This window comes from Erythrolamprus reginae, chromosome 1, assembly GCF_031021105.1.
Source record: "Erythrolamprus reginae isolate rEryReg1 chromosome 1, rEryReg1.hap1, whole genome shotgun sequence".
NCBI classification, from domain to species: domain Eukaryota; kingdom Metazoa; phylum Chordata; class Lepidosauria; order Squamata; family Dipsadidae; genus Erythrolamprus; species Erythrolamprus reginae.
In genome coordinates, this window is record NC_091950.1 from 977,316 (window position 1) to 1,049,404 (window position 72,089).

General features: G+C 41.6%; 2 protein-coding genes across 2 annotated transcripts; both read right to left on the reverse strand.

Moving 5' to 3' along the window:
* Positions 1-11,070: 11,070 nt before the first annotated feature.
* On the reverse strand, positions 11,071-26,100 carry LOC139158152 (vomeronasal type-2 receptor 26-like). The gene is made up of 6 exons (XM_070735572.1): positions 25,943-26,100; positions 23,556-23,847; positions 22,354-23,178; positions 16,555-16,773; positions 13,530-13,659; positions 11,071-11,975 (listed from the first exon to the last, which is right to left on the reverse strand). The coding sequence occupies exons 1-6, from the start codon at positions 26,098-26,100 to the stop codon at positions 11,071-11,073; spliced, it is 2,529 nt and encodes an 842-aa protein (XP_070591673.1).
* A 3,113-nt stretch (positions 26,101-29,213) lies between these two features.
* LOC139158153 (vomeronasal type-2 receptor 26-like) lies at positions 29,214-51,646 on the reverse strand. The gene is made up of 6 exons (XM_070735573.1): positions 51,450-51,646; positions 43,001-43,292; positions 40,753-41,571; positions 37,921-38,139; positions 33,004-33,133; positions 29,214-30,118 (listed from the first exon to the last, which is right to left on the reverse strand). Exons 1-6 carry the CDS (start codon positions 51,644-51,646, stop codon positions 29,214-29,216), a joined length of 2,562 nt encoding a protein of 853 aa, XP_070591674.1.
* Between the last annotated feature and the right edge of the window lie 20,443 nt (positions 51,647-72,089).

Consider the following 72,089-nt stretch of genomic DNA (forward strand, 5'->3'; position numbering starts at 1 on the left):
ACATTTTTGTTCGCCTCCCGAGCTCACATCCGGGATACGAGCTGAGAAGAGCCGGGATACGAGCTGAGAAGAGCCGGGCTGGTTTGCTTTCCTTTCTTCCCGCGCTGATGCAGAGCAAAGCGTCACGCCCCCCTGACGCTTTCGGCGGCTTCCGAAGCGACGCTGGGCTCTTTTGCCACCAAAAGCGTCAGGGGGGGCGTGACGCTTTGCTCTGCATCAGCGTGGGAAGAAAGGAAAGCAAACCAGCCCGGCTCTTCTCAGCTCGTATCCCGGCACTTGGTGAGTCCTCTGCGGGTCCTTGCCTTCTGCTGGGGGTGGGGGGATCTGAACGCTCTCTGCTGGGGGTGGGGGGATCTGAACGCTCTCCCTGGCTGGGAGCACTTTCGCTGCGAGAGAGGGCTTTCTCTGTCCCTTTCGGGAAAGCGCGCCGCGCCCCTCTCGCAGCTCAAAACTGACAGGGCTGCGAGAGGGGTGCGGCGCGCTGCGCGCCTGTTTTAAAAGATCGACGCCGGTCTGGTGGGGCTTTGCAGCAACCCCCGAACCCACGTTGGGGGTTCGGGGGTTGCTGGAAAGCCCCACCAGACCGGCGGCGATCTTTTAAAACAGGCGCGCCGCTTCTCCGCTGACTCCTAAAGCGGGGAAGGAACTTCCCCGCTTTAGGAGTCAGCGGAGAAGCGGCGCACCTGTTTTAAACAATCGGAGCTGGCCTGGGAGGCTTTCCAGCAACCCCCCAAACCCGGGTTGGGGGTTCGGGGGGTTGCTGGAAATCCCCCCAGGCCGGCTCCGATCATTTAAAACAGGCGCGCCGCTTCTCCGCTCACTCCTGGTGAACTTCCGCGCTTTAGGAGTGAGCGGAGAAGCGGCGCGCCTGTTTTAAACGATCGGAGCCGGCCTGGGGGGCTTTCCAGCAACCCCCGAGCCCCCAACCTGGGTTCGGGGGTTGCTGCAAAGCCCCACCAGACTGGCGGCGATCGTTTAAAACAGGCGTGCCGCTTCTCCGCTGACTCCTGGCGAACTTCCGCGCTTTAGGAGTCAGCGGAGAAGCGGCGCGCCTGTTTTAAACGATTGGAGCCGGCCTGGGGGGGCTTTGCAGCAACTCCCGAACCCAGGTTGGGGGCTCGGGGGTTGCTGGAAAGCCCCCCCAGGCCGGCTCCGATCGTTTAAAACAGGCGCGCCGCTTCTCCGCTGACTCCTAAAGCGCGGAAGTTCGCCAGTTCACCCTCAGCCGACTCTTTTCCCCTGAGCCCTCGGGCTTGCACGCATTAATCGCTTTTCCATTGTTTCCTATGGGAAACAATGTTTTGACGTACGAGCTTTTCGACGTATGAGCCTCCTTCCGGAACCAATTAAGCTCGTACGTCGGGGTTCCACTGTACAAATCCAATTTTAAAAAATACAATTAAAAACCCTTATAATAAAATAATCACACAATCCAATCAAACCATACACCAACCTTGACAATTGGTGTGTGTGTTAATTTCCCCATGCCTGGTGGCAAAGATGAGTTTTTAATAAGAGTAAGTCTGAATCCGATCAAACACTTGTAAGAGCTTTTATTAAGACTTACAAAGTGGCGCTCATGGCGGCCACACCCACCCAGTCATATGACCATGAAGCCACACCCACCATCACATGACCATGAAGCCACACCCACAAAATAAACCACACCCATAGAATCGGTAGCTTTTTTTTAAAGTAGAACCCACCCCAGAATAGAATAGAATAGAATAGAATAGAATAGAATAGAATAGAGTAGTGTTCTATTCCGGGCCTAAGTAGCTTGAAAATAAAGGAGGAATCCACACACTGATTTTTCAAATCAATATTTTTCTATGTAAAGTCTCATTTTTTTACAAGCCAAAGTCATGCATGTGAGATAATCTTGGCAGTTTCTCAGTGAGGGTAATTAAGAGATATCAGTTCCATGGCTAGGCTGCCACCAAAGATAAAGTTACTGGCACATTCCTTCATGAGATAAGAAGTCTCCAGTTTCACAGACTTACTTTTACAGCTTCCCAGCATCTCCACAGAACGGGTACTTTTGCTCCAAGGATTTTAGCAGGAAAAGAACAGGTGGCTAGCATAACCTGGCTAAAACCTCAAGCATCATCCGACTCCATTGCAAAGCATTGGAACTCCACCCTGAATTACCCATACACCACCCTTAAATATCTATAGGAAGTGGTCAACCATTCCCTAGAGTTACAAGCTTCCTTTTCCCATACAAGTATTCTTGTCTTTGCTTAGTCTTCTAAAACGGGCATCTAACAAAGACTCCAGATCTTCCTTTTTCCCCTAAGTCAGACTCTACTGTCATTGGCATATCTGCTACTTCTGGTGGTCCATCAGGTTCATCCAACTCTATTTCTTCTTCATTCTCACTCTCTGCATCAGCTGGCAACACCACTGGTCCAGGGCACCAAGGTGGGCCTGGCTCATCCTCCTCAGAATCTATCATTACCAGAGTTGGACGAGAAGCACTCACAACAAATAGAATAGAATAGAATAGAATAGAATAGAACACAATACAATAGAATGCAATAGAATGCAATAGAATACAATACAATACAATACAATACAATACAATTTGGAAAAAACATTGGAGTATTTCTAATCCAACCCCCTGCTTAGGCAGGAAACTATACATTTCAGATAAATGGGTATCCAAAATCTCCTTAAAAACCTCCAGTGTTGCAGCATTTACAATTTCTTGATGCAACGTCTTCCATTCATTATTTGTTCTGTTAGGAAATTTCTCCTTATTTCAAAACTGTCTCTCTTGGATGACTTTCCACCCAATGCTTCTTGTCCTCACCTCAGGTGCTTTGGAGAATCGCTTCACTAGCTCTTCTTTTTGGCAGCCCCTGAGATATTGGAATACTGCTTTCATTTCTCCCGTAATCCTTCTTTTCATCTTGAGATAAGTGCCTGTCCCAGATATCAATTGATTATCTGTTTCTGCCACTGGTTTCAATTCCTCAGGAAGTCATCTGGTTGATGTTTCAGGATGGTGAACCTGTTCTTCTGCAGACTTTTTGAGATGGAGATTTCAATTAGGAAATTAAATGATGCAATATCATCAAATAGACAATCACAAACTTTTTTCTTTTCTCTCTTAGAAGGTGCCCTTTGCCAGGTGTGGCAGGAAGAAGTGTCGGGCAGGGGAGAAGAGAACTGTTCCAGAGGGTGAGCAGGTTTGCTGCTACAAATGTGACCCCTGTCCAGAAGGCACTGTTTCTAATCAGACAGGTAGAGCAACTTTCAAATGTAGATCTTCCAGAATCAAAACAAGCCATTCAATGTGTCAAAATATTAAGAGATTTCTGGTGATTTCTGGTAGGTTTGACATGTTTCACAATACATATGCAACTTGTGACTCCACACACACACAGACGCCATTCCAATTTCCCATCTTTGAGGACCTAGGATTGGCAAGATTGCTCTCCACAGCAAATTTACCATTATGGGCCTTCAAAGACAAACATTTGCAGAATTCTTGCTGTCGTTTCCATTCCTCTTATAGTTGGAAAACCAACTACAGTGTTCCCTCAATTTTTGCAGGGGATGCGTTCCGAGACCGCCTGCGAAAGTCGAATTTCCACGAAGTAGAGATGCAGAAGTAAATACACTATTTTCGGCTATGAACAGTATCACAAGCCTTCCCTTAACACTTTAAACCCCTAAACTGCAATTTCTCATTCCCTTAGCAACCATTTAGATTATTACTCACCATGTTTATTTATTAAAGTTTATTAAAAAAAAGATTTATTAAAGGCGGACGAAAGTTTGGCAATGACGTATGATGTCATCAGGTGGGAAAAACTGTAGTATAGGGGAAAAAATGCAAAGTATTTTTTATTAATATTTTTGTTTTGTCTTTACTATTTTTGAAAAACCATGGTATAGCCATTTCGCGAAGTTCGAACCCGCGAAAATCGAGGGACCACTGTATAACCATTTCCCTGGATGAATGATACCACATAGTTGGGTTTTCACGCATTGTATTACTCTTAGCATGCTCTTTCTGTCAACATTATATCTTGAAATGTATAGGCCTGACAGAGAAAAAAAAACCCAATCTACCGTTGTCTGATAGGCCCTCCTTAAAAAAATGTCTTATTGAATGATGGAGGATGCTGATTTGAAACAGAGAAATTCTACCTCCAACCTCCCATTATATATGTGTTTCTATGTCTGAGTTGGTGTGAATTTGTCTGTTGCCTTATGAGTTTATAACAATCTGAATGATGATGTAACTAAATAGTGAAGAGCAGGATTCCTGACTGAGAGAGCGGTCTGGGTTCTTAGACTTTCATTACAAAGAGGGGGAAGACATCAGGTGCCAGCCATTCATTATTATTATTATTATTTATTGGATTTGTATGCCGCCCCTCTCCGTGGACTCGGGGCAGCTAACAACAGTAATAAAAACAATATGTAGCAATCCAATAATAAAACAACTAAAAACCCTTATTATAAAAACCAGACATACATACTGACATACCTTGTATAAACTGTAGAGGCCCAGGGGGAAAGAATATCTCAGTTCCCCCATGCCTGACGGCAGAGGTGGGTTTTAAGGAGCTTACGAAAGGCGAGGAGGGTGGGGGCAATTCTGATCTCTGGAGGGAGTTGGTTCCAGAGGGCCGGGCCGCCACAGAGAAGGCTCTTCCCCTGGGTCCCGCCAAACGACATTGTTTAATTGACGGGACCCGGAGAAGGCCCACTCTGTGGGACCTAATCAGTCGCTGGGATTCGTGCAGCAGAAGGCAGTCCCGGAAATAATCTGGTCCAGTGTCATGAAGGGCTCTCTCTCTTCCTCCCTGCCTCTCCTACCCCCCTGCCTCTCTCCAAAAAAACAAAATATTGCACAGGTGCCTGCTGATTATGTAGAGAATGGTTAGAATGCAGTTCAGCAGGCTGCATCTGCTACCTGCTGGTTGCCTGCAGTTCAGCAATTCAAATCCCACCAGGCTCAAGGTTGACTCATTCTTCCATCCTTCTGAAGTGGATATGAGGACCCAAATTGTTGAGGACAATATGCTGACTATGTAAAATGATTGGAGAGGGCTGTAAAGCACTGTCAACTGGTAAATATGTCTATGTGCTATTGGTATTTTGAATCAAAGACAATTTGATTTTTGAAAGGCACAATGAGCTGACCAGGGGAGTCCTTCCATTTCTTTTTTATTGAATTGATCAATGTGGAAAGGAGTTACAGTATATCTTAGATATGAGGGAGGAGGTATAATTCTTACTTTGATTGCCCCTGATTTATTTAGACAAAGATTCTTCATTTCAGATGCAGCTCACTGTGACCCTTGCCCACAAGACCGATATCCCAACAAGGACAAGGACCACTGCATTGCCAAGAAGATCCACTTTCTTGCCTATCATGACACCCTGGGATACACTTTAGCAACTCTCGCCCTTTTTCTCTCTTTGATCACATTAGCAGTCCTAGCAATTTTCTATAAGCATCGTGACACACCGATTGTCAAGGCCAACAATCGAGATCTGACATTTATTCTTCTGGCCTCCCTCCTGCTCTGCTTCCTCTGCTCCTTCCTCTTCATTGGTCGACCTTGGAAGCTCACTTGTCTCTTCCGACAAACTGCCTTTGCCATTCTTTTCTCCCTTGCAGTTTCCTCTATCTTGGCAAAAACTATCATGGTGGTTCTGGCTTTCATGGCTACCAAGCCAGGGAACAGGGCAAGAAAATTCTTAGGAAAACCACTGACCAACTCCATTGTTGTATTATGCCCCATTGTTCAAGCAGTTCTTTGTGTCACTTGGCTGGCAACTTCTCCCCCATTTCCCAACTTGGACTTCCACTCCTTGGTAGGAGAGAAAATCTTGGAATGTAATGAAGGCTCAGCTTTGATGTTTTATGCTGTCCTTGCTTACCTGGGTTTTTTGGCCCTCGTCTGTTTCATTGTGGCCTTTCTGGCTAGGAAATTACCTGACAGCTTTAATGAAGCCAAGTTCATTACTTTTAGCATGTTAATCTTTTGTAGTGTTTGGATCACCTTCCTCCCTACCTACCTGAGTACCAAAGGGAAGTCCATGGTGGCTGTGGAGATCTTCTCCATTTTGGCCTCTGGAGCTGCTCTCTTGGCTTGTATTTTTTCCCTAAAATGTTACATCATCCTACTGAGGCCTGATCTGAATTGTAGGGAAAATATGATAAGAAACAAAAATCTTTAATTAATGCAGCCATGAGAAACATTCATATTTATCTTGTTGACATGTTTATTATCTGATGACATTTTTAAAACATGAAAAAAGGAGAAACATGTTCATTAAATAATGCTGTATCAAGCAATTTAACTGGTTACAGTAAGCTTCTCTTTGTCGAGTTCAGCAGTTATAAAAATTGAATGAATGAATGGATGGATGAATGGATGGATGGATATTCTTATTGTGTTAATTACTAAATTGGAAATGGGTATTTTCCAATAGAATAATGGAAGACATATTTTTGCTGATAAAACAACAATGAGATACTGTCATAGTTATACCTTTAAAAAATTAAGAGAAAATTATATAAGAAAGGAGAGGTGAGTGGCTGTGAAAACCTGTTTTTTCTAGGATATAACCTGGTACTGTTTGTTCACTTCCAAGAGTTTTCAGGCACTATCAGACACAAAAACTTGACCACATTGAACATGACTGGTTGTGCAATTGAATAGCATTAGCATACAGATGAAACCTGTGCGGAAAACATATTCTTGGATTAGTAAGAGCATGCTACTTTTAAAAAACAAATCTGAGTTGGAAGGGACTTGGAGGTCTTCTAGTCCAACATCCTGCCCATCCAAGATATACAGTGTTATTCCATCCCTAATAAATGGCTGTCCCACCTCTTCTTCAAAACCCTTAGTGATGAAACACATAAAATTTCTGCTGTCATTCCAATGGTTAGAATCATAGAGGCTTTGGAGATCTTCTAATCCCTGCCCAAGGCAGAAATCCTTACAGATTCCTGGATAAATTGTTAACCAACCTTTTTTTTTTAAAATAGTCTTTAGACACTGAGCAGCCACAAGTCCAGGAGGCAAGCTGTCCCATTCATTAATCATTCTTACTGGTTTTATTTTATTACAGTAATGTATTTGATTCTTTTTAAATTAGTTTTATTGTTTTAAATTAAGTTGTATATTCAGCAAGCTGCCTTGAGTCGCCATATGCAAATAGCCCACAGGTGGGTTCCTGCCTTTTCAGACTGGTTCTATAGAACTATTATTTATTTATTTATTTATTTATTCATCCATCCATCCATCCATCCATCCATCCATCCATCCATCCATCCATCCATCTATCTATCTATTTATCTATCTATTTATTTATTTATCTATTTATTTATTTATCTATCTATTTATATATTTATCTATTTATTTATCTATCTATCATCTATCTATCTATCTATCTATCTATCTATCTATCTATCTATCTATCTATCTATCTATCTATCTATCTATTTATTGTTAGAGTTGAAAGGGACCATGACGGCCATCGAGTTCAACCCTCTGCCCAAGCAGGAACCCTATAGTACACCAGTCAAGTGGCAGTTCAATCTTCTCTTAAAAATGTCCAGAGTGTTGGAGTTCACAACGTTAGTAACGTGGCAGTCTGGGTCACTGGAACTGGCAGCAACTCAGGCCTGCCACACCTCCGAGCTGTTTCTCTCGGCGACACCTTAGGTTCCACAATCTTGTTTTTGCTTCTGCGCATGCACAGGACATTATTTAGTACTGCACATGTGCACTTGGCAGCAGTTTTTAACACTGGTACTTTTTGGTAGTCTACGTAGCAAGCAGCTGACAAAGAATCAGCAATGTAAACGAAAAACATGGAGGGGGAGACAAGGGAAAAAATGATCCTAGAAATAGCAATGGAAGAGAAAGAGATTTGTTTGTTTCTTTGTTCCTTTGTTTCTTTGTGTGTGTTTTTTTGCTTCTTTGCTTCTTTGCTTTCATTTAAATGGATTTCTAGGCTGTTTTGTGGATTCAGGGCAGCTTACAACATAAATCAAATACAAATAGAAAATATGAGAAACCCAATATAATCTAAAAAAACAATCTAAAACCTAATCTAGCATCCCACACAATACAAAAACCCTAGAACGGCATTCATTCATAATCATTAGTTTACACTGTTGGCTAGAGCATGAGGCAGATATGTGTTTTGAGGGTCTTAGGAAAGGCCAGGAGGGTGGTGGTGGTGTGAATCTCTGGGGGGAGCTGATTCCAAACAGCTAAAGACACCACAAAATAAGGCCCTTCCCCTGGCTGACGGGACCCAGAGAAGGCCAACGCTGTGGACTCTGGGATATGTGAGACAGTATGGGGTCCTGTAAGTAATCTGGTCCTAAGCCATGTAGAGCTTTATAGGTAATAACAAGCATTTAAAATTGTGTCTGGAGACCAATCGGTAGCCAATGTAGCTCGCGGAGTGCTGGTGAAACATGGCTATGCCTCAGTAGGCCCATGACTGCTTGTGCAGCTGCGTTTTGGACTAACTGCAGTCTCCAAGTGGTCTTTAAAGGTAGCCCCATGTAGAGAGCATTGCAGTAATTGAGCTGCAAGTTGATGAGGCTGTGAGTGATTTGAGAAGAGACTCCCTGTCCAAATAGGGCCACAACAGGTGCACCAGGCAGACCTGCAGAAAGGCCCCCCTCGCCACAGCTGAAAGATGTTGTTTCCAAGTTGTGGATCCTCTCTGAGAGGGATACAGATGCCCTGAGGGTAATGGACAGACAGACAGTACTGTCCCTGGGAGGCAAAAACCCACAGGCACTCCATCTTGCCAGGGTTAAGCTTAAGCCTGTTAACACCCATCCAGACTCTCACAATCTTCAAGCAAAGGCACATCACCTCCACTGCTTCACTGAACCAGTATGGGGTGGAGATGTACAGCTGGGCGTCATCTGCATACTGTTGGTAACCCTCCCCATGTTGTCGAATGATCTCACCCAGCAGTTTCATGTAGATATTGAACAGCAGGGGGAAAAGAACTGACCCCTGAGGCACTCCACAGAGGAGGGGCCCGGGGGCCTACTCTGACCTCCTGCCAACACCAACTGCAACTGACCAGAGAGGTAGGAGGAAAACCTTTGTATTAATTAATTAATTCAATTTTTATGCTGTCCAACTCCCTAGGGACTCTAGGCAGCTATAGATGGGGGAGGGGGAGAAGGGAAAGATGGCCACTACCCCCACCATTGCTTTGAAGAGCTTGTTTCTGACCTGCCAAGGAACTTGACTTGCTCCCCAATGGTCTTCCAAAATGCTTGTTATTTTCCCATCCATTCCCTTTCATGAAGCTCTTTGCAGCTCACTATTTTTCCAGCTGGTCTCACTGGAGTGATGCTTCCAGTTCCCTATGTGTATGTGTTCTCTGTGTGTAGTAGCAAAGTCAGGCTCCATATATAATATGTATATAACATAAATAATATGTTATATAAATTACATGATACAATTTATAAGGGGAGTGACTTTTGGTATACATGCATACCTAAACTGAAGAGCTGCCTGCTGCTGGCGCTACATTTTAGAAGTGGATCACTTCTAAAAAAGGTTAAAAGGTATGTATAATTGTATAAAGGTTCTGTTCACTGGAACAATAAAGTTCTAATCATTACAAAGGCTCCTAATTAATTGACTACCAATATTTTAAAGTGGAATATGGATAATTTGTATATCAGTACCCAGTGAAGGGATACCAAAAATTGTACTACCATACTGTGGGCGTGGCTTATGTAGGACGCCCTGCCTTTTCTTTCAACATCTTTCAGTGCAGATTCGGCATTCTGGGGTGGAGCTCAATTTTTGCTACCCCACTGCATTCTCTTCCCCATCCAGGCAGTAGCCCACCCCTGCCGTTACCATTTGTTTGGGGTCAAGCGAAAGGGAGGGTTTTGCCTTCTCCTTCTGTTCATGTACAATTGGTGGGCCACTGTGTGACACAGAATGCTGGACTCGATGGACTTTGATCTGGTTCAGCATGGCTCTTCTTATGCTCTTATGCTGCTGGTATGCTCCCGGAAGTGTGCACATGCCCCCAGCATGAGACTTTGCTTCTGCTCCTGTGCACAGTTTTCACCAATTTCTTTGCTTCCATGCATGCGTGGAAGCCAACTCCCCCCCCCAAAAATAGCTGATATCTCTCACGTGTGAGCATCGTTGTGTGAAATTTCAGTGGCTATGCATGCACAGCAGCCAAATCCCATGACGGGGTGCAAAGGGAGGCGCATTGGGAGCGCGTAGATGCGCACATATCACAATTTTTACTAATTAATTGGAGATCCCAGTCATACTAGCTGCAGCCCATTACTACATACATACGTACATACATACATACATACATACATACATACATACATACATACAGGGGTGGCTACTGCCCGGATGGGGGGGACATAGAGGGGTAGTGAAAATGGAGCTCCACCTCAGAGTACTCAATGTGCAATGAAAGTTGTTGAAAGAAAATGCAAGGCATCCTTCATAAGCCACGGCACAGTGTAGTAGTAAAAGTTTTGGTAGCCCTTCACTGCATGCATACATGCATACATGCATACATGCATACATGCATACATGCATACATGCATACATGCATACATGCATACATGCATACATGCATACATGCATACATGCATACATGCATACATGCATACATGCATGCATGCATACATACATACATACATTCTCTATATATGAAAAAAATAAAAATAAAATAATTTTGACTGATAATGAACCAAATCAGAAAAAGGCTTGAAGACTCTTTGGATTAAAACAAATAAAGTGTGGAACTATCCTGTTGTGAATTAATATCCACATATTTGTTAACATCTATTTGATTATTGGGGCCTCACTGAAGGCAATCAGAAAGAATGAAGAATAAAAAAGGGGGGATTGTTGCTGATTAACTTATACTTTGTGATTACTCAATTAGTCAATAATTAGCCAATTATTTAATGGACAATATTTTCTTGCATTTCATGATTTATTTTAGAAATCAGTTTGACTACAAAAATACCCCTGAAGTCACAGTGCCCAAACTTCACATAAATCAGCAATTCTTCCGCCTCATTATAGTCTCTTTACAATTCAGATGGGGTCTCAGTAGAATAATGAAGCATTTGGGGGAAAAGATGCAAGCCAGGAGACCAGCCCCAGAGGCCAAAATGGAGAAAATCTCCACGGCTACCATAGATTTTCCTTTGGTGCTCAGATAGGTAGGGAGGAAGCTGATCCAAACACTGCAAAAGATCAGCATGCTAAAAGTGATGAACTTGGCTTCATTAAAGCTATCAGGCAATTTCCTAGCCAGAAAGGCCACTGTGAAACAAACAAGGGCCAGGAAACCAAGGTAAGCAAGGACAGCATAAAACATCAAAGCTGAGCCTTCATTACATTCCAAGATGGCCTCTCCTACCAAGGAGTGGAAGTCCAAGTTGGGAAATGGGTGAGTAGTTCCCAGCCAGGTGGCACAAAGGATTGTTTGGACCAGGGGACAGCCTAAGACAATGGAGATGGTCAGTGGTTTTCCTAAGAGTTTCCTTGTCTTGTTCCCTGGTTTGGTAGCCAGGAAGGCCAGAATCACCATGACAGTTTTTGCCAAGACAGAGGAAACTGCTAGGGAAAAGAGAATGGCAAAGGCCGTTTGTCGGAAGAAACAGGTGAGCTTCCCAGGTCGACCAATGAAGAGGAAAGAGCAGAGGAAGCAGAGCAGGAGGGAGACCAGAAGGATGTATGTCAGATCTCGGTTGTTGGCCTTAACAATTGGTGTGTCGTGATGTTTACCGAAAATCACCAGAACAGCAATTGTGATCAGACTAAAGAAAAGAGCTAAAGAGGATAAAGCATATCCCAGGGCGTCTTCATAAGCAAGGAAGTGGAGCTTCTTGACAATACAGTGGACCTTATCCTTGTTGGGGTATTGGTCTTGCGGGCAAGGATCACATTCAGCTGCATCTGAAATCAAGAGTCTCAGTGTAAGGAGGGTCATCTGCCAGGAACATTATCTCACCCTTAGTGGTGACATGATTGTCCCCTTAATCTTATAGCCAGCCACCCCCATGGAAGTATTGGAATGAACCTTTGTGTCAGCGAACCAAATAGCATTCTGAGAAATAAATCATTTCCACGCCTGTGCTTCTCGCCGGGTACGATTTATTAACAGCCATGTCTGGATTCGACTTCAATCATTCCAACTCTGAGTCCCTTAGATTACATCTGGGTCAAAACCACATGTCACATCCCCCACCCCCACAAGTGCAGTCATGAGGACCAACCCTATGCAGGATTCCTGATTCCTTCCTGTGTTCGTTAATATGGCATTTCAGAAAGGAATGTGTGGTGGCATCTCTCTCTCACTCCCAAACTGCGTCAGGCCAACCTTTGACTTCACATAATGACTTTGGGCCTGACACTTTGTGCATCTTGGTGGATGAAGAAAGGGCAAATCTTCTTCATTATTAATGATCCAGAGATACATTTGCCAGCAACATGCTCTCTACATGGGGCTACCTTTGAAGAATGTTTGGAAACTTCAGATCATGCAGAATGCAGCTGCGAGAGCAATCATGGGCTTCTCTAAATATGCCCATGTTACTCCAACACTCCGCAGTCTGCACTGGTTGCCGATCAGTTTCCGGTCACAATTCAAAGTGTTGGTTATGACCTATAAAGCCCTACATGGCATCAGACCAGAATATCTCCGGGACCACCTTCTGCCGCACGAATCCCAGCGACTGGTTAGGTCCCACAGAGTTGGCCTTCTCTGGATCCTGTCGACTAAACAATGTCGTCTGGCGGGACCCAGGGGAAGAGCCTTCTCTGTGGTGGCTTCAACCCTCTGGAACCAGCTCCCCCCAGAGATTAGGATTGCCCCCACCCTCCTTGCCTTTCGGAAACTCCTTAAAACCCACCTCTGCCGTCAGGCATGGGGGAATTGAAACATCTCCCCCTTGCCCATGTAGTTTCTGTGTATGATTCGACTGTGTGCTTGTTTTTTATATATTGGGGTTTCTTTTGGATTTTTTTAACCTAAAACTGTAATTTAGATTGCTAAATATTCGATTTGTTACTATGTATTGTTTTTTACCATTGTTGTGAGCCACCCGGAGTCTATGGAGAGGGGCGGCATATAAATCCAATACATCTAATCTAATCTAATTTAATCTTCTGGTCTGGTCAGTTTGTGCTGGAAAAAAGGCACTTTTCATTCACTTGGAATTTCCATGATTACTGTAACTTTCAATGTCAGAGTGATGCTTTTTCCCACTTCATACTGAAACTAAAAAAAGGTTGACATATCTTTCAGCCAGAAATTAGTTACAAGAAAAGGGATATAGAATTGTGCTTCAAGTATTTTGAAAAGTGAAGGAAGTGATTTGCAGGGAAAATCCACACATTGTACCCTGATAGGAGCATAACAAATTCAAAGAACAATTTTAAAAAGTCAATATTTTGATTTACGGAATGGTTCACTGATCCTGGAAGATCTATATTTGATGTCTGCTCTACCTGTCAGATCAGAAATCGTTCCTTCTGGACAAGGGGCACATTGGTAGCAGCAAACCTGCTTGCCTTCTGGGACATTTCTCCTCTCTCCTGCTTGGCATCTCTTCAAGCTACACCTGGCAAAGGGCATTTTCTAAAAGAGAAAAGAAAAATATTTGAGATTGTTAGTACATTGTACGTAACCTACTTGGGTGTTGCCATACAGTAAATAGCAATGTTAGTTTGTAAAATATAAAGACTGTACCTTTAAGGAAATATTGCTGGTTGGCCATAAGGGGGCACCAACATTGTTCCCTTTGGGGGGAGTTCAATTCAATTCAATTTATTAGATTTGTATGCCGCCCCTCTCCGAAGACTTGTTAGAGATATATTTTGCCTGTGAGCTGCATTTTTGCTGTGTGCGTGGTTTGTAAACTATTAGAGTATTATATTGTGATTCCATATATTTGTAAATATTAATATTGTTGCACATTGATACTGGGGTGAGGTATCATCAATACGCTGATGATACTCAGCTATACATCTCCACCCCATGTCCAGTCAACAAAGCAGTGGAAGTGATGTGCCGGTGCCTGGAGGCTATTGGGGCCTGGATGGGTGTCAACAAATTCAAACTGAACCCAGACAAGACGGAGTGGCTGTGGGTCTTGCCTCCCAAGGGCAATTCCATCTGTTCATCCATTATCCTGGGGGGGGAACTACTGACCCCCTCAGAGAGGGTCGCCAACTTGGGCGTCCTCCTCGATCCACAGCTGACATTGGAACATCACCTTTCAGCTGTGGCGAGGAGGGCATTTGCCCAGGTTCGCCTGGTGCACCAGTTGCTGCCCTATTTGGACAGGGAGTCATTGCTCACAGTCACTCATGCCCTCATCACCTCGAGGTTCAATTACTGCAATGCTCTCTACATGGGGCTACCTTTGAAAAGTGTTCAGAAACTTCAGAATGCGGCCGCGAGAGCCATCGTGGGGCTTCCTAGATTTGCCCATGTTTCTGCAACACTCCGTGGCCTGCACTGGCTGTCGATCGGTTTCCGGTCACAATTCAAAGTGTTGGTAATGACCTTTAAAGCCCTATATGGCATTGGGCCAGAATACATCCGGAACCGCCTTCTACTGCACGAATCCCAGCGACCAATAAGGTCCCACAGAGTTGGCCTTCTCCGGGTCCCCTCGACCAAACAATGTCATTTGGCGGGCCCCAGGGGAAGAGCCTTCTCTGTGGTGGCCCTGGCCTTCTGGAATCAACTCCCCCAGAGATTAGAACGGCCCCCACCCTCCTTGTCTTTCGCAAATTACTCAAGACCCACCTTTATCACCAGGCATGGGGGAGTTAAGATATTCCTTCCCCCTAGGCCATTACAAGTTATGCATGGTATGTTTGTGTGTCTGTTTGGTTTTTATAATAAGGGTTTTTAGTTGTTTTATTAATTGGATTGTTACATGTTGTTTTTATCATTGTTGTTAGCCACCCCGAGTCTGCGGAGAGGGGCGGCATACAAATCCAATAAATAATAATAATAATAATAATAATAATAATAATAATAATAATAATAATAATAATAGGTCTGAGTCATTGTTTGGCTAACCCACATTACCTACACCAACAATAACTGTGCTTAATGTGTGTTGAAGGTTTTGTACCGAGACATACTAACAGAGATGCCTAGAGCAATTTACAAATCCATTTCTTCCTTTCCACGTTCTGTTTCCATCTTCAGATATGATTCACCATGGTCTACCAGAAACCAAGTTCCTATGATCTTCAGTTCAGTGGAATTCTCGGCCCCCAGTGAATACTGGAGATTGGAGCACAGATTTTGGTATGCAAAGAAAGACTCATGTGATTGAGCTACAGCTTTTATGAAAAAATAAAACATATCAATCCAACTGGACAGTGTGAAGAAAACAAGAATTAATGTGTGTTAGAAAAGAAGAAATATAGAAGAAATTAGAGGTAATTGTGGCAACCATGAAAAAAATAGTTCACAATATGATTTAATGATGTTTCTGGGGCATATAACTTTTTTAAAATTAATACAGTACAATATTATAATTTTTATTGAGGATAGGAACAGTAGGATGGCTGGGAATAAACTTGAGTTTACCAATTATGAATATCTATGGTTACATCTTCCATCACCTGTTCATAATAATAGGTATGACTGTATCACATTCTCCATCTGTCTTGAAATGTTTAACAATCAGTGCACCATATGGCTTCTTGGAGGAAATCCCTCAAGTGCATACCATTATTATTATTATTATTATTTAAAAAGTCCTGTCTTTTGAATTGGTAAATTTACTATTTAAACAAAATAAATAATTGCAGTAAGCCTTGATTATTGGGTTTTGGGTACTTAGAAATCACTGTTGTCTGCTTTAATGGCCAGCTTGGTTACAAGATATTGACAAAATTGAACGGGTCCAAAGACGGGCTACAAGAATGGTGGAAGGTCTTAAACATAAAACGTATCAGGAAAGACTTCATGAACTCAATCTGTATAGTCTGGAGGACAGAAGGAAAAGGGGGGGCATGATCAAAAGATTTAAATATGTTAAAGGGTTAAATAAGGTTCAGGAGGGAAATGTTTTTAATAGGAAAGTGATCACAAGAACAAGGGAACACAATCTGAAGTTAGTTGGGGGAAAGATCAAAAGCAATATGAGAAAATATTATTTTACTGAAAAAGTAGTAGATCCTTGGAACAAAGTTCCAGCAGACATGGTAGATAAATCCACAGTAACTGAATTTAAACATGCCTGGGATAAATATATATCCATCCTAAGATAAAATACAGAAAATAGTATAAGGGCAGACTAGATGGACCATGAGGTCTTTTTCTGCAGTCAGTCTTTTATGTTTCTAAGAAGTTCTTCCTACTCGTGACATAAATCAGATCTCAAATGTCTTCCATGCAAATAAATTTTTCACCCAATGTCATGCTGACATGTTTCCTGATTCAATAGTTCTGTTTTTATATTAGGATGTTCTGTATCCCCAAGAAAGAGTGAATGTTCTAGCTCACCTTGGTAGGCCAGATAATTGCATCAGAGAGAATGGTGACATCCTGGCCTGGGGGAGCCCCGGGATTTATTTGCCCAACTTTCTGAAGGACAGTTGATCGATTGCGGAAGCGAGCCCAATTGAGAAGATCATAATGAGCAGATCCCAGACCTTTTCCTGAGAATGACACTTCTTCTCCAGCACTGTTGTTGAACTGGACATTCATCAAGTAAGGAAGAAGCTGAAACAAAAATGACCTCCAAAAATTGAAGTAATTGGTTGAAAGTCCAAGATAAGGCGTCTTGTCTTCTATCATTTTGCGGCTTCTCAGACACAAAATGAACAATATAGAAAACAAAGAAAGTCAGTCAAAAAGATCCAAATGCCAGTACACCAATGCCCAAAATATGAGGGATAAACAGAGTGAATGAAAGATCCGACAACATGATACAACAATATGTGTCAAAGTTCCAGGTAACATCCAAACTAAATCAGAGTCTGTGTCAAAGTACAGTGGTACCTCATGATACGAACCCCTCTTGATACGAACCCGGGGTTTGGAAATGTTTTGCCTCTTCTTATGAACTTTTTTCAGCTTACGAACCCACTGCAGATCAGAAAATGGCGCTCCACTGGGCGCCACCGCCTGGCTGTCACCTTTTAAAACAGCCGGGGGGCTTCTTGGCATTCTCCCAAACCCGAACCCAAATTTTTCGGGTTCAGGGAGGCCACTGAGAAGCGCCGCTGCCCGGCTGTCACCTTCTGAAAAGCCGGGGGGGGGGGCTTCTCTGCGTTCTCCCAAACGCCGAACCTGGAAGTTCGGGTTCGGGTTTCAGAGGCTGCCGAGAAGCGCCCGGCTGTTTCAGAAGGTTACAGTCGGGTGACACCACCCGGTGGAGCGCCATTTTTGCAATCGGCGGCGGCATTTTCGGCCGATCTGGAAGCTGGAAAGGAGGTGGGGAATCCCAATAGAGAATTCCATGGGTGGAGCTTTGACATCACGAAGACGTCCTTCCTGAACCTACTTCCAGAACCGATTAAGTTCATAAGACGAGGTATAACTGTACTCCTCAAAGTTTCAATTTATTTCCAGAGCCATCCTGGCACCTACACTGGAAACCTGAATATGAGTTTCCCATTCTGTTGAAAGTTCACATCCCTTGTCCCCCACCCACAAATGTGACTATGAGGGAGGGGAACTTTTACCTTTACCTAAAAGTTTAAAAAAAGGAATAACATTGCCATAGGTTTGTACTTCAGGCCATCCAACCAAACAGAATAAACTTTTGCTAGATAATTAAATAAGGTACAGTGGTACATCTCTTTAAGAATTTAATTCATTCTATGACCAGCTTCTTAAGTAGAAATGTTCTTAGGTAGAAACAATTTTTACCATAGGAATCAATGTAAAAACAAATAATGCATGCAAACCCATTAGGAAAGAAATAAAAGGGTGGGAAGAGGAGGAAGAAGAGAAGGAGAACAGTTGCTGCTGAAGGAAGAAGGGAAGGGGAGGGGAATAAAAAAATCAAAAACTTTAAGAAAAAAAGAGGGACTCTGAGGCAGTGCCCAGAGAAAGGAAAACCCTGAGCCACCCCAAGTCTTTGGAGAGGGGAGGCATACAAATCTAATAAATTAAATTGAATTGAAAAATTGAAAGCACTCTATTCGTTCCGGGCTGCCCAGAGTGAAGAGAGCGTTTCTTTTCTCTGGGCGCTGGCATAGGTTTATTCCCTCTCCAAGCACCTAGAGAAAGGAAAATGCTTTGTTCACTCTGGTCTGCCAAAGCCTCCTTAAGCGCCACCAAAAGGCTCCTCTGGCAGCCCAGAAAAGCCCAAGATGGTCAGGATTAAAGGGGGAATGGCAGAGAACTGGCTGGGCCTTCGTGCCACTCTCAAATTTCCTGGGAAATTTTTCCAGGCTTGGGTTCTTAAGTTGAAAATGGTTCTTAAGAAGAGGCAAAAAATTCTTGAATACCCAGTTCTTATCTAGAAAAGGTCTTAAGTAGAGGCATTCCTAAGTAGAGGTACCACTGTAAGTTGGAAGTACATCAAAATAATAATGGTGATTGGATCCGAGATTTGATCTTGGAGGAGGAGGCCGACGGGTATCAGTACGCTGATGATACCCAGCTGTATATCTCCACCCCATGTCCAGTCTGTGAAGCAGTGGAAGGGATGTCCCAGTGCCTGGAGGCTGTTAGGGTCTGGATGGGTGTCAACAGGCTCAAACTCAACTCTGACGAGATGGAGTGGCTGTGGGTTTTGCCTCCCAAGGACAATTCCATCTGTCTGTCCATTACCCTGAGAGGGGGAGTTATTGATCCCCTCGGAGAGGGTCCGCAACTTGGGCGTCCTCCTCGATCCACAGCTAACATTAGAACATCATTTTTCAGCTGTGGTGAGGAGGGCGTTTGCCCAGGTTCGCCTGGTGCACCAGTTGTGGCCCTATTTGGACAGGGAGTCATTGCTCAAAGTCACTCATGCCCTCATCACCTTGAGGTTCAACTACTGCAAGACTCTGTACATGGGGCTACCTTTGAAGAGTGTTCGGAAACTTCAGATCATGCAGAATGCGGCCGCAAGAGCAATCATGGGCTTTCCTAGGTATGCCCATGTTTCATCAACGCAGCCTGCACTGGCTGCCTATCAATTTCAGGTCACAATTCAAAGTGTTTGTAATGACCTATAAAGCCCTACATGGCATTGGACCTGAAAACCTATGAGACCGCCTTCTGCCACATGAATCCCAGCAGCCGATTAGGTCCCACAGAGTTGGCTTTCTCCAGGTCCCGTCGACTAAATAATGTTGGTTGGCGGGGCCCAGGGGAGGAGCCTTCTCTGTGGCAGCCCCGGTTCTCTGGAATCAACTCCCTCCAGAGATCCGAACAGCCCCCACCCTCCTCACCTTCTGTAAAATGCTGAAGACTCACCTGTCACCAGACGTGGGGATGATTACCTTCCCCTTCGTTGTTTCTCTGACCTCTGCAGTATGATTAACTGGGTTGAGTGTGTACGAGTGCATAGTTGAGATTTTATGATATTGATTATTTTATATTAATGTTTTTAATTGACTTGTAAAATTTAATATTAGATTTGTAATGTATTGTACTACTGTTATGTTGTGAGCTGCCCCGAGTCTTCGGAGAGGGACGGCATACAAATCTAATAAATTATTGTTGTTGTTATTATTATTATTATTATTATTATTATTATTATTATTATTATTATTAACATCTGGGAGACAAACTCTGCAATTACCGGAAGATCAAACTCCTTCCTGGAAGACAATGTTTCTCGCCAAAGGTAGAGAACTAGAGAGTCAGCCATACTGGACTTAATTATCACACTAAGATAGATTAAATGATAAAAGGAATTGAAGTTGCAGGAACTGGAATGAGGTGACCATAAAATATATTGAAATCCTACATTACAAATCCTACAAACAAAGTCAAAAGGAGGGTATAGGAATTAAGAGAATTAAACTTAGAGAGAGTTTGAGAAGGATTCCATAGATGAGAATCCTCAAGGGGAAAACAACTCAAGAACTTGAGAAATTTTGCAAAAATGAGATTACAAAATGTGAGTTAGAATAATTCCAATGAAGAACTAAATGAACATCTGCATATCGGACATTAATACAGTTGAGAGAGTTCAGAAATATTTCACAAGAGGAGTCCTCCACTCTTCTACTCGCAATGGAATACCTTATTCCAGCAAGTTTGAAATTTTGGGCTTAGCTAGTTTAGACTAGATCTACATTGCCTTTGATCTTATCTAAATGCAGTTCTTAAAATCATCTGCCACAATGTCCTACCCATCAGTGAATACTTCAGGTTCAACCACAACAATGCACAAGGACACAATCAATTCAAACTCAATGTAAACTGCTTGAAACTCGACTGCAGAAAATACAATTTCAGCAATAGAGTGATCAGTGCCTGAAATGTACTACCTGACTCTGTAGTTTCTGCCCCAAACCCCATAAACTTTAACCTTAGACTGTCCACACTCAACCTCACCCCATTCTGTTCTGCCGGGCTCTCTGGTAGAAGCCTCCCAAGAATTCAAGGGTACAAATTTCAGACACACACAATTTTGAAAAGTTCAAAACAATGTTCTTTATCACAAAATTCAAAAGAAACAAAGCACCCTTTTTGTATTGCAAAGAGCACCCCTCCCCAAAATAATCTTGTAGGCTGTACAAGTCCCTTAATCAGTCTTGAAGTACTTAGCTAGTAGCTGTGAAGAAATGTCACAGCCCTCCTTCTTCCAATGAAGTGAAACACACACACACTTTACTCTGCTTTGGTATCAAAGACTTGAAAAATCAACAAAGTCCGGAAACAGCAAGGCACGATCCTGAAGAACTGTGATCAGATAATCTTCCACAATGGACAAGCCAACACACTGCTATTTGTATCAGCAGCCCCACTGGAGCCCCACCCAAACACAGGTGGCCTCTCTTATCTCCTGTAATATGTCCTTGATTGGTCTCTTCTATGCATAACTCTGCACCTGCATGGGTCCAAGGCTTCCTCATCCGAATCAACTGAAGATAATGGAGATTGGCTTCCTGGGCTGTGTGCCAAGCCCCCCTCTTCCAAGTCACTCCCACCTTCTTCTTCGTCCGAGGAAACTGCACTACCTGACTCTGTCGGCAATAACACAGGCCTATGACATGTTGATGTTTCCCCTGCATCCACCTCCACATTTCTTGGGGCAAGAGCTGGACCAGAGCCAACCACAACACATTCCTAAGATGTCTGCTGGGGGCATGCATAAGCACACCATTGTGCCTACTGTCCCTGTTCTATTGTCCAACTTTACCTGTACCTACTTTGCCTTTGTTTATATTTATACAAATACCTGCTATCTTGTATATGTTTTGACAAAAACAAATAAACAAATAAACAAATAAACAAATAAACAAATAAACAAATAAACAAATAAACAAATAAACAAATAAACAAATAAACAAATAAACAAATAAACAAATAAACAAATAAACAAATAAACAAATAAACAAATAAACAAATAAACAAATAAACAAATAAACAAATAAACAAATAAACAAATAAACAAATAAACAAATAAACAAATAAACAAATAAACAAATAAACAAATAAACAAATAAACAAATAAACAAATAAACAAATAAACAAATAAACAAATAAACAAATAAACAAATAAACAAATAAACAAATAAACAAATAAACAAATAAACAAATAAACAAATAAACAAATAAACAAATAAACAAATAAACAAATAAACAAATAAACAAATAAACAAATAAACAAATAAACAAATAAACAAATAAACAAATAAACAAATAAACAAATAAACAAATAAACAAATAAACAAATAAACAAATAAACAAATAAACAAATAAACAAATAAACAAATAAACAAATAAACAAATAAACAAATAAACAAATAAACAAATAAAGAGACCTCAAAAGAAATTAGCATGGCTGCACAATGAATTCTGATAAACTGAAAGACCAAAAGTCGAGGGGCACATATTTAAGGGAGAATAGCAGCAAATAGCCCAAACCTGCAAAGATTAATTGGACAAGTTAAGGCTCAAAATGGAAAAAAGACATGAGGAAAAAGTTAAACAAAAAAACCCCCAACCTGTAAAAACAAGTTAACAGTTAATAATAATAATTAACTGTTTACTTGTTAAGAAAACAATTGGTCCATTAATGGGAGAAAATGACGAGAAAGAAGACTGTCGCAAGGCTGCTTAATTTATTTTTTATTTTTTGCATCAAAAGGAAAAACAGTCCAAACTATTAAAAATAGTAACAGAAATTACCTGCCATGACTGAATGTTTGAGATGCTTTTTCCAAGCCTCATCATAGCTGGCCTCACTTGTGATCCATACATTAAATGTAGCGCATGTGCCACAGCATAAATGGCATTGTAGACATTGTAACTTTCACCTGTCATGCTTGTTTCAAACACATAAGGTGGTAGATTGCGTAAACCCTCTTTTCCTGTACAGTATTTTCGAAAAGAGTGGCCCGGTTTGCGGAACTTACAGCCAAAGACCCGTTCCCACCACAATGGGAGAATCCTATCCCCTTGTGGGTTCAAAGGATCTAAAGACAGGAGGAAATGGCTGAATAGTGAGATATCACCAGTGTGATCCCTAAGATGCAGAGATCCACGTAAGTGCCTTAAGGCTTTCCTTTTATATAGAAGATGGGTTGTATGTGGTTTCCAATATGAAGTTAAGATCCAAACTTTAGGACATGGACTTTTACCAAATGATTTAATGTTCAGAGCCGAAAGAAATGTTAGAACAATGTCAGGTTCTGCAAAGGAAAGAATAACTTCAACATTAGCCCATATTTCCGAATGTGAAGTGAATTTGAACACGTCCCCATCAGAAAAATCCTCTTTCACCATTTGAGTGAAGGCCAGGCAGATCTCCTTCTCCATCAGCATTGGCCTCAGGGTTGAGATGAATTCTTCTCCCCTCTCACTTTCAGAGGCAATAAACCCAACCCAGTTCCACTGGAAATAAAGGAGCAACCAGACTAAACCCACAAATTGAGGAAAATCCTTGGGATTGATCCGGAAGGAGGAAGGATAAACTCTTCGGTCTCCCTGAATGTATTCAAAGCCAATACTAAGCTGTGGGAAAAAATGAAAATATTCTTTAAAAGACAAATGTAAAAATTGATGGTGATTTTAAGGATTCCCATTCTGCAGTTTATGGACTCCATCAGTCAAGCTGAGTCATTTTGAGAAAATGCAAAAAAACATCTACACTTCTGTCATTAGGAAGGAATTTATCTTACCAAGTATAGACATGTGACATTATGTATCACCTAGAAGTTATATAAAACATATTTTGACCCATAAAATATAAAAAATGAATCCAACTGTAGCATCAGTTCACTATGTCATATGTTATTGATGTCCCCCTTCTCTTTTGGTGTCATTTTGGACTTCTGTGTGTAGTTCTGTAGTTTGTCTATTCCATAGTGTTTCTAAAGGAGCCCCCTTACCTGTGGGACCTTGAAGATACTGAAGATGGAGGCCATCAGCATTGAAAATTGGGACTGGTCACCTCCAATGGCAGAGAAGAGAGTGTGCTGCTGATCACATTTATAACCTGGAACCATTTGGTCACGGGTGGAGAGCAGAATGAGACTGATGAAAGAAACCCTTCTCTTCCAATTGGCATTGTCATACATGTTGAAGCCAAGAGTGATGTTGGGGAGGAGAACCAGATCCTTGTTGATCTCTGTCACTGCAAATACCAGGGCCATGAACTGCTGGTAGTTGTTGGGTGTGGGTCTACAGTGAAAGAAACATTGTGAAATATTGCCACAAAGCTTGTGAGGGTTGGTGAAGTTTGGCTTGTGTTATTTCTTTGTGGCGTTTTCTTTGGAGCAGGAAGTCCCAAAAGTTAATGGGTTGGGATGGTTTTTTGGGGTTTTTTTTTTGAAGATGCTTATTGTTAATTTTTTATGGATTTTTAACAATGGAATAATGACTGCCCATATCATGGATCATTTTATATCCCTCTTTCATCCCTCCCTTCTTCTCTTTGCTTCAGTGCCTGTAATCGTACCCACTTTTTCCTCCAGCAACCTAATCAGTTTGGTTCTCTCTTGGAGCAGCTTCTTCAGATCCAAAGCAGAAGACACCAGTGGAAAATGTACCAAATATTTATTGAGGGTCATTATTCAATAAACCCTGCTGATTACAACACAGAAAATTGCATTTTGTTCAGTACCTCGCACTGGAAATATGTTGCTCTTTTCCTTGAGCCTTCTGTCATGACTTTATGTCCAAATTAACATTTTAAGTCAACTTCTTCACTAGTCTAGTAAAGTTCCTAAAGTGTTGTCACAGCTTACTCTTTAAGAGGTTTATTGTCTTCCTGATAAACAATTCTGGAAAGATTGAAAATCTAGCCTATTTAATCAGTTAACTCAAACTATTCAAGAGCCTCGGTGGCACAGGGGTTAGAATGCAGTACTGCAAGCTACTTCTACTGATCATTGTCTGCCAGCAGTTTGGCAGATCGAATCTCAGTCGGTTCAAAGTTGACTCAGCCTTCCATCTTTCCAAGGTTGGTAAAATGAGGACCCAGATCATTGGGGGAAATAGGCTTACTCTCTCTAAACATAGAAACATAGAAGTCTGATGGCAGAAAAAGACCTCATTGTCCATCTAGTCTGCCCTTATACTATTTTCTGTATTTTATCTTAGGATGGATATATGTTTATCCCAGGCATATTTAAATTCAGTTACTGTGGATTTACCAACCACGTCTGCTGGAATTTTGTTCCAAGCATCTACTACTCTTTCATTAAAATAATATTTTCTCACGTTGCTTTTGATCTTTCCCCCAACTAACTTCAGATTGTGTCCCCTTGTTCTTGTGTTCACTTTCCTATTAAAAACACTTCCCTCCTGGACCTTATTTAACCCTTTCACATATTTAAATGTTTTGATCATGTCCCCTCTTTTCCTTCTGTCATCCAGACTATACAGATTGAGTTCATGAAGTCTTCCCTGATATGTTTTATGCTTAAGACCTTCCACCATTCTTGTAGCCTGTTTTTGGACCTGTTCAATTTTGTCAATCTCTTTTTGTAGGTGAGGTCTCCAGAACTGAACACTGTATTCCAAATGTGGTCTCACCAGCACTCTATATAGCGGGATCATAATCTCCCTCTTCCTGCTTGCTATACCTCTAGCTATGCAGCCAAGCATCCTACTTACTTTCCCTACTGCCTGACTTCACTGTTCACCCATTTTGAGACTGTCACTTAGAGAGGGCTGCAAAGCATTGTGAAGCAGTATATGAAACTAGATGCTATTGCTATTCTCCAAAGCACCTGAGGGCAGGACAAGAAGCAATGGGTGGAAACTAATCAAGGAGAGAAATGACTTAAAACTAAGAAGAAATTTCCTGATGGAACAATTAATCAGTGGAACAGCTTGCCTCCAGAAGTTGCAAATGCTCTAACACTAGACGTTTTAAAGAAGAGATTGGATAACCAAATGTTTGAAATGATATAGGGTTTCATGAAATGATGAGTTGCTCCTGATTCAGCCCAGTTCTTAGAACTGGTAGCAGATGTGGTGGGAGGCCATCCTGCCTGGATGCTCTGCCCATCGAGGACACTCCATCCACCTGCCCAGGATTCTATTGCACAGGTAGCAACAGGTCTTAGAACCCACTAAGCAGGGGGTTGGACTAGAAGACCTCCAAGATCCCTTCCAACTCTGTTATTCCATTCTAATCAGTCTGGCTCTTTATTGAGAAAAGCACAAAGATTTGAACTATACTGGAAAGTTCAAATATTGCAAAAAGAAATATTTCTGAACAAACACAGCAAAGAGTCACATGGATATTTGTCCTCCAGCTAAAACTTACAAATACGGGAGAGAAAATGGATAGGGGTCTTTGTTAAAGTCTAAGTAAGGGTTCCAATAGTTCCCCAAATGCAGATTCCCACCAATAACAAGATCACCAGGCCTGTAATAGTATTCAGGAACCTTGTACCGTTGTGGCAACACACAAAGGGTTTGCATCCTCTTAGCAACAATTGGAGGCAGGAGCCAAAACAGCAGCAATAGCAGGAGAAGATGCAGTCCAGTCATTCTTCTTTCTAGATCAGAAATCAAGATTGTACAGGAACTGAATTGCAGGCATCACTTTAAACTTTACCCGAGTTTTAACAGGATAAACATAGCACATGCCACCCTGGTGGCTTCAGGACAATTATATCGAATATGCTTCCTCTTACCTGTGCTTGGGCTGTGATTAAAGAGAAAATGAAGGGCAGTTGAGTCTCTTCAAGTCCAGGAATTTGCTCTGTGCAAGACAAGGTGAGGTGCCCCCACCTGGAGAACTCCAAGCATATTTTTGAAGGAAGGTTTATCTTTTTCATGGCTTGAAATCCACAGGGGATACATTAAGAATTGCTGTTCTTCTGATAATTACAAGGAACAGACCTCCATTTTTTTTCTTCACCAGAAGGGGAAAAACACTTTTATCTCTCTTGTTGCTAATCCACAGAGCAGTTGAATTTTAGGGTAGTGTGAAAACTCTGGAGTTGATTAGAGTTTATTTGTTTTATTTTATTTATTTATTTATTTATTTTGTCCAATACACAATGAGGATTTTAGTGGATATTATTATTATTATTATTATTATTATTATTATTATTATTATTATTATTATTATTAATATTTATTAGATTTGTATGCCGTCCCTCTCCGCAGACTCGGGGCGGCTCACAACAGTGACAAAAAACAATATATACTGACAAATCTAATAATTAAAATCTAAGATAGCAATTATACATTTAAAAATCTAAAAGCAAGGAAACCCAATATAAAAAACATACATACAGTCATATAATGCACTAGGACATATATATATCTATATACATATACATATAGTAAAATACATGATGAAGGTTATAGAGGAGATACTCATAGTAAAATATATCTAAGAAATAATAGAAAAGAAGATATAGCAATAGAACATATCAATGAAAGAATAGAAGAAGAGATATAGGAATAGAAGAAAGGAGATATAGGAGAGCAATAGGACAGGGGACGGAAGGCACTCTAGTGCACTTGTACTCGCCCCTTACTGACCTCTTTGGAATCTGGATAGGTAAATTGTAGATAATCTACGGGTAAAGCATTGGGGGTTTGGGGATGACACTATGGAGTCCGGTAATTAGTTCCACACTTCGACAACTCGGTTACTGAAGTCATATTTATTACAGTCAAGTTTGGAGTGGTTAATATTAAGTTTAAATCTGTTGTGTGCTCTTGTGTTGGTGTGGTTGAAGCTGAAGTAGTCGCCGACAGGCAGGACGTTGCAGCATATGATCTTGTGGGCAATACTTAGATGTTGTTTAAGGCGTCTTATTTCTAAACTTTCTAGGCCCAGGATTGAAAGTCTAGTCTCGTAGGGTATGCTATTTCGAGTGGAGGAGTAAAGGGCTCTTCTAGTGAAGTATCTTTGGACATTTTCAAGCATGTTAATGTCTGAGATGCGATATGGGTTCCAAACAGATGAGCTGTATTCGAGGATGGGTCTGGCAAAAGTTTTGAAAGCTCTGGTAAGTAGAGTGAGATTGCCAGAGCAGAAGCTATGTAGGATTAGGTTTACAACTCTTGAAGCCTTCTTGGCTATATTGTTGCAGTGGGCTTTGGCACTTAAATCTTTTGTTATTAGTATACCAAGGTCTTTAACCGAGTGGGGATTATCTGTGATAATTTGATTATTCAGTTTGTATTTGGAGTTCAGATTCTTCTTCCCAATGTGTAGGACAGAGCATTTGCTAGTTGAGATTTGGAGTTGCCATGTGTTAGACCACTCAGAAACAGCGTCAAGGTCTTTTTGGAGAGTAGTTCCTCAAAAATCTGGGCTCTCATTTTACCATTTTTACCATTTAACAATTAAGAACCAGCATTGATTCTATATACGATAGGTCTTTTAGGTCTATGAAGAGAGAAATCACCACTGCTACCTCTCCATTTTTTTTCTCATCTATGTTGAAAGCTCCCAATTCTAGGACTCTTTCCCAAACAAGACTTATTATTAACCAAGGGTTCAACCCCATTTTTGAGAGTTGGACAGAATCTAAATCAGTGTTTGTTCTGATTTTTACATGAAGGAAAATCAGGATGGAGATACCTACTTTTTCTTTAGCAGAGGGAGTGCTGATTCCAAAAACAGCATCCTTAGAAAGTGAACATTTGCAAAAAGCTGCTATTCAAATTTATTAATTCCTTTGTTTACATCATGCCTTTATTATTTTGCTTTATTATGACCTAATGGAGGAATAGAAGGTAGCTTTGATAATTGTTTTGAGCATATCACAGAAACTACTGAGAATGACATGTTTAGAATGGGAAGAAGATGCATATTAGTTTTAAAACTCTGTAAAGAAAATATTTTTTCAAAGAAGGGAAGTATAAGAATAGAAATGTGGAATGCCACATATACAGTGTATCTTTGTGTATGTGTGAATTCCTGTCTTTTTGCGCTGTTCGAAAATCAGGAGTCCCATAGATAATTTGTTATGTAAATTTCATGACACAATTTATAAGGGGAGTGATTTTTTATATACTCTGTATATGAGAAAATAAAATGCAAAAAAAAAATAATTTTGATTTTATCTTGCTGAAATGTGAAACATCTGTTTTGCTTGTTAATATTCAATTAAAATGCTTTGTGATTAGTCACATCATGTTTATTTCTAATTATTATTATTTTAATAATTTTATTAAATTTTTAAAACTATGCAAACACATGAAAGAAATTAACAAATCATTCAAATAACTGTTCACTTACATTTCTGTAGCACCAACATGTTAATTTCAATGCATTGTTATCCAACTTTCTAATATTAGCCGACAATATTTCCAATAATTTAATGGACAATACTTTTTTGCATTTCATGATTTATTTAAACATTTATTTATTTAAACTGAATTTAAACATGCCTGGAATAAACATATATGCATTGTAAGATAAAATACAGGAAATAGTATAAGGGCAGAATAGATGGACCATGAGGTCTTTTTCTGCCGTCAGTCTTCTATGTTTCTATGTTTCTATTTTGGAAATCAGATGAAATATAAAAATATCCCCAAATCACCATGCCAAATCTCCACATATATCAGCAATTCCTCTGCCTCATTATATTCTCTTTACAATTCAGATTGGGCCTCAGAAGGATAATGAAGCATTTAGGAAAAAAGATGCTAATCAAGAGACCAGCCCCAGAGGCCATAATGGAGAAGATCTCCACAGCCACCATGGACTTCCCTTTGGTGCTCAGGTAGGTGGGGAGGAAGGTGATCCAAACACTGCAGAAGACCAGCATGCTAAAAGTAATGAATTTGGCTTCATTAAAGCTGTCAGGCAATTTCCTGGCCATAAAAGCCACTGTGAAACTCATAAGAGCCAGAAAACCAAGATAGGCAAGGATAGCATAAAACATTAAAATTGACCCTTCCTTACATTCTACGATGGTCTCTCTGACCAAGGAGTGGAAATCCATGTTGAGAAATGGGGGAGAGGTTCCCAGCCAGGTGACACAAAGAATTGCTTGGACCAGGGGACAGCCTAAAACAATGGAGATAGTCAATGGTTTTCCTAAGAGTTTCCTTGTATTGTTCCCTGGCTTTGTGGCCATGAAGGCCAAAACCACCATAACCGTTTTTGCCAAAACAGAGGAAACCGCCTGAGAGAAGAGAACGGCAAAGGCAGATTGTTGGAAGAGACAGCTGATCTTCCCAGGTCGACCAATGAAGAGGAAGGAGCAGAGGAAGCAGAGCAGGAGGGAGACCAGGAGGATGTAGCTGATATCTCGGTTGTTGGCTTTGACAATTGGTGTGTCATGATGTTTACAGAAAATCACCAGGACACCAATTGTGATCATGGAAAAGAAAAGAGCTAAAGAGGATAAAGCATATCCCAGGGTCTCTTGGTAGGCAAGGAAGTGGATCTTTTTGGCAATGCAGTGGACTTTATCCTTGTTGGGGTATTGGTCTTGCAGGCAAGAATCACATTCAGCTGCATCTGAAATCAAGAGTTTTAATGTAAAGAATTAAGAGTCCTCTGCCATGAGCATCATGTCCCCTTCATGCTATGACCAGCCCTCAATGTAAATTAGCCCTACATGACATGGACAAGATTACTTGTGGGACTGCCTCCTGCCACATGAGTCCCAGCGACCGGTTAGGCCCCACAAAGTCTTCCTTTCCAGGTCCTGTCAACTAGACAATGTTGCTTGGTGGGGCCTAGGGGAAGAGCCTTTTCTGTGGGGGCTCCAGCCCTCTGGAATCAGATCCCCCCAGAGATTTGTACTGTCCCCACCCTCCTCGCCTTCCATAAGAACCTAAAACCTCATCTATGCCACCCCGCTTGGGGTCACTAGACTCTAGCTTCTGTCCGACGAGTGTGATGTATGCTTGTTTGAATGTGAATGAATGAGTTCTAATGTCCCAAGGTTTTTAGAATAGTTAATTATATTAATTGGATCTTAGATACTTATATTGTATACTGTTTTTTTGATAAGTTATGAGCGGCCCCGAGGATTCAGAGAGGGGTTGCATACAAATGCAATAAATAAATAAGAGACAAAACCAAGAGACAAAAAACCTGACCCTGTTCCAAAGGAAACCGAAGTGAGAGTTGAGTCACAAACCAGAGTCTGGGTTGTTGTTGTTGTTATTAATAATAATAATAATAATAATAATAATAATAATAATAATAACCCGGACTCGGGTTTGTGACTCAACCCTCACTTCGGTTTCCTTTGGAAAAGGGTCAGGTTTTTTGTCTCTGGGGTTTTTTTGCCTCTACAGTTATCCAAAAGAAGCTGGGAGGCTGGAGAAAAGAGACACCAGGGACCCTGCACCCCCCTCTGTCTGCCTGTGTTTCCCCAATTCTCCCGGCTTATTTTGGATAATGAGGGGAACACATCAGTCACAAGCCAGCATTCAATCACAGGGAGGGTCCTAAGGAGTTAAAACTTAAGAAGTAGAAAACTGCTTTCCCCCCTCCGTACACACACAAGGTGAAGCTGCTGGGTTTTTATTAATTTTTTAAAATTTTCTTTTCTATATATCTTCATGATCTTCTATCAGACACTCGTCAAAGCAACCCTATAGTGGGAAGAGGCTCCACAGGCAGGCAGGCACAGCTCTTCTTCTTTCTCTCTCCTTCTCATGAAGCCAATAACTAAACCACCCAGCATTTCTTTCGGCCAGGCAGAAATAAGATCGCGCTGCTGGTAAAGCCAAACGCTCCTTTCTCCCCTTCAGCTAAAACTAACAACCAACACACACAGAGAGAAAGCCCCTCCAAAAGCCCCATCCTTTCTCCAAGTAGCAAAGCTGGGAGCTTGGCGGGCAGATGGGGGGGGGAGATTCCGGGGATGGTACTAGAGTAATAGAGGGAGGATGGAATCCAGGAAGTGATCACCTTGGCATGCTTAGCAACCTGACGGCACGGCACCCGCAGTGTGGGGCTTTGCCTCCGTGTGCTGCCGCTGTGGGGCTGGAGCATCGTCATTTAATGGCAGGTTGCTAAGCACGCCAAGGTGATCACTTCCTGGATTCGGGGACAGTACTAGAGTAATGGAGGGAGGACGGAATCCAGGAAGTGATCACCTTGGCGTGCTTAGCAACCTGACCACACGGCACCCGCAATGTGGGGCTTTGCCTCCACATGCTGACACTGTGGGGCTGGAGCGTCGCCACTTAATGGCAGTTTGCTAACCACACCAAGGTGATCACTTCCTGGATTCCGTCCTTCCTCCATTACTCTACTCTTGAAAGGACGGGCGCGCGCTGCCATTGCCGCCGCCACAACCACACCAGTCAGCGCAGGGCCTTCCTCACCCAGAGCTTCCTCTGCATGCGGACTCCCGGCCAGCCGGTGACCTTTCATGTAAAAATTATAAAAAATATTTTTACGTAAAAGGACCTCCCTTTGTTTGCGGTGCCGCTGCAGCATCCTTTTTCGTAAAAATAAATAAAAATAAAAACTCTGTAAAAATAAAAAAGGGGTGGACCTTTGATGTCACAAAGACTTCTTCCTGTCGAGTGGCTTTATTTCGGCTGGCCAGGAAGAAGTATACGTGACATCAAAGCTCCACCCCCGGAATCCCTTTGTGGGATTCCCCAGCTCCTTTTGCTTGTGGCGCAGTTGGGGCATTCTTTCACCTAAAAAAAAAATGTTTACATGAAAGGACCTCCCTTTGCTTGCGGCGCTGCTGTGGTGTCTTTTTTCATAAAAATAAAAATTCCGTAAAAATTAAAAAATGATGGGATTCTGGGGGCGGAGCTTTGACGTCACGGAGTGTTTGGGTTTGGGCTTGGGTTTGGGTTCAGGGAACTCACCTGAACTTCATGGCACAGTTCAGGTGAGTTCACCGAACCCAAACTTCTTTGGGTTCGCCTAACACTAGTTACAAGGATATAGAATTGCGCACCAAGTATTCTAGAAAGGGAAAGGAGTGATTTACAGGGGAAATCCCTGTAGCCTGAAACTTTGAAGCCTGTCAATACTATGAACTATGATAAAAATAAATCAATATTGTGATTCATGAAATGGTTCACTGTGATGGTTAACCTGTAGCATGCAAGCAACCTGTGGCACACAGCACCCTCTCTGCTGGCACCCAAACCTTCACCTTAGTTCAGCTCCAGCACGTGCACCACCTGCTGGCCAGCTGGTTGTCAGGTCTCTGCCATTCATGCATGGTGGGGCATATCTGCAAGGAGCAGGATGCATGCTGTGGGTAGGCGCACATACTGGGGTGGTGTATGCACATGCACAGGGGGGCGGGGGGCATGCACAGGGGCTGTGCACACATTGCATTTTGGAGGTTCAGACACACACAAGTTTTGGGCACTCGTTCCAGGAAAGGTGAGCCATCACTGGTCTATGTGCTCTACCTGTCTGATCAGAAATGCTCCCATCTGAACAAGAGGTACATAGGTAGCAGCAAACCTGTTCACCCTCTGGGACACTTTTCTTCTCTCCTGCCTGGCACCTTTTCTTACCACACCTGGCAAATGGCACCTCCTAAAAGAGAAAAGGGAAATGACCAAAGCAATAGGTAAGCTTCATTTAGTGAGCCGCCCTGAGTCTTTGGAGAGGGGCAGCATACAAATCTAATTATTTATTATTATTATTATTATTATTATTATTATTATTATTATTATTATTATTATTCCACTTCCACATTCTGTGCCCATCTTCAGATATGGATCACCAGGATCGATCAGAAGTCTGGAACAGCTCCTGGGGGATTTAGTTCAGTGACACTACAGATCCACCTGTCAATGCTGGAGATTGGAGCTGAGATAAGGAACTTAATTTCATATGTGGTGGACATGCTCACACATTAAAATTTTGGAATAAAATACAATATTGGTTAAAGGAATTGACAAAAAAGGAAATTAATTAAAAAACAGAAGTATTTTTGTTAGGCATCATTGACCAAAAGATGGGGGGGGGGAACCAATATTATTTAACATTGCACATATTAATGGCAGCCAGAATCACAATATTGGAAACAAAGAGAATTACCAGATGATTATATATTAATAAAGAAAATTATGGACTGTGCAGAAACAGATATGTTAACATTTAAAATAAACAATAAAGAAGACTCAGAGTATTATAAAATTTGGAACACTTTTTATGAGTGTTTAGAAACAAGAAAAGAACAAAACTGATATGTAGATATGAATTAAATACAAAACAAAAAGGATGAAGTAATTTAATTTATAACATTCTAAAGATAAATTATGAATAATTTGATTTGTATTAAATGAGATATTGTAATATTGATGGATCTAAGGTGGTTGAAAGGAAAACAAGTATACATATAAATTAAATAACCAGAATAAATTCTTTCTTTAAATATCATCATCTGTAATAGCCATAAAAATGACCAAGTAGACGTTGTGTTTAATGGATATGTACAATTTAATTGAATTGATTCTTTTTCTTTTTTCTTTGTGTGTGTATGTACAATTGTTTGTCCCAATTGTTTATATGTTTTGTTTTTAATGTACATATTTCAATAAAAATATGTTTAGTGGAGCCGAGATTTTGGCATCTAAACAAACAGTATGAAGAAAAGAAATTATTTGAGAAATCGGTATTTATTATTTATTTTATTTTATTTATTATTTGGATTTGTTTGCCGCCTCTCTCCGAAGACTCGGGGTGGCTCACAACAAGTGAAAATAAATCATAAATAATCCAATTAATTAAAATATTTAAAGATTTAAAAAACCCCATATACTAACAGACACACACACAACCATACCATGCATAAATTAAACGTGCCCAGGGGGAGATGTATAATTTCCCCATGCCTGATGGCAAAGGTGGGTTTTGAGGAGTTTACGGAAGGCAGGAAGAGTAGGGGCAGTTCTGATCTCCGGGGGGAGTTGGTTCCAGAGAGTCGGTGCCGCCACAGAGAAGGCTCTCCCCCTGGGGCCCGCCAACCGACACTGTTTAGTTGACGGGACCCGGAGGAGGCCCACTCTGTGGGACCTAATCGGTCGCTGGGATTCGTGCGGCAGAAGGCGGTCTCGGAGATATTCTGGTCCAGTGCCATGAAGGGCTTTAAAGGTCATAACCAACACTTTGAATTGTGACCGGAAATTGATCAGCAGCCAATGCAGACTGCGGAGTGATGGTGAAACATGGGCATACCTGGGTAAGCCCATGACTGCTCTCGCAGCTGCATTCTGCACGATCTGAAGTTTCCGAACACTTTTCAAAGGTAGCCCCATGTAGAGAACATTACAGTAGTCGAACCTCGAGGTGATGAGGGCATGAGTGACTGTGAGCAATGAGTTCCGGTCCAGATAGGGCCACAACTGGTACACCAGGCAAACCTGGGCAAACACCCCCCTCAATACAGCTGAGAGATGGTTTTCTAATGTGATCTGTGGATCGAGGAGGACGCCCAAGTTGCGGACCCTCTCTGAGGGGGGTCAGTAATTCCCCCCCAGGGTAATGGACGGACAGATGGAATTGTCCTTGGGAGGCAAAACCCACAGCCACTCCGTCTTATCCGGGTTGAGCTTGAGTCTGTTGACACCCATCCAGGCCCCAACAGCCTCCAGGCACCGGCAGATCACTTCCACTGCTTTGTTGACTGGGCATGGGGTGGAGATGTAAAGCTGGGTATCATCGGCATATTGATGATACCTCACCCCATGTCCTTGGATGATCTCACCCAGCGGTTTCATGTAGATGTTAAATAGCAAGGGGGAGAGGACCGACCCCTGAGGCACCCCACAAGGGAGAGACCTCGGAGCCGACCTCTGACCCCCCACTAAGACCGACTGCGACCGGCCAGAGAGGTAGGAGGAGAACCACTGAAGCACAGTGCCTCCCACCCCAACCCCTCCAACCGGTGCAGAAGGATACCATGGTCGATGGTATCGAAAGCCGCTGAGAGATCGAGGAGCACCAGGACAGAGGATAAACCCCTGTCCCGGGCCCGCCAGAGATCATCCATCAACGCGACCAAAGCGGTTTCCGTGCTGTAACCGGGCCTGAAACCCGACTGCTGGGGACCTAGATAATCGGCTTCTTCCAACGACCGCTGGAGCTGAAGTGCCACCACCTTCTCGAAAACCTTTCCCATAAAGGGAAGGTTGGAGACTGGATGATAGTTGTTAAGTACGGCTGGGTCCAGGGAAGGCTTCTTGAGGAGGGGGCGCACGTGCGCTTCTTTATAGAGTGTTGGAAAAACTCCCCTCCCCAAGGAAGCGTTGGTAATCTCCTGGGCCCAGCTCCATGTCACCTCCCTGCTGGCCGAGACCAACCAGGAGGGGCACGGATCCAGTAGACAGGTGGCGGAACTCACAGCTCCAATGGCCTTGTCCACTTCATCAGGTGTCACCAGATCAAACTCTTCCTAGACAGGTGGACAAGTACGTGCCCCAGTCACCTCGACTGACTCATTGTCAGTCAACTCTGTTTTACAATTGGAGTCGAGGTCGGCCCGAATCTAAGCGACTTTATCAGCGAAAAACGTGTTAAACTCCTCGGCGCTACTCTGCAAGGGCTCCCCAACTTCCCCCTGGTTAAGAAGGGAGCAGGTCACCCTAAACAGAGTGGCTGGGCGGGATTCCGCTGATGCAACCAAGGCGGCATGGTACGCGCATCTTGCCACCTTGAGCGCCACTTTGTAAGTCTTAATAAAAGCTCTTACAAGTGTTCGATCAGATTCAGACCTACTCTTCCTCCATCGCTTCTCTAGACGTCTCTTTTGGCGTTTCAACTCCCAGAGCTCCTCGTTGAACCATGGGGCTCTACGGGGTCTAGCGCCACGGAGAGGTCGCAAAGGCGCAATCCGGTCGAGAGCCTCCGCAACAGCCGTATTCCAGGCCTCCGCAAGAGACTCCGCCGAACTGTGGATGAGTGCCTCTGGAATAACCCCAAGCACCGTTTGAAAGCCCTCTGGGTCCATCAGGCATCTGGGGCGGAACATCTTCATTGGTTCCGCCTCCCTGTGGGGAAGGATTGGAGCCAGGAAGTCAAGCCGTAGTAGAAAATGGTCTGACCATGACAAAGGCAATGCTTCTAAGCCCCTTAGTCTCAGACCATTTCTCAATTGCTCGGAAAGGAATACCATGTCAGGTGCGTGCCCTCCCTCATGAGTCGGACCCTGTACTACTTGAGTCAGGTCCATGGCTGTCATGGTGGCCATGAACTACTGTGCCAACCCAGAGGTTTCGCCGAGTGACGGCAGGTTGAAGTCCCCCAGGACAATGAGTCCGGGGAACTCCACCGCCAACCCGGCTACCTCCTCGAGTAGCACAGGCAGGGCTTTTGACACGCAGCTGGGAGGCAGGTACGTGAGAAAGAAGCCCACCTGGACCCCTAAGTCCAACTTCAACAAGAGAGACTCGCAACCCGCAATTTCCGGAGCAATGAGTCTACGCAGGCAAAGGCTCTCCCTGGCTATAATAGCCACTCCTCCCCCCCTTCCCTGGGGTCGAGGTTGATGCCATATCTGAAACCCGGCTGGGCAAATTTCAGAGAGAGGAATGAGGAGAGCTTTATTTACCACCGACCTGGTGTTAAGAAGCAGCAACCTGAGTCCAGGGCCAGAGTTACACTCATCACCAGTACCCAAGATTGGGCTCACAGAGCCAGAACAAGGGACCGTTATTTAGCAATGGTCCCTCGTTCCCCTGGAACGGCTAGCTCTGTGGCCCCCGCCATATCTGCCTCTCCCCAGATATGCTAATAATATTATTTGCTAATAAAACAGAAAGAAAGGAAATTTGTGGAAATTGAGGCAACTCTGAGGAACTTGATTCTCAGTATGATTTATCAATGTATCTGTTTCCATGTAACTGTTTTAATTAATTAATACAATATATATATTTTTGAGGTTAGTAACAGTAAAAAGGTTTGGGATTAATTTGAGCTTTACAATTTTGAATATCTATGAATTACATCTTCTATTGCCTGTCCACAGCTAGAAATGTATAATTTACTCCATCTGTCTTGGAATGTTTATATATGAGTGCACCTTATTGTGTTCTGGAGGAAATTCCTTAAGTGCATACTATTAAATATTAAAGAAATTGTTGCCATGAGCCCCCATCATTAGTTTGGGGTCCTGTGTTCGATCCTACAATGGATCCAACTCTAAAGGCTAACTGGGTTACAAGAAGTTCCTTCTAATTAAGATACAAATCAGACCTCAAAAGTCCATGCAAAACATTTATTTCACCCAATGTTATGCTGTCATGTTTCCTGATTCAATAGTTCTGTTTTCCAGTTGGGATGTTCTGCAAAGCCAGAAGAGAGTGAATGTTCCAGCTCACCTTTTTAGGCCAGATAATTGCATCAGAATGAATGGTGACATCCTGGCCTGGGGGAGCCCCTGGATTTATTTGCCCAACTTTCCGAAGGACAATTGATCGATTGCGGAAGCGAACCCAATTGAGAAGATCATAACGAGCAGATCCCAGACCTTTTTCTGAGAAGGAGACTTCTTCTCCAGCACTGTTATTGAACTGGACATTCCTCAAATAAGGAAGAAGCTGAAACAAAATATATCTTCAGACATTTGAGCAATTGGTTGAAAACCACAGATAAGGCATTGATCATGGCTTCTATCATTTTATGGCTTCTCAGGCACAAAACAGATTATGTAGAAACCAAGCACAGTGTCAGTTAAAAAGGACTCAAATGCCTATGCAAATATATATGAGGAATAAAAATGGTGAGTTAGAATTCCAAGTACATGAGGGCAGATATAGAATTGTTGCTGTTACAGAAACCTAATGGTATGAAATCCTGGAATGAAATATTCCACGAGAGGGATTTAAACAGACCTAAACAAACAGACAGAAATAGAGCAGAACAATAATGAAAACAATTGTGAATGCATTTGGGTCACTATAAAAGGAGAAAAAAAGAACAACATTCCATTGGTGTACACTACAGGCTAGATGAACTTTTTACTAGTCAGATATAGGAAATAGTGTAAAATGCAGATTAGGATTGTATTAGAAAATTGTCCTAATAAGACAATACAATATATGTAATTGTTATTGATTATTATTAATAGAGCAATATACTATAGTTAACTATTCCTAAGTAGATATTTGCATATAATAAGACATTCTTCTTTTCTAACTCAATTACATAGATCATTTAATAATCTGGTAAATTTTATTAAGTAACTATAAAATATGTTATAGCATTGTTAAGTGTAATAGATGTTTGAATAGACATTTGAAATATAAATTAAATATAATTTAAATATATTTGTAAGGATTTTCTAAAGATCTAAAGTTCAAGACTTGCATGATTCTAAGAAGCTAAAGAACAGCATGAAGAAATTAAGGCTGAAGTGGGAGAAGTAAAGGAAAAGATGAAAGGAATTGAGAAAATTGCAAATATACAATAAATGCTACAAGAAAGCGAGCAGAGAATTAAAACAGTCAAAGAAAAAATGGAAAAAGGAGAACAAAAGATGGAAGGTATGGAAGAATGAAATGATATAACCAGAAATTTGGAAGAAGTTATTGCCCATCTTGAAATGGAGTATGCTTCATATAGCTTAAGATTCCAAAATATCATAGAAGAATGAAAATCTTGGCCTGAAAATGATGGAGATTTTAACAGAAATCCTCCAAATGGACCCACAAGAGATGGTAAGGGAAATGGATGAAATGTATAGGGTCCAAACTAACTTTGCATGTAGACATAATTTGCTGAGGGAGGTACACAAATTTTGTTAGAAGAGTCATAAGAAATTATATCTGAAGAGTCATAAGAAATTATATCTGTAAGTGATTAAAAAATCAAACTCTAGCTTACAAAGGAAAATAAATAATAATATTGAAACAGGTTCCTAATACTTTGGCCACCTAAAGAGAAAATAGAAAGGAATATCATTTTTTGACAAGAAGATTGATAAAAGAAAGATGTTCCGCTGGCTTGTACTGGAATGTTAAATAGTGACGTGGCAAGAGAAGAGAATAAAAATGGACACTATAGACCAAGCAAGGAATTTTTACCAAGAAAGTGGATTAAATCTGAGCTATTTCCCCAACACTACAAAGTTCTCTTTTATGATTAGGCATTTATCTCATAGCTTCCCAGTTGCAATATATTGCTTTGAAAGTTGGACCATAAGAAAGGCTAAATGCTGAACAATTGAAGCTTTTGAACTAAGATGCTGGAGAAGATTCCTGCAAGTCCCTTGGACTGCAAGGCAATCAAACTGGTCAGTCCTAGAGGAGATCAACCCTGACTGCTCTTTAGAAGGCCAGATCTGAAGATGAAACTGAAATACTTTGGCCACCTAAAGAGAAGGAAGGACTCACTGCAGAAGAGCCTAACGCTGGGAAAGATTGAGGGCAAAAGGAGAAGAGGATGGTAGACAATGTGATGGCTGGATGGAGTCACTGAAATGAGCATAAATGGACTCTAGAGGATGGTGGAGAACAGGAAAGCCTGGAGGCATGTTGTCAACGGAGTCGTGATGGGTTGGATGTGACTTTGCAACTAACAACAATCATGGCTATTCAACTCTAGTTTTATCAGAATGATATCTACATATAAATATTTTAATGCCACACTTGAAATTTCCTTCTATGGTTTTCCTTTTTGATACCTGTCCACATACATTTTTAAATTTGTGTTTTAAATGGAATGGAATGATTGAATAATTCCTTTCAAAACAATGTAGAATGGAACTGATTCTCTTTCTGTCACAGAAAAAAGACTACAACACAAGAACCAGGTATGACTAAGTGGGTGCATGTGGAAGTTTCTGCCTTGGGTTGTGTCATCATTGTGCAGAAATATCTAACATTTAGTTTTTGATTCAGAAAGGTCTGATGGTTTTTAGACCAGGAACAGGTTGGATACGGACCATATAATGAGAGAAACTGAGATAGCTCTGGAAATTTGTCCCCTATGACTTCAATTGCCACTTTGAAGTGAATTGCACCAATTCACCCAGATTGTCCTCTGGTTCTAGAGTGATAATGATTCCTCCATGAACCTACCATCATCTGTAGTCCACTAATCCATCATACTGATATAGTAGCATCCATGTATTTCATGAATATTTCAGATAATACAAATGGGAAGTTTCCACTCTAAGATCTATGGACTGAATAAAGAGGGACAGAGATTACCTGCCAGGATTGAACATTTGAGATCCTCTTTCCAAGTCTCACCAGTGCTTGCTGTGATCCAGATTCATAGATTGCATGCAATGTGTGTGCCAGAGCATAAACAGCATTGTAAACATTGTAACTTTCACCTGTCATCTTTGTTTGAAACATGTAGTTTGGCAGATTCCATAACTTCTCTTTTCCTGTACAGTATTTTTTCCATTTTATAAAAGAGTGACCTGGTTTGTGGAACTCACAGTCAAAGATCTTTTCCCACCATAATGGGAGGATCATATCTCCTTGAGGGTTCAAAGGGTCTAAAGAGAGGAGGAAACTGCTGAATTTTGAGATATTTCTGCTGTGGCCCCTGAAATGCAGAGACCCATGCAAGTACTTTAAAGCTCCCCATCCATCATGAAGATGTCTTGCATATGGCTTCCAATATGAAGTAAGGATCCAAACTTTTGGACGTGACCTATACTTCAGAGTAAAAAGAAACATTTCAAAAATGTCAGGTTCTGCAAAGGAAAGAATAACTTCAACATTAGCCCACATTTTCGAATGTGAAGTGAATTTGAATGCTTCTCTAAAAGAAAAATCATGTTTCACCATTTGAATGAAGGCTGGGCAGATCTCCTTCTCCATGAGCATGGGCCTCAGAGTTGAGAGGAAACGTTCTCCATTGTCATTTTCACAGACAATAAGCCCAATCCAGTTCCACTGGAAATAGAGGAGCATCCGGACTAAACCCACAAATTGAGGAAATTCCTTGGGGTTAATCCGGAAAGAGGAAGGATAAACTCTTCGGTCTCCCTGAATGTACTCAAAGCCAATACTGAGCTGGAAAAAGGGAGAATCTTCTTTAAAATATAAAAGTAAAGATTGCTGTGATTTTAGCAGTCTTCGTAGTGTATTTTATCAACCTCGAGATGAGTTATTTTGAGAGATAAGATTTTTTTCCCTTTCTTAGAAAGTGCCACCAAGTACAGTGGTCCCTCGAGTTTCGCGATCTCGATCTTCGCGAAACGCTATATCGCGAGTTTTCAACCCGGAAGTAAACTCCACCATCTGCGCATGCATGCCCTTCCACGCATGCGTAGATGGTGGAGTTTCCCCGCCGGGCAGAGGCTTCCCTGGGTCTTCCCCCTCTTGCCCCGGTAAGGCGCGAGCAACGGCGTGGGCGGGTGGGCGGCACACGCGCGGGGAAACCCCAGGGCCGCTTCTCAGCTGAGAAGCGGCCCCAGCAACAGCGCGGGGGGCGGGCGGCACGCGCGCGCGGGGGGGAAACCCCAGGGCTGCTTCTCAGCTGAGAAGCGGCCCCAGCAACAGCGCGGGGGGGCGGGCGGCACGCGCGCGCGGGGGGAAACCCCAGGGCTGCTTCTCAGCTGAGAAGCGGCCCCAGCAACAGCGCGGGGGGGCGGGCGGCACGCGCGCGCGGGGGGAAACCCCAGGGCTGCTTCTCAGCTGAGAAGCGGCCCCAGCAACAGCGCGGGGGGGCGGGCGGCACGTGCACGCGCGGGGAAACCCCAGGGCCGCTTCTCAGCTGAGAAGCGGCCCCAGCAACAGCGCGGGGGGGCGGGCGGCACGCGCGCGCGCGGGGAAACCCCAGGGCCGCTTCTCAGCTGAGAAGCGGCCCCAGCAACAGCGTGGGGGGGCGGGCGGCACGCGCGCGCGCGGGGAAACCCCAGGGCCGCTTCTCAGCTGAGAAGCGGCCCCAGCAACAGCGCGGGGGGGGGGGCGGCACGCGCGCGGACAAGCAGCAGCAGCGAGGCGGCGGGGAAACCCAATCTTCGGCTCCTCGCTGCTGCGGTGGAAATAAAAACACCATCTGCGCATGCGCAGATGGTGTTTTTACTTCCGCACCGCTACTTCGCGACAAATCGATCATCGCGAGGGGTCCTGGAACGGAACCCTCGCGATGATCGAGGGACCACTGTAACATGTTTTCCCTAAAATTGTGACATGTCAGAATCCAAGGAAATAAACCATAAATCTGGTGCAGGGAATAAATGGCAGTGAAAGAGCAGCTACATTTCTATTGATAATATCAGGAAGGAATTCATCTTGAAATTTTACATCGTGTATCTCTTAGGGGCATTATAGAATAAAATGTATGCAACTGTAGCACCAATTCTGTAAGTCATATGGTATTCATATCCCCATTCCTTTTGGTGTCCTTTTGGACTTCTCTATTTGCTTCTGTAGTTTGTCTCCTCCATAACTGTATCTAAAGAATACAGTTTATAACTGTATCTAAAGGATACCTTACCTGTGGGATTTTGAAGATGCTGAAGATGGAGGCCATTGGCATTGAGAATTTGGGGTTGTCACCTCCAACGACAGAGAAGAGATTGTCTTGCTGGTCACATTTATAACCTGGAACCATTTGGTCACGTATGGAGAGCAAAAAGAAGCTGATAAAAACAACTCTCTTGTTCCAATCGGCATTGTCATACATGTTGAAGCCAAGTGTGATGTTGGGGAGGAGAACCAGATCCTTGTTGATCTCCATCACTGCAAACACCAAGGCCATGAATAGATGGTAGTTGTTGGGTGTGGGTCTATAATGAGACAAATGTTGTGAAACATTATCTCAATTTATGTGTGTCCTGATGAAGTTTGTCAATGGAATAGGATAAAATAGAATAGAATAATTCTTTATTGGCCAAGTGTGATTGGACACGCAAGGAATTTGTCTTTGGTGCATATACTAGTGTACATAAAAGAAAAGATACATTTGTCAAGCATCATGGGGTACAACATAAATGGTTGCAGGAAATGACTGGTAAAACAACTGAATACACACCGGAAATTTTTTTGCTAGGAATTGTCAAGAAACAATACCCCAAAACATTAAATATTTACTTACTTATTTACTTACTTACTTACTTACTCACTCACTCACTCACCCATTAATTAATTAGTTAATTAATGGGTGAGTTAATTAATTAATTAATTCATGTATTTACTTATTTAATTGGATTTATGTGCCATCTCCCTCTGAAGATTCGGGGCGGTTTACAACATATTTTAAAAAAGAGCAATCCAATCCAATTAATTTAAAAACTAAATGTACTGGTCTGTAAAACCCAGTATTATTTAAAAAAACTCTTAACATTACATATAGGGACAGCGGCAAGAATCACCTATGCACAATGATGGAAAGATTCCCAGATACCCTTGGAGATGGAATTCATTTAAAAAATCTGATTGTGCAGAAATGGATAGATTAACAATGGAGTTAAATGGACCAAAAGACTTAGAATATCACAATATATGGACTAAATGGTACAAATGGACAAAAAAAGAGAGAAAATCAATAGGAGATGGATGTGGAAGAAAAGATAACAAAGGAAAATACAAGTGTATAAACTACATAATGCATTACCACTAATGTATATATAGAGATGATGATCTGCTAGAAAATGGTAAGATGCAAAAATAAAAAAAACAATAAAAGTTATTGCAAAAAGAGAGAATATAATATAATAAGTTTTTATTGTACACACAAGGAATTTGTCTTTGGTGCATATACTCCCAGCGTACATAAAAGGAAAGATACATTTGTCAAGAAATTTGCGGTACAACCCTTAATGATTGTCATAGGGCATAAATAAGAAATAAGGAAAACAATCAATAATAATATAAATAGTAATGATACAAGCAACAAGTTATAGTCCTACAGTGATAAATGGGAGCAGATGGGTGATAGGAATGATGTGGGTCTATAATGAGACAAATGTTGTGAAACATTATCTCAATTTATGTGTGTCCCCATGAAGTTTGTCAATAGAATAGGATAGAATAGGATAGAATAGAATAGAATAGAATAATTCTTTATTGGCCAAGTGTGATTGGACACACAAGGAATTTGTCTTTGGTGCATATACTAGTGTACATAAAAGAAAAGATACATTTGTCAAGAATCATGGGTACAACATAAATAGTTACGGGAAATGACTGGTAAAACAATTGAATACACACTGGAAATTTTTTTGCTAGGAATTGTCGAGAAACAATACCCCCCAAATATTAAGTATGTATGTATGTATGTATGTATGTATGTATGTATGTATGTATGTATGTATGTATTTAATTGGATTTGTAAGCCGACCCTCTCTGAAGACTCGGGTGGCTTACAATACATAAAAAAGAAGAGCAATATAATATCATAGTCTAAATCCAATTAATTTAAAAACTAAATGTACTAGTCTATAACACCCAGTATTATTTTAAAAATCCCTTAACATTACATATAGGGACAGCGTTGTTTTGAGGGTAGGAATCAAAACAATTTATGTGCAGGATGCATAGGGTCAGTAAATATTTTCATGGCCCTCTTTTTGACCTATGCAGTATACAGATCCTAAATTGAAAGCTGTTTAGCAGTAATTGTTTTTTCTGCAGTTCTGATTATTCTCTGAAGTCTGTGTCGGTCTTGTTGGGTTGGAGAACCAAACCAGACAGCTATAGAGGTGCAGATGAGGAACTCAATAACCTAAGTATAGCCCATAAAATCATCTGTTATAATGTACTTCGGGTCAACAACTACTTTAGCTTCCACCACCACAACACAAGAACACAAAACAGATGCAAACTTAATGTAAACCACTCCAAACTTGACTGAAGGAAATATGATTTTAATAAATGAATAGTTAATGTATGGAACTCATTACCTGACTGTAGTATCATCACCTAACCCCCAAAACCTTACCCTTAGACTATCCACTGTTGACCTCTCCTGATTCCTAAGAAGTCAGTAAGGGGCATGCATAAGTGCACCATCCTTCCGTCCCCTGTCCTTTTTTTAAAAAAGTTTTTATTACATATATATACACATTTACACACAATATATGTTTTATATCATATATTAATACAAAGCTAAATTAACATATAACAAACAAACAGACAAACAAACTTGACAAACAAACAAACAAACAAAAAGATTCTTAAAATCTAATTACTTATTTAAGTACATTAATGACAATAACTATTCACTTAATATATTTTATAATAATTGTACTTATATTCCCTTCAGGAGGTAAGTTATGAATGATTTTTAATTTTAAGTTATTTTCTGGTGAAGCATATTGTATCCTCAGTGTATACCATTTTCTCTTGTACGTTGTCACTGTTCTTTAAATCATTTATTTCTTTCTTATCCACCTTCTTTCATTCATGTTCAATTTTTTTAATATCATACAGATCTTTATTTATAAAAAGGTTTTTTGTATATATGTCTTTTGTAAAAAAAAATTATGTAATAAAAAGGATATAAAGTATTGCTAGTTTTGTATTTTCTTTTGAGTTTTATTTCTTTTCTTGAACCAATTATAAAAGTGTTTCCAGGTTTTATCGTGTTCGGAGTCTTCTTTGTTTTTTAATTTAATTGTTAATGCATCAGATTCAGCACAGTTTAAAATTTTGTTAATTATCAAATCGTTGTCTGGTGGTTCGGGTTGTTTCCAATTTTGAGCTATCGCTATTCTGATTGCTGTCAATATATGAATTAATAAATAATGTTTGTTTTTTTCAATTTTTTTATCTATAATTCCAAGGAGAAAGGCTTCGGGTTTTTTATTTATCTTCATTTGTAATATCTCTTCTATCCAATTCTGCATTTTAATCCATTTTTTTTAATTTTTGGGCAGGTCCACCAAATGTGGTAATAGGTCCCCATTTTTTTACATCTCCAACATTTTGGGTTTATTCCTTTGTACATTTTGGCCAATGTTGCCGGTAGGAGGTGTCACCGGTAATACATTTTGTATATGTTTTCCCTAAAAGCTGTTGACTTTGTTAATTTATAATTTTTAGTCCAGATTGTTTCCCATTTATCTAAATTTATGCTATAGCCAAAATTTCTGCCCCAACTATGTATGCTATTTTTAACAATGTATTCCTCCATTTTGTAATGTAACATATATCTATATATTTTGGAAATCATTTTCTTTTCTTGGCCTAGAATTATCTTATTTAATTCTATCTCTATCTCTCTCTCCCCTGTCCTAATGCTTCTCTCTTATAAGTATCATGTATATAAACATTGTTATATCTTTATATACTACCAATATGTACTTGACTAAATGTATTTGTGTATGTATGTATGTATGTATGTATGTATGTATGTATTATGTACATTTGTATGTATGTATGTATGTATGTATGTATGTATTATGTATGTATGTATGTATGTATGTATGTATGTATGTATGTATGTATGTATGTACAAGCAACTCCTTGGGCGGTTTGAGCTTCCTGAGTTGGCATAGAAAAAAAATTCTTTGTTGTGCTTTTTGATGACATTTTTGATGTTAGGTGACCATTTTAGTTCTTGAGATATAACCTACTGTTGATATTGTGTCTTGTCTTCTTTGTGGAATTTTCTTTGGAGCAGGAAGTCCCAAATATCAATTTTTTATTACTTCATCCAGGTATATTTTTTTAAATGTGAAAAACTAAGAAAAGGGGAAAGGAAAAAGGAGATATAGACAGTGGAGGGCTACCAAAATATTTACTACCACACTGTGGGTGTGGCTTATGCAGGATGCCCTGCATTTTCTTTCAACATCTTTCAGTGCACATTGGCTGCTCTGGGGTGAAGCTCCATTTTCGCTGTCCCACTGCGTTCCCACCTGTCCGGGCAACAGCCCACCCATGGATATAGGGTAAAGGGAGACTTTCAATTATGTTTAGCACAATAGAAGGTAACAACATTACAATGACAATGGTGAATGCCATTATTTATAAGCACTGGTGATTCCAAAACTTGTGTTTTTGGCAGTATCCCACACTGGAAAAGTGTTGTTCTTTTCCTTAATTCTTCCATCACTACTTTCTGTCCCACGTAACATTATAAGTCATCTTCTTCACTAGGCTAATAAAATTTCTAAGGTGTTCTCTTTCCTCATTCATCATTGTCTTGATAAAGAGTTTTGGAAAGAAAAATTAGCTTACTTAATCAGTCTTCAATCAGTTTTATTGAGAAAAGCACAAATATTTAAACTCCACCAGGACATTGAAATATCTTAAGAAGAAATATTTCTCAGCAAACAGAACAAATAATCACTCAGATATTTGTCCTCCAGGTAAAACTTACAAATATGGTTGAGAAAACAGATGTGGCGGGTCTTTGTTAAAGTGTAAGTAACTTTCCCAATAGAGTCCCAAGTGCAAATTCCCACCAATAACAAAGTCACCAGGCCTGTAGTAGTGTTCCTCAATCTTGTAAAGATTTGGCAACACACAAAGGGTTTGCATCTCCTTAGCAATCATTGGAGGCAGGATCCAGAATAGCAACACTGGCAGGAGAGGCAGCCCAGTCATTCTTCTCACCTTCCCTCCTAGATCAGAAATCAAGATTGTACAGAAGTTGTATTGCAGGTATCACTTTAAATTTCACCAGAGCATTAACAGGGTAAACACAGGGCATGCCTCCTGTATGGCTTCAGGGCAAATATATCAAAGATGTTTCCTCTTACCAGTGTTTGGGCTATGGCCAAAGAGTTAACTCTTTGCAAGGCAAGATCAAATGGCCTGGTTTGCTCACAGCTGAGGAATTCCAAGAATATTTTTTAAAGCAGGTTTTCTCTTGGAAGATGTTTGTATCTTAAAGTCCACTGGGGATACATCAACAACTACTATTCTTATGATAATTGCAAGGAAAAGTCATAGTCACACCCACTTATCACTCCATTTTGTTTCTGCACCAGAAAGGGGAAAACACTTTTGCATCTCTTGTTGTTAATCCACAGAGCAGGCAGACTTGAGAGTCAAAGTGAACTTTGGCCTTTGACCTCCCTGAAAATAAACACCTACGCACAAGGTGATGTTTGGCCTGTTCCATAGTGTATTCAGATAGTGCTAATGGGTCCTGGTGCCACAGGAATACAGTCAGGTGTACTCTTGCAAGTGTGAGTAATCAAACCAATGTTTGGATGGAAAAGCTGTCTTATTTATCCCCATATGGCAGGGGATAAATCTTAGATTCCAACTTGTCACATAGTTCTTGGCAAGAGGCAGTAGGATTTTTCTAGATGTCAGGCTCCCTTAAACTCTACAGCAATGTTGCCTAAACCTGGTTAGAGCCAGAAAAGTTTGTCTGCCGTGTTTTTCTTGTGAAGTGGACTTTCTTCATTGTTGACTATTGTGGGAAGGAAACCATCACTCATCATAAACATCTGGACTAGATGGGGTAACAAGAATGTATGCATGCTGTGGAATCAAACAGAAGGCCCAAAGCAAATAGTATGTGCTGGCAGGACTCCCTTCAAATATGGAGATAAATCCCACCCAACTAAAGAATACACTCATACATCTAAGAACCTCAGGGAAAACTAATACAGAAGAAACAGAGGATGTAAGGATACATATTCATAGACAGGGATTTCAAGTCACTATAAGTAATGGAGCTCAACTTATTTCCTGCACCATTTTTCCTTCAGAAACCCAGAGTGTGGAATAAAGAATAAAGCAATAAAATAATAGGGCAGGAAAAAAACCATCTTCATAACATAATAGGTATAAGCTGAATGCCAGACACCATTTTTTAAAAAATGCATTACAAATCTATAGAATTGTTGTGCTAAGATAATCATCTGGGAAATTAAGTCTCTATAACTCTATTTGTTTTAATTTGTTGCACTCACCTAAGAAATGATATTTGGCACATAACAGATGTACAATTTTATTTATTTATTTATTTATTTTGTCCAATGCACAATGAGGGTTTTAGTGGGTATATATCTATATACACATAGTAAAATACATGATGGAGGTTATAGAGGATATGGATACTCTTTGGCCCATCTCCTAGAAGACATTCAATCATATGAGACCCTCTTGAGCTTCAGGAAAATGGAACCATCTATTTCATACATAATCTCTGACACAGGAAGAGGATGTGTTGTAATTGAAATGGGGCACCTAATATGTAACTGAAGTTATAATTGAAGTGGGGCACTTCAGGTGTTGGAGATGTGCAATACCTTGAATGATTTTTAAAACTAGCAAAGATACAAATAAATAATATATGGGGCTACCTTTGAAGAGTGTTCGGAAACTTCATATTGTCCAAAATGCAGCCACGCGAGCAGTTATGTGTCTGCCAAGGCATGCCCATATTTCGTCATCATTCTGAGGACTGCATTGGCTGACGATCATTTTCCGGACACAATTCAAAGTGTTGGTTATGACCTATAAAGCCCTGCATGGCATAGGACCAGACTATCTTCGAGCCCGCCTTCTGCCGCATGAATCCCAGCAACCGGTGAGGTCCCACAGAGTTGGTCTCCTTAAGGTCCGTCCACCAAACCATGTCGACTAGTGGGACCTAGGGGAAGAGCCTTCTCTGTGGGGCCCCTGGCCCTCTGGAATCAGCTCCCCCTGGAGATTCCCACTGCTCCCACCCTCCTTGCCTTCCGAAAAAGTCTAAAAACACATCTTTGCCATCAGGCCTGGGGACATTAGATCTTCCACTGTCCAACAAAATGTTGTTAGCATGATTACTGTATGAATGTAAATGAATGATTTAAATTAAAAATCTAACAATTGTTTTAGTATATGTTGTGAGCCGCTCCGAGTCCATGGAGAGGGGTGGCATACAAGTCCAATTAAACAAACAAACAAACAGAGCTAAATATATATATATATATTGGGGAGTTACCTCGTTATTTGAATATTTCCTGTATTTTATCTTAGGATGGATACATGTTTATCGCAGGGATGTTTAAATTCAGTTACTGTGGATTTATCTACCACGTCTGCTGGAAGTTTGTTCCAAGGATCTACTACTCTTTCAGTAAAGTAATATTTTCTCATGTTGCTTCTGATCTTTCCCCCAACCCCCCTCAGATTGTGCCCTCTTGTTCTTGTCTTCACTTTCCTATAAGAAACACTTCCCTCCTGAACATAATTCAACCCTTTAACATATTTAAATGTTTCAATCATGTCCCCCCTTTCCCTTCTGTCCTCCAGATTATACAGAATGAGTTCATTAAGTCTTTCCTGAAACGTTTTATGCTTAATACCTTCCACCATTTTTGTAGCCCGTCTTTTGACCCGTTCCATTTTATTAATATCTTTTTGTAGATGAGGTCTCCAGAACTGAACACAGTATTCCAAATGTGGTCTCACCAGCGCTATATACAGTGGCATCACAATCTCACTCGTCCTGCTTGTTATACCTCTAGCTATGCAGCCAAGCATTCTCCTTGCTTTCCCTACCACCTGACCGCACTATTCACACATTTTCAGACTGTCAGAAATCACTACCCCTAAGTCTTTCTACTCTGAAGTTTTTGCTAACAGAGAACTGCCAATGCAATACTGAGATTGATGATTCATTTTCCGCAAGTGCATTTTGAAACATTAAACTGCAGTTTCCATTGCTTTGACCACTTATCTAGTAAAGCTAAATCATTTACCATATTACAGATGCCTCCAGGAATATCAACCATATTGCACAATTTAGAGTCATAGGCCAATAGTCAAATCTTCCCTACCAAACCCACCCTTATGCCACTCACAAACATATTAAAAAGAATAGGACCCAGAACAGACCCTTGTGGCACACCGCTTGTAACCAGGCTCTGCTCAGAATACTCGCCATTAACAACAACCCTCTGATATCTATGTTTCAGCCAGCTGCAAATCCACTGAACTATCCAGGGATTAAGTCCAATCTTCACTAATTTATCTATCAGCTCTTTATGTGGAACCGTTTCAAAGGTTTGCTAAAGTCCAGATAGGCAATATCCACGGCACCACCTTCATCCAACACCTTTGTGACATAGTCAAAGAAATCAATGAGAATAGTCTGACATGATTTGTCCTCAGTAAAGCCATGTTGGTTTGGGTTCAATAAGTTATTGGTTTTGAGGTGCTGATTTATCCCCTTTTTGAGTGGAGTCTCCATCGTTTTAACTATAACTGATGTCAAACAAACTGGCCTGTAGAGACTTTGGAAATGACCAACATACAAGTATAAAAATGTAAGAACATAAGAAGAGGCATGCTGAATCAGGCCAAAGCCCATCAATTCCAGCATTCTGTGTCACACATTGGCCCACCAATTGTACATTGGGATCTTGAGCAGAAAGAGAAGGCAAAATCTCCCTTTCCCTTGACCCCCAACAATTCACCTCCAGAAAAGTCATGACAGCTAACAGCCTGGATATCTTTAAGGCAGGATTAGTCATATTTATGAATGCCAAGTGTATCGGTGGTTATTGAAACTGATAGTCAAGCGCCACCTCTATGTTGGTTGAGGCAGGTAGGATTCCCTTGAGTACCATTTATTGGAGTTCAAGGGAAAGGGAGGGTTTTGCCTTCTGTTTCTGCTCAAGATCCCCACGTACAATTGGTGGGCCACTGTGTTACACACAATGCTGGACTTGATGGGCTTGGGCCTTAATAATCAGCATGGCTCTTCTTATGTTCAGAGTGGGGTGATGACGTGACCCCCATTTGGGCCTCACTTTCTCTGTCCAGAAACTCCTGGCCTCCTATGACTCCAAGGAGACACAGATCTTGAGAGGGAGTAATCTCCTAAGCAGGGCAGTTTGCCTACTGCCCATTCTTTCAAGCTTTGCTGATCCCTCCAGTATGGGGGTTGAGAATTCCAAGACATTCCACAGCAGGATTTTCAGTTAACCCCTTCTCTTCCATTTCTCTTGAGTTTTCTCTCAACACATGGCTGGAAGCGGAGCATGGGATGTCATGTACTGTATGCTTTCCTGATAGGGAAAAAAAAATAAGGAGTATTGGGACAATGTCATTGCTACAAATAACATTTGAGATTATGGTGATGTCTTCGGCCTGATACCAGTAGCAAAACGCTGGTGACATCATGGAGCCGGCTTTGTCAGTGCCAGTCTGTGGATGCCGTTATCTTTTTAAAAAAAAATTGGCGGAGGAGGATTTGGAAAATTTTGCTCATTTTTTTTCTTGTGCACATGCACAGAAGTCAAGTTTCCAGCACTGTGCATGTGCCACCATCTTTCTTTTGGCTTTTTGTGGGGAATTATTTTTGAATTTCTGGCACGGGGCATGTGTGCACACTTAAAGTGCCTGAGCACCCATGAGGTATGGCCATGGGTGAACCAGCGGAGAGGTAAGTTAGAACCCACCCCTGCTTCAGTTCTTGAAACAGAAAATCCTGTTATGTAATTTAAGAAATGAATAAATACACCTTATTTTTGTTTTTAAGATAGGATAAGTTTATTCTCTCCTTCCAAATTTTACGTGGAATATTGTCTTTGATCCATAGTTCAGAGCAGTTTGCCATGTAACAAGTTAGTATTTTGGTGATAGATTTGATTGTGCAGTAGAAATGCTTGATCAGTTTTCCTATACTGTGTACTTGTCAAGGAATTGGGTTGCAACTGTCCAAATGAAGTTGGAGACACTATCACAAGTTTGTAAGTTTTCTATAAATGAATATATTTAACATCTACATTCACAGCAGACAAGATAGTCAGAAACACAGGAAAACCATAAGGTAAATCAAGAACCCCAATGACGTTAGTGTAGCATCGACACGTCAATTTCAATGCATTGTTATCCAACTTTCCAATATTATGCAACAATAGTTCCAATTATTTAATGGACAATATTTTCTTGCATTTCATGATTTATTTTGGAAATCAGATCAAACATAAAAATATCCCAAAATCACCGTGCCCAATCTCCACATAAATCAGCGATTCCTCTGCCTCATTATATTCCCTTTACAATTCAGATTGGGCCTCATAAGGATAATGAAGCATTTAGGAAAAAAGATGCAAGTCAAGAGACCAGCCCCAGAGGCCAAGATGGAGAAGATCTCCACGGCCACCATGGACTTCCCTTTGGTGCTCAGGTAGGTGGGGAGGAAGGTGATCCAAACACTGCAGAAGACCAGCATGCTAAAAGTAATGAACTTGGCTTCGTTAAAGCTGTCAGGCAATTTCCTGGCCATAAAAGCCACTGTGAAACTCATAAGAGCCAGGAAACCAAGGTAGGCAAGGATAGCATAAAACATTAAAATTGACCCTTCCTTACATTCTACGATGGTCTGTCTGACCAAGGAGTGGAAATCCATGTTGAGAAATGGGGGAGTCGTTCCCAGCCAGATGACACAAAGAACTGCTTGGACTAGGGGACAGCCTAAGACAATGGAAAACGTCAGTGGCTTTCCTAAGAGTTTCCTTGTCCTGTTCCCTGGCTTGGTAGCCATGAAGGCCAGAACCACCATAACAGTTTTTGCCAAGACAGAGGAAACTGCAAGGGAAAAGAGAATGGCAAAGGCAGATTGTTGGAAGAGACAGGTGATCTTCCCAGGCCGACCAATGAAGAGGAAGGAGCAGAGGAAGCAGAGCAGGAGGGAGACCAGGAGGATGTAGCTGAGATTTCTGTTGTTGGCTTTGACAATTGGTGTGTCGTGATGTTTACAGAAAATCACCAGGACAGCAATTGTGATCAGAGAAAAGAAAAGAGCTAAAGAGGATAAAGCATATCCCAGAGGTTCTTGATAGGCAAGGAAGTGGATCTTTTTGGCAATGCAGTGGACCTTATCGTTGTTGGGGTATTCGTCTTGCGGGCAAGAATCACATTCAGCTGCATCTGAAATCAAGAATTTTAACGTAAGAAATTAAGAGTCCTCTGACATGAGCATCATGTCACCCCTAAGGGTCCCCTTCATGCTATGGCCAGCCCTCAATGTAACTAAGCCCTACATGGCATGGACAACATTACTTGTTGGACTGCCTCCTGCCACATGAGTCCAAGCGACCGGTTAGGTCCCACAGAGTCGGCCTTTTCCAGGTCCTGTCAACTAGACAATGTTGCTTGGTGGGGCCTAGGGAAAGAGCCTCCTCTCTGGGTGGCCCAGCCCTCTGGAATCAGATTCCCCGCAGAGATTTGTACTGCCCCCACCCTCTTCATCTTCTATAAGAACCTGAAAAGAACATGTAAACTCATCTATTTCACCATGCTTGGGGTCACTAGACTCTAGCTTCTGTCCAACGAGTGTGATGTATGTTGTTTGAATATGAATGAATGAGTTTTAATGTCCCAGGGTTTTTAGAATAGTTAATTATATTAATTGGATCTTAGATATTTATATTGTATACTGTTTTTTTGATATGTTATGAGTGGCCCCGAGGCTTCGGAAAGGGGTGGCATACAAATGCAATAAATGAATGAATGAATGAAGGAAGGAAGGAAGGAAGGAACAAGCAAGCAAGCAAGCAAGCAAACAAACAAACAAACAAACAAACAAACAAATAAATAAGTGATGTAATGACCATCTGTTCATTTCATGGTAGATCAAAAAAAAAAAAGGCCAATCCTCCATCTTTGTTAATGATCCTATGTTAGTTTAGTCAGAGACATGAATCTACTCATCTCTAGCTGGCCTGGACAGTTTTCTGCGGAATAAAGGCCCTGACTATTGACTGGGTGCCTGCATGACTATTGTTAGCCATTTCATACTGGAATTAGAACAAGACTGATATATCTATCAGGCAGAAATCTTGCTCTTTTGTGTGTTTTTTGTCATGTGTGCTGAGACTGTCCACAATGCAACAGAGGAAGACATAAAAAGGTGTGTTGAATATCATGGGAGGGAATTGTCTCTTATTAATCCAGAGTGATTTATAAAGAAATTAATTACAAGGAGTAGAATTGTCTGGGGGTAGAATTGTGCATCAGGTATTCTGGAAAGGGAAAGGAGTGATTTTGCAGGGGAAATCCCTGTACCCTGAAACTTTGAAGGCTATCAATACTATGAACTATGATAAAAATAAATCAATATTGGGATTCGTGGAATGGTTCTCTGATTCTGAAAGGTCTATATCTGTGATGGCTAACCTATGGCATGCATGCAACCTGTGGCACACAGCGCCCTCTCTGTTGGCACCCAAACCTTCACCTTAGTTCAGCTCCAGCACATGCACCCACCATTGGCCAGCTGGTTGTCAGGTCTCTGCCATGCATGGGTGGCGGGGCATATTTGCAAGGAGCAAGATGCATGCTGGGGGTAGGCGCAAATACTGCGGCTGCATGCAGGTGAGCCCACGTGTGCATGGGGGACATGTGTATGTGGGTGATGCATACAGGGGCCCATGCACATGCACAGGGGGTGGGGTGCATGCACAGGGGCATGCACATTTTGGGGGTTTGGACAGACACAAGCTTTGGGCACTCGTTCCAGGAAAGGCTAGCCATCACTGGTCTATATGCTCTACCTGTCTGATCAGAAATGCTCCCATCTGAACAAGAGCTACATAGGCAGCAGCAAACATGTTCACCCTCTGGGACACTTTTTCTTTCTCCTGCCTGGCACCTTTTCATGCCACACCTGGCAAATGGCACCTTCTAAAAGAGAAAAGGGAAATGCCTGAGATGACCAAAGCAATAGGTAAGCTTCATTTATCCACTTCCACAATCTGTGCCCATCTTCAGATATGGTTCACCAGGATCGATCAGAAGTCTGTAACAGCTCCTGGGGGATTCAATTCAGTGACACTACAGATCCACCTGTCAATGCTGGAGATTGGAGCTGAGATGAAGGACTTACTTTCATATATGGTGGACATGCCCACACATTAAAAAAAATTGGAATAAAATACAATATTGGTTAAAGGAATTGACAAAACTGGAAATTAATTAAAAAAAACAGAAGTATTTTTGTTAGGCAGCATTGACCAAAAGATGGGGGGAATAAACCAGTATTATTTAACATTGCACATATTAACGGCAGCCAGAATCACAATTGCACCATATTAGAAACAAAGAGAATTACCAGATGATTATATATTAATAAATAAAATTATGGACTGTGCAGAAGCAGATATGTTAATGTTTAAAATAAACAAAGAAGACTCAGAGTATTATAAAATTTGGAACACTTTTTATGAATGGTTAGAAACAAGAAAAGAACAAAACTGATATGTAGATATGAATTAAATACAAAACAAAAAGGATGAAGTAATTTAACTTATAACATTCTAAAGATAAATTATGAATAATTTGATTTGCATTAAATGAGATATTGTAATATTGATTGATCTAAGGTGGTTGAAAGGAAAAGAAGTATACATATTAAATAAATAACTGGAATAAATTATTTCTTTAAATATCACTGTCTGTAATAGCCATAAAAATGACCAAGTAGACGTTGTGTTTAATGGATATGTACAACTTAATTGAATTGATTCTTTTTCTTTTTTTTCTTTGTGTGTGTATGCACAATTTTTTGTCCTAATTGTTTATATGTTTTGTTTTTAATGTATATATTTCAATTAAAAATGTTTAGTGGAGCCAAGATTTTGGCATCTAACTGAACAGTATGACGAAAAGAAATTATTTGGGGAATAGGTATTTGCTAGTAAAACAGAAAGAAAGGAAATTTGTGGAAATTGAGTCAACCCTGAGGAACTTGATACAACATCAATGTATCTGTTTCCATGCAACTGATTTTTTAAATTAATACAATATTTTTTTTGAGGTTAGTAACAGTAAAGGGGTTTGGGATTAATTTGAGCTTTACCAATGTTGAATATCTATGAATTACATTTTCTATTGCCTGTCCACAGCTAGGAATGTATCATTTACTCAATCTGTCTTGGAATGTTTATATATGAGTGCACATTATTGCTTTCTGGAGGAAATTCCTCCAGTGCATATTATTAAATAATTTTTAAAAAATCATTGCAATGAGCCCCGATCATTGGTTTGGGGCCTGTGTTGGATACCACAATGGATCCAACTCTAAAGGTCAACTGGGTTAGAAGAAGTTCTACCTAATTGTGACACAAATCATACCTCAAATGTCCATGCAAAACACTTTTTCCACCCAATGTCATGCTGTCATGTTTCCTGATTCAATAGTTCTGTTTTCCAGTTGGGATGTTCTGCATACCCAGAAGAGAGTGAATTTTCCAGCTCAACTTTCTAGGCCAGATAATTGCATCAGAATGAATGGTGACATCCTGGCCTGGGGGAGCCCCTGGATTTATTTGCCCAACTTTCCGAAGGACAATTGATCAATTGCGGAAGCGAACCCAGTTGAGAAGATCATAACGAGCAGATCCCAGACCTTTTTCTGAGAAGGAGACTTCTTCTCCAGCACTGTTATTGAACTGGACATTCCTCAAATAAGGAAGAAGCTGAAACAAAATAGATCTTCAGACATTGGAGTAATTGATTGAAAACCACAGATTAGGCTTTGATCATGGCTTCTATCACTTTATGGCAGCGGTCCCCAAACTACGGCCCGCGGGCCGGATGCGGCCCAACGAGGTCTTTTAACCGGCCCGCAGCAGCTCACGAGATTTTACTGGTCGATAAAATAAGCTCCCGAATCTCCTGTCAACTCACCGCGGTCGGCTGCTCAACGAGGAGAAAGTGGAGAGGCAAGGGGGTGGGGAGGAAAGCGAGCCTGCAATTGGCCCCTTCCTTTGTCGCCTTTAGGGAGAGAAACTGTTGCTGCCCTATGGCAGAGCAGCAACAGTTCCTCTCCCTAAAGACGAGAAAGAAATTGGCCAATTGCAGGCCCGCTTTCCTCCCCGCCCCCTTGCCTCTCCACCTCCTCCTCACCTCCTCCTCCGTGGTGAGTGGATGCGAAATTCATGAAAAGGCGATTGGCAATTGAAAAACTGTCCACTGAAAGTCACAGCTAAGTGCACCATGGCTAACTTTGTATGTGGGGGGGAGGCGGCCGCTTAAAAACCCCTGACCTCCATCGCCTCCCCCCCATGGCACAAGGCGAGCACACCTCGCCGCTGACACAGGCGGCGGCGACTGCCCTGTCCCCCTGTCCCCACTGCGCAAAGCTACGCAGCCCCAGATCGCTCACTTCTCCAGCCAGCAAAGCCGACTGCCTGGCTTTGCTGGCTGATGCAGGAAAGGAAAGCATCACATTTAAAAAGCATGCCACTTTCTGGGACTCCGGCGCCGTGGTGGCCTTCAAGCGCGGCCCTTCGCGGCGCCCCACCACCCGTTCCTGCAGGAAGAGATTGGGCACTTTACCGGGAGGTGGAGGCGGCGTGGGGCCGGACGCTGGGTGCCGGGGAGGGCGGGGAGGGCGAAGGAGTGGACGCGCCTCTCAGCTGCAGAGCGGAACGGGGGTGGAGATCAGCAGCGGGACCACTCATCCAGGCGCGCGTGGACCGGCAAGCCTGGATGAGCGGTCCCGCATGGCCCCAGGCCCCCAGCGCCGGACTCCGCCGCTGATCTCTGCCCCCGTTCGGCTTTGCAGCTGAGAGGCGCGTCCACTCCTTCGCCCTCCCCGGCACCCAGCGTCCGCCCCACGCCGCCTCCACCTCCCGGTAAAGTGCCCAATCTCTTCCTGCAGGAACGGGTGGTGGGGCGCCGCGAAGGCCACCATGGCGCCGGAGTCCCAGAAAGTGGCGTGCTTTTTAAATGTGACGCTTTCCTTTCCTGCATCAGCCAGCAAAGCCGGGCAGTCGGCTTTGCTGGCTGGAGAAGCGAGCGATCTGGGGCTGCGTAGTTTTGCGCAGGGGGGACAGGGGGACAGGGCAGTCCCCGCCGCCTGTGTCAGTGGTGAGGTGTGCTCGCCTTGTGCCGTGGGGGGGAGGCGATGGAGGTCAGGGGTTTTCAAGCAGCCGCCTCCCCCCACACAGAGATAAGAGAGAGAAAGAAAGAGAGGGACAGAGAGAAAGAAAGAGGGACAGAGAGAAAGAAAGAGAGGGACAGAGAGAAAGAAAGACAGAGAGAAAGAAAGAGGGACAGAGAGTAAGAAAGAGAGGGACAGTGAGAAAGAAAGAGGGACAGAGAGAAAGATAGAGAGGGACAGAGAGAAAGAAAGAGGGACAGAGAGAAAGAAAGAGAGGGACAGAGAAAAAGAGAGGGACAGAGAAAAAGAAAGAGAGGGACAGAGAGAAAGAAAGAGGGACAGAGAAAGGGAGAGAGAGAAAGAGAAAGAGAGGTAGAGAGAAAGAGGGAGAGAGAAAGAGAGTGAGTGAGAGAAAGAGAAGAGAGAGAAAGAAATAGAGAGGGGGGAGAGAAAGAGGGAAAGAGAAAGGAAGACGAGAGATAGAAAGGGAGAGAGAGAGAAAGGAGGAGACAGAGAGAGGGAGAGAGAAAGAGGGAGAGATACAAAGAGAGTGAGTGAGAGAAAGAGAGAATAGAGAGAAAGAAAGAGAGAGGACAGAGAGAAAGAGAGAGAACTAGAAAGACAGAAGGACAGAGAGAAAGGGAGAGAGAGAGGAAGAATAAATATTAAATATTGTATTTGTTCCCATTTTGTTTTTTACTTTAAATAATGTATGTGCAGTGTGCATAGGGATTTGTTCACACGTTTTTTAATAGTCCAGCCCTCCAACAGTCCGAGGGACAGTGAACTGGCCCCCTGTGTAAAAAGTTTGGGGACCCCTGCTTTATGGCTTCTCACACAGAAAACTGATTATGTAGAAACCATGCCAAGTGTCAATTAAAAAGAGCTGAAATGCCTATACACCAATATATAGTGTATGAGGAATAAAAATGGTGAGTTAGAATTCCAAGTACATGAGGGCAGATATGAGATTATTGCCATTACAGAAACTTGATTGAATAAAATCCTTGAATGAAATATTCCATTGAGAGGGATTTAAATTGCTTTAAACAAACAGACCTAATAACTGAGCAAGTGGAGGTGTGTCATATAGAAGAAATAACTACATTTCTACAGAAATAGAGCAGAACAATAATGAAAACAATTGTGAATACATTTGTGTCATTATAAAAGGGGGGAGGGGGAGAACAACATTGCATTGATGTATACTGCAGGCCATCCAACTAGATGAACATTTTACTAGTCAAATGTAGGAAATACTGTACAGTGCAGATTAGAAATGTATTAGAAAATGGTATTAATAAGACAATACAATATATGTAATAGTTATTGATTATTATTAATAGAGCAACTACTCCTAAGTAGATATTTGCATATAATAAGACAGTCTTCTTTTCTAAATTAATTACATAGAATATTTAATAATCTTGTAAATTTTATTAAGTAACTATAAAGTATGTGATAGCATTGTTAAGTGTAATAGATGTTTCTGTAGACATTTGAAATATAGATTGCGTATAATTTAAAGATATTTGTAAGTATTTTCTGAGGATATGAAGTTCAAGAGTTGCATGATTCTTTGGAAAAGTATAAGAAGCTCATTCAATATGATGATCACGATGACAAACAATAAGCATCGACCCTGTCATTACCAACCCAGGACTCTCCAACACAACAAAGAATTATAGAAGCCATGCTAGTAAAAGAGAAATCAGGATCACAGCCAAGTCTTCAAACAATTCAAGAGACCCTGATGATGATGCAAGAATCTATGCTAAGAATGCAGACCTCAATAGACAACAATATAGAAAAAACTAAACAACAGCAGGAAGAAACAAAGTCAGAAATGGGAGAAGTAAAGGAAAAGATTAAAGGAATTGATACGAAAATTGCAAGTATACAAAAAAACGCTACAAGAAAGAGAGCAGAGAATTAAAACAATCAAAAAAAAAGTAGAAAAAGTGGACAAAAGATGGAAGTTATGGAGGAACGAAATGACATGACCATTAGAAATTTGGAAGAGGCTATTGCTCATCTGGAAATGGAGTGTGCTTCTTATAGTTTAAGATTCCAAAATATCATAGAAGAAAAGTATGAAAATTTTGGCCTGAAAATGATGGAGATTTTAACAGAAATCCTCCAGATGGACCCACAGAAGATGGTAAGGGAAATTGATGAAATATACAGAGTCCAAACTAACTTTGTACATAGACATAATTTGCTGAGGGAGCAGGTAAAAATTTTGGTAGCCCTTCATTGTGAGCGCAGTACATATAAAGTTTGCTAGAAGAGTCATAAGAAAGGGTATCTATAAGCAGTGATGGGCTACCAAAATTTTTACTACTACACTGTGGGTGTGGCTTATGCATTTTGTTTCAACATCTTTCAGTGCAAATTGGGTGTTCTGGAGAGGAATTCCATTTTCACTACCGCACTGCGTTCCCATCCATCTGGGCACTAGCCCACCCCTGATTATCTACTATATAAAGTGTATGTACACACACACACACACACACACACACACACACATACATACATGGGTCAGAGATGTAACTGATGTGGGTGATTTCTGTCCCCGACCAATGAGGATAAAGCAGTTTTTGGAAGCTTATGAAAAGGGAGCTGCAAATAAAATAGATGTAGTTGTTGATGATAAGGGGCAAACTAATAATAAAAATAATGTTCTTCGGGTAATGTGCACGAATGCTCGAAGCTTGAGCAACAAGCTCTGTGAATTAATGGCCATAATATCTAGAGATAATTTGGACCTGGTTGCCATAACTGAGACATGGTTTAAGGATTCCAATGAATGGGAAATATCCATACCAGGATATACACTGTATAGGAAGGATAGAATAGAGAGATGGGGAGGTGGAGTGGCCATTTATATTAAAGAAAGTCTAAAAACAACACTAATTCAAAATACATGTCAAGATCTAGAGACCCTCTGGATTTGCATGCAAAATAAAGATGGTTCTGTCATTAGAATTGGGGTGATCTATAGGCCTCCAGGGCAATCTGAGGAATATGACAACAAGATGGTGGATGAAATTACCCAAATGGCAGTAAAGGGAGATATTGTGGTTATGGGTGATTTCAACATGCCTAATGTTGACTGGAATATTCCCAGTGCCCTTACATGCAAAAGTAAGAATATAGTAGAGGCCTTTACAGGAGCAGCTCTGGCACAGCTGGTTAAGACACCAACTAGAGGGGAGAATATTCTAGATTTAGTTTTTACGAATGGGAATTGGGTTTCAGAGGTCAAGGTGGGAGAAAATTTAGGTTGCAGTGACCATCTATGTTTGTGGTTTGATGTAAAAACTCATTGTGAGCAATCCTACACTGCAACCAAAGTATTAGATTTCAGAAAAACAAATTTTAATGCAATGGGGGAATATTTAAATAATGAATTAAAGGGGAGGGATAAAATGGCAGGAGCGAGCACCCAGTGGACTGTATTAAAAAAGGCCATCTTAAAAGCCACAAGACTTTATGTAAAGCAAATAACTAAAGGTAAAAGGAAGAAGAAACCGCTATGGTTTAGCAATGATGTAAGGGCTATAGTCAATGAAAAAAAGGCTGCCTATAGGAGGTATAAAGAGTCTGGAAGTATAGCTGATAGAGAGGTGTATAAAATGAGACAGAAGGAGGCGAAACAGATAATATATGCTGCTAAAGCCTCAAAAGAGAAAGAAATTGCAAAATCTGTAAAGAAGGGGGATAAAACCTTCTTTAGATATATTAGTGATAGGAAGAAGAAAAACTGCAGCATCACAAAGCTTAGTACCAGGAATAATACATGCATTGATGGGAATAAGGAGATTGCTGACCATTTCAATAGCTACTTCTGTTCAGTTTTCTCAAAAGACACCTTACAAAATAATACTATAGGGGGATATAGCATTGCTTCCAGCTGTACGGATTCAGCTCCAGTGATCTTAGAAGCCGATGTCTTAGAAGAACTTGAACGATTAAAGATAAATAAGGCAATGGGTCCAGATGGCATCCACCCCAGAATTCTTAAAGAACTCAGATCTGTCATTGCTACCCCCCTGACTGATTTGTTTAACCAATCCCTGTTAACAGGAGATGTTCCTGAGGATTGGAGAATGGCCAGTGTTGTGCCTATCCACAAGAAGGGCAGTAGAGAAGAAGCTGGTAACTACAGGCCAGTTAGCTTGACATCAGTTGTAGTTAAAATGATGGAGACTCTACTCAAAAAGAGGATAAATCAGCACCTAAAAAACAATAACTTATTGGACCAAAATCAGCATGGCTTTACTGAAGGCAAATCATGTCAGACTAATCTCATTGATTTCTTTGACTATGTCACAAAAGTGTTGGATCAAGGTGGTGCCGTGGATATTGCCTATCTGGACTATCCACAGTAACTGAATTTAAACATGCCTGGGATGAACATATATCCATTGTAAGATAAAATACAGGAAATAGTATAAGGGCAGACTAGATGGACCATGTGGTCTTTTTCTGCCGTCAGTCTTCTATGTTTCTATGTTTCTAAACCACCGGCTGATATGTCAAAAAAGCGGGACTTTTAAAAAACCCACTGGGACATGGGACAAATGGGCAAAAAGAGGGACTGTCCCATGCAAATCGGGACGTCTGGTCATCTTACCTAAACCTGGGTAGAGCCAGAAACATTTGTCTGCTGTGTTTTTCTTGTGAAGTGGGCTTTCTTCATTGTTAACTGTTGTGGGAAAGAGACCATCACTCATCATAAACCTCTGGACTGGATGGGGTAACAAGAATATATGCATGCTGTGGAATGAAACAAAGGGCCCAAAGCAAATATTCTAGGCTTTTGAATAACCACCATGTGCTGGCAGGACTCCCTCTAAATATGGAGAGAGATCTCGCCCAACTATGCAGCTTGAATACAGCTCATCTGTCTGGAACCCATACCCCATCTCGGACATCAACACCATTGAAAACGTCCAAAGATATTTCACCAGAAGAGCCCTTCACTCCTCCACTCAAAACAGAATACCCAACGAAAATAGACTAACAATCCTGGGTCTAGAAAGCTTAGAACTGTGGCGCCTAAAACACGATTTAAGTATTGCCCACAAGATCATATGCTGCAACGTCCTACCGGTCAATGACTACTTCAGCTTCAACCGCAACAACACAAGAGCACACAACAGATTCAAACTTAATATTAACTGCTCCAAACTTGACTGTAAAAAATATGACTTTAACAATTGAGTTGTCGAAGTGCGGTACTCATTACCGGACTCAATAGTGTCAACCCCTAACCCCCAACATTTCTCCCTTAGACTATCCACGATTGACCTCTCCATGTTCCTAAGAGGTCAGTAAGGGGTGTACATAAGTGCACTAGTGTGCCTTTCGTCCCCTGTCCAATTGTATTTCCTTTATCTCATAAATCATATATATCTTCTTCCTTTCATATATCTTCTCCTCTATTTTTACATATTATCTTTATATATATTACTTCATGTCTATTCTCTTCCAAATGTATTGTGTATTGGACAAATGAATAAATAAATAAATAATAACTAAAAGGTACACCCATACATCTAAGAACCACTGGGGAGGCTAACACAGTGATTTTCAACCTTTTTTGAGCCGCGGCACATTTTTTACATTTACAAAATCCTGGGGCACACCACCAACCAAAATGACACAAATCTAATAAATAAAGAATAAATAAATAAATAAATAAATAAATACATACATACATGCATGCATAACCCCCTCATATATACAATCCCATTTAACATCCCCTTATAAATACAGTCAATCATCAATCATCCCTCCTGAAATTTATACCACTGTCTCATTTCTGGGTACTTCTCCTGTCTTTCCCCCTTTTCTCTCTCATGTTTCTCATTTCTCTCTCTTCCTCCCTTTTTCCCTCATTCCTTCTCCCTCTCACTTCTCCTCTTTTTCCATCCCTGTCTCTCTCCCCCCCTTATGTGTGTGTGTGTGTATACACACTCAAACCATTTCCAAAACCAGTTGAGGGCTGGGTTTTTTTTCTCTTTTATTCTTTTCAAAAACAGGTGTGGGCTGGGGGTTTTTTCTTATTATTTGGATGTTTTTTTACCATATGCTTCAAGAATCACCTCTCTCTCTCTTTTGTTTCTCTCTCCTCTCATTCTCTGCCTCAATCATTTTCTCATTTCTCCTTTTTTCTCCCATTTTTGTTCTCATTTCTCTTGCTCTCCTTTCCTCTCCCTATCTGTCTTGCTTGCTCTCTCTCTTGCTATCTCTTTTTCTCTCTTGCTTTCCTTCTCTCTCTCTCTCTCTCTCTCTCTCTCTCGTTCTCTCTCTTATTTTCTTTCTCTCTCTCTCTTGTTCTTTCTCTCTCTCATGCTTTCTCTGCCTTGTTCTTTCTCTCTCTGTTGCTCTCTCTCTCGTTCTCTCTCTTATTTTCTCTCTCTCTCTCATGCTTTCTCTCTCTTGTTCTTTCTCTCTCTCTCTGTTGCTCTCTTGTTCTCTTATTTTCTTTCTCTCTGTCTCTGTCTCTTTCCTTTCTCTCATTCCCTCTTTCTCTCTATCCTTTCTATCTCTCACTCTTTCCTTCTCTCCCTCCCTTTCTCTCTCTTTCCTTTCTCTCATTCCCTTTCTCTCTATCCTTTCTATCTCTCACTTTTTCTTTCTCTCCCTCCCTTTCTGTCTCTTTCCTTTCTCTCATTCCCTCTTGCTCTCTATCCTTTCTATCTCTCACTCTTTCCTTCTCTCCCTCCCTTTCTCTCTCTCTTTCCTTTCTCTCATTCCCTCTTTCTCTCTATCCTTTCTATCTCTCACTCTTTCCTTCTATACCTCCCTTTCTCTCTCTTTCCTTTCTCTCATTCCCTTTCTCTCTATCCTTTCTATCTCTCACTTCTTCTTTCTCTCCCTCCCTTTCTGTCTCTTTCCTTTCTCTCATTCCCTCTTTGTCTCCTGGGGCTGACTGCACCTGCCCTGCACCCCCCACCGCGGAGGGAAAGCATTTGGCATCGGCACCGCCAACCTCCCCTCCACGAGCAGCAAAAGCCTCTGCGACGGAGCCGAAAGGCAAATGGCGTGATCCGTCACTGAGGCTTTTGCTGCTCCTGGAGGGTGGGAGGATTTTCTCCTCCCCCCCCCCCCCGGCAGCCAAACGTCGCTGAGGCTTTCGGCATCGGCGCCCACCCCTCCGGAAGCAGCAAAAGCCTAAGTGGCGGGGCGCGCCGTTTGCCTTTCGGCATCAGTGCCACCCCTCCACGAGCCCCAGGAAAGAGGTGCAGGAAAGCAGCGTGTTTAAAAGGCGCGCTGCTTTCACGTAAAGCAAACCCGGCTTTCCTGGCCGACACAGGGCTTTCCCGCCACTCCCCCGGAAAACACAATGGAGGATGACAAGCAGGACGAAGCGGGGTGGAGCAACGTGAGGCTCAAGCAGGCAGCTTCCACGTGTTTCTTTCGGCGGAAGAGGAGGAGAGGGAGCGGATTGGGCGGGCGGGGGCAGCGCCTTCTACTGCCGGCACCTCCCCGCCCCGCCCCCCCATGGGCTGGCAGGGGGATGGGGACTGCGTGCCCATGGAAAAGGGCGCACGGGGGGGGTATTTTGGGGTGCGCGGGTGCTCACGCGCACAGCCTATGGGGAACGATGGTGCCAATAGCGGCGGCGGGCAATAGCCGGGGGGTGGCTTCTGCAAGTGGGAGCTCCAGGGCTGAAGCCTCAGCCCTGGAGCTCCCACTTGCAGGAGCCACCTCGCGGCACACCTGACCATATCTCGCGGCACACTAGTGTGCCGCAGCACACCGGTTGAAAAATACTGGGCTAACACATATGCAACAGTGGATGTAAGGATACATATTCATAGACAGGGATTTTAAGTGACTATAAGTAATGGAGCTTAATTTATTTCCTGCACAAGTTTTCCTTCAGAAACCCACAATGTGGAATAAAGAATAAAGCAATAAAACAATAGGGCAGGGAAGAAATCATCTCCATAAAACAATAGGAGGAAGCTGAACAACAGGTACCATTTTTTAAATGGTGCTACCAGTTCACTTTCTTCTGCACTGCATGAAAAAAAAGCCAAAAAATAGATGGCAGCTGCATGCATAGTTTATTTATTTATTTATTTGTCACACAAGCATAGTATTATAGTATATATTAGCATAACATAAGTAGAACATAGGAATAGAAAGGATAATAAGACAGTAGGACAGGGACATTAGGCACAAAAGTGCACTTATGCACACTCCTTATAGACCTCTTAGAAAAGGAAAGAGGTCAATTGTAGATAATGTAAGGTTGAAGATTTTGGGGTTGGGGGAAGCAACAACAGAGTCAGGTAATGAGTTCCAGGCGGTGACCACTCTATGGCTGAAATCGTATTTTCTGCAGTCAAGTTTGGAGCGATTTACATTCAGTTTATATCTATTATGTGCTCTTGTGTTGTTGTTGTTAAAGGTGAAGTAGTCACTGGCAGGGAGTACATTATGATGTATGATTTTATGAACAACAGTTAAATCAGTTCGGAGACGACGTAGTTGTAAATTTTCTAGATTTAGTATTTGAAGTCTGGAGGAGTAGGGTAATTTGTTATGTGAGGAGGAGTGAAGGACTCTTTTTGTGAAGTATTTCTGGACTCCTTCGATTATATTAATATCTAATATGCAGTGTGGATTCCACACAGGTGAGCTATATTCTAGAATAGGTCTTACAAATGTTTTGTATGCTTTGGTTAATAGTGCCAGAATTCAGCTTCTGCACATGCTCAGAAAGAATTCTTTAAAAAAAAAAAATGGTGGCGCCCATCGATGAACACCAACTGAGCTGGCTCTTTGACATCATCACGACAGCACCAGTGGGTCACTACCAGTTCTATAGAACCAGTCCAAACCAGGATGAACCCACCCCTGCCTGAGCTGATATCATATTTTGAAGGGGGACCCAGTCTTTCACCCAGTTCAAATAACAAGCATCATGTCAGCACCCCAAACAGCCTCTGAGAAATAAATCAGATTCCATTCCAAATCTCTCATCCAAGGTTCGATTTATTAACAGAACCATGTTGGTCATGCCATTGCCAATCCTGATACTAACTTCCTTCCAGTTCCCTACCCAGGTGAAGGTTCATCCCCCATCTCCACACCCACAAGTTCATCACACTGACCCATCCGGTTGCAGGAATTCCATCAACCTCCTCCTTACATCTGCTGGTGCAGAAAAAAGGATGGCCTTGGACTTCAAGAAAGGAATTTGTTGTGGCTAGTAACTTTCCTTCTCATGCAACTTCCCTTCCCAATGACCATGATACTATTCTACTGTGGCAGGCCAAAGTCTATAACTCCAAATGATGGCCTGACACATCAAAATATGATTTTAAACATTGCTACTGAAACCCTCCTCTATCTTTAGCATCTTGCAAACAGCGGTGGGTTCTATTTTTTTTTTACTGCTGGTCCTGTGGGCATGGTTTATTTTGTGGGAGTGGCTTGATAATCATGTGACAGTGAGCATGTGACTGGGTGGGCATGGGATTGGGTGGGCATAGCTGGGCAGTCATGTGACTGGGAGGTCAAGGCCAACCTGTCATCACTCACATCAAGGGTTAGGATTAGGATTAGGGCACCTGGCCTCTCCTGACCTCGAAAGCCTCAATGAGATACAATTTCCATGTCTAGTTATTATGTACTACTGAACATCCAAAATATACTATTTAATCCTATGTTCTTTCTTTCTTTCTTCTCTCTCTCTCTCTTTTCTTTCTTTATTTTTCTTTTTCTTTCTTTCTCTTCTCTCTCTCTCTCTCCTTTCTTATTTCTTCCTTTCTCTTTCTTTCTCCCTATGTCTCTTTATCTTTCTTTCTCTCTTCCTTCCTTCCTTTTTTCTTTCTTTCTTGCCACTCTCTCTTTTTAATACCTTATATGAGCCCTATGCTCCACCCATCATAAATGGATGGCTTCAGATTTTAAAACATTTTTTTTTTAAAAAAAATACATTAACCCGGTCAGTATTTTCATTTTGACAAATTTTTCCTTACCAGGAAAATCTAAGCATTAATCAGTTTCAAATTAATCCTATTTTAAAAAATAAGAGATGAAGTGATAACACTGATAAAATAAATTTCTGCAGGTGAAAAATTGTCAGTTTCAAATTGTAATAATGGATGGAGTTGACAAAGTGTGGTGCTACATATCCCTATGTAAATTTCACTCACATTTATTGAAAGGGATATTCTTTTTCTCATTTAAGTTTATGGAAAGTAACCGAAGGGCTCGACAGAAGATACAACACAGCAACAGCACTTAGACTTATATACTGCTTTAAGTCTGTTTGTTTGTTTGTTTATTCCAATACAAAATGAAGGTTGAAGAGAATAAACATATAGTAATATATATCAAGGAAGGATAGAAGAAGAGATATGAGAATAAAATAAGTCGATGAAGAAAAGAGGGAGAGATATATGAATGGAAGAAAAGATATATGATATATAGGAGAGGCAATTGGACAGGGGACGGAAGGCAGCCTAGTGCATTTATGCACACCCCTTACTGACTTCTTAGGAACCTGGAGAGGTCAATCATGGATAATCTAAGGCTTTTTTAGATATATATTTTTTAAATATTAGATTTGTTTATTATATACTGTTTTATTGTTGTTGTGAGCCGCCCCGAGTCTGCGGAGAGGGGCGGTATACGAATCGAATCGAATCAAATCAAATCAAATCAAATCAAATCAAATCACAAACAAATAAATATGTTGGAGGTTGACACCATGGAGTCCAGTAATGAGTTCCACGCTTCGACAACTCGATGGCTAAAGTCATATTTTTTACAGTCAAGTTTGGAGTGGTTAATATTAAGTTTGAATCTGTTGTGTGCTCTTGTGTTATTGGGGTTGAAGCTGAAGTAGTCATTGACAGGCAGAATGTTGCAGTATGATCTTGTGGGCAATACTTAGGTCATCTTTAAGACGTCGTAGTTCTAAGCTTTCTAGACCCAGGATTGCAAGTATAGTTTCGTAGGGTATTCTGTTTCGAGTAGAGGAGGTTCAGTTTCATGTAGGTCAAATACCCAACTTCCCCTTGATTCTGAAATCTATATACACTAGGGATTAACAACAAGAGAGACAAATTGTTTTTCTCATTCTGGTGTGCAAATAAAATATATGGCTGAGTGGATAGGAGGATTCTTTCCCTTTGCAATTATCATAAGAGTAATTCATAATGTATCCCTCTGGATTTCTGTCCCATAAATTATTTCAGGATAAAAACTGCCTGGAAAATATAACATTGACTTCTGTTGAAAAGAGTGTTTCCTGGATTTGTTGAGACTCAGCTGTCCTTACTTTTTGCTTTCTTCATGCATGTAATTCAGCTTCTGTATGAATCTTGGTTTATAATTTAGAAGGGAGAAGAATGACTGGGCTGCCTCTCCTGCTGCTGCTCTTCTGCCTCTTTCCTCCAACTACTGCTAAGAGGAGGCAAACTGTATGTGTGTTGAGGAATTTGTTCAAGCCTAAGGGAAGAGAGCACTATTACAGACCTGGTGATCTCATTATTGGTGGGAATTTACCTCTAAGGACTACGGGGGAAAGGGTAGTTCTATTCCCCCAAGCCTGACGACAGAGATGGGTTTTAAGAAGCTTAGGAAAGGCAAGGAGGGTGGGGGCAATTCTGATCTCCGGAGGGAACTGGTTCCAGAGAATCGGGGCCACCACAGAGAAGGCTCTTCCCTTGGGTCCCACCAGACGACATTGTTTAGGGACCAGAGAAGACCGACCATGTGGCACCTAACCGGTCGCTGGGATTCGTGCGGCAGAAGGTGGACCCGGATGTATTCTGATCCGATGCCATGAAGGGCTTTATAGGTTATAACCAACACTTTGAATTGTGACCGGAAACTGATTGGCAACCAATGCAGACTGCGGAGTGTTGGTGTGACATGGGCATAGCTGTGGAAGCCCATGATTGCTCTCGCAGCTGCATTCTGCATGATCTGGAGTTTCCGAACACTTTTCAAAGGTAGCCCCTGCTTTATTCAGAATGTTGCAGAAGCCCCTATTCTTCAGCAGGGAAGAGGAAGCCTCCTGCTTCCGCTGTCACCATGCAAGCCCATCCACAGCAGAGAGAAGAGCCTGGGAGTCTCCTGATGCTGCTGTCTCCCACGTGTTTCCTTCCCTCTCCTGACCTGACCACAGACTCAGAGTTTGGGAGCGTCACACGGGAAGAGAAAAGGTTGGAAAGCCCTCTGGAACAGCAGTGCAAAGCACATGTGGCTGCAAAAGGAAATTAGGCCTGGTGATATCCACGACTTTCTGGCTCCCCTTGTCAAACCCCTCACTCTCCGCTCTTTGCTAGCAGCCACCCTATTTTTCACACTCAGGACACTCTTCAAAGGCAGCCCCACGTAGAGAGCATTGCAGTAGTCGCACCTTGAGGTGATAAGTTGCCCTCTTCATGTACTTTTTCCAGAGTTTCAATGCCTTTTTTGTAGTGTGGAGGCCAAAATTGAATGCAGTTCTCTAGGTGAGGTCTGGCAAAGGCATGAGTACCTCTTTAGTCTTAGATTGTATCCCTCTGTTGAGGCAGCTCAAAATTGTGTTAGCTTTTTTAGCCGCCATTGCACATTGCTGGCTCATATTTAGTTGGCTGTCTACCAAGACTCCCAGATCTCTCTCACAGTCACTTGTGGTAAGCGTGGTTTCGCCCAGTTTGCATGAAATTTTGTAGGAGAGGAATGGTAAACAAAATAATTTATTAACATTATGGAACTACAGATTTAGCCTTTATTTTCTGCTAAACGTAATTAATGGATTTTTCATGAACAACAA

What these genes read in the sequence shown, in the direction of transcription:
- LOC139158153 (XM_070735573.1), bottom strand. Translation starts at nt 51,646, where the DNA reads ATGGAGACTCCACTCAAAAAGGGGATAAATCAGCACCTCAAAACCAAT. An exon ending in GCATCTTCAAAATCCCACAG is followed by an intron (nt 41,572 to 43,000) that starts GTAAGGTATCCT and finishes CCCTTTTTCCAG; the next exon opens with CTCAGTATTGGCTTTGAGTA. An exon ending in CAATTATCTGGCCTAAAAAG is followed by an intron (nt 33,134 to 37,920) that starts GTGAGCTGGAAC and finishes TTTCTCTTTTAG; the next exon opens with GAGGTGCCATTTGCCAGGTG.
- LOC139158152 (XM_070735572.1), bottom strand. Translation starts at nt 26,100, where the DNA reads ATGCAAACCCTTTGTGTGTTGCCACAACGGTACAAGGTTCCTGAATAC. An exon ending in CCATTTTCTCTCCCGTATTT is followed by an intron (nt 23,848 to 25,942) that starts GTAAGTTTTAGC and finishes CTTTCACTGTAG; the next exon opens with ACCCACACCCAACAACTACC. An exon ending in CAATTATCTGGCCTACCAAG is followed by an intron (nt 13,660 to 16,554) that starts GTGAGCTAGAAC and finishes TTTCTCTTTTAG; the next exon opens with AAAATGCCCTTTGCCAGGTG.